Here is a 72089-nt window from a genome sequence, read left to right as displayed (position 1 = left end):
ATCATTTCCATATATAAGCATACTACATGAACAGAGGAGCCCTGCTTTCTAATAACCATTTTACCTGTCCGGGAGTTTTTAAACTTTTGTTTTATTCCATATATTGGTACAGTTTAAATTTCCAACCTGCAGTAATTATATATTCCTAGTTTTTGTACGTGTGATGGTATAGGCTGCCGTGTCTGATTTTATAAAGTTTTAGACTTATGCCACATCTCCCTATGGTAATTACAAGTGACTCTAATTTAACATTATTATCTTTTAAACAAATAAATCTATGCAATCCCCAGCATTATTTAAGGAAGCCACTCAATATGCATTTATTTACTAATCATATGCATTTTCTATGTAAAAAATTTACCACCTAACACAAACTTTTCAAGAACAATGCTTTGTGTTCTGTATGTTACAGAGAAAGAGATTGACATTTGGTGATATGCTGAAATGATGCTTGCTCTTCACCAGATATGAGATTTTAGCAAAATCTTCTGATTCCAGCCTCAGTTTTCATTTTAAAGGGCAATGTATATGCTACATGTTTGTGAACATTAAATGATGCAACAAATGTAAATCTACTGAAACATAATAGGAGATTTACACGTCAATATCCTTTACTCACCCTTCCATTATTCTTCCCTTATTTCTGAGAAATTTTCTTTCAGTTTGTGATAGCTATTTCTTATTCTCAGAATAATTAATCTTTCAGTATCTGTACTGCAAAACCTTCAAAACAATTGTATTAGCCACTCTTCATTCATTTGTGTTATATTACGTTGAGAATCCTTAGAGAGTATAAAAAATATCTGCATTTTCCAAGGGCCGCTTTGTTGCTTTTTCTAATTCCTTCTGAATCCTATGATGTAATTAATCTGAGCTTGGTGCTCTGTCAACTTCAATAATCCTGACGACCTTATTACACTCTCCAGCGGAGAGATAAGTATTAAGTGAGTACCTGAGGGAATTAGATTCTACTGTCATCATTACCAGCCAATGTTTTTAGAAACCGTTTCACCCCTTTGTGTGCATAAGGAATTGTATATTAAACTGAGAATGAATAGATCTGGTGTGTTTGCCAACTCATTTTTATAACTAGGGGCAGAGTGGAGGAGGAAAGCTACTGAGGATTCTAATAAGGAAGAAGAAAATTAAACTGCATCTGTGTAGGTAAAACCGAGAGTCTATTTTCATTATTAAAGCTGTTTGTCATTGCAACAACCACTAGTTGTTGTCTTGGGGAGGTATTGTACGTGCGTGCGGTTTTAGAAAACAACATCTTTTCAATTTTGCTTTGCTGCTTTTGACTTGATTGCTAGGATGGTAGGGTGATTGGATACCTGAATAATAATAAATTTTGGCATGCAGATTTAAACAGTGAAGAAAAATAATAGTGGTGGCTTAAACCCATGCTAAATTTATGCAAAAATGTGGTTAGCCAAATGATGAACAGATGCAGCTGAGTATTTTCATCATTTTTGTTAAATATTCTGCAAATGATTCTGGCTGGTTATACAGGAAAATTGCATCAAAATGAAATGTGTACATGAGTAAAATATTAATGACTGAGCTCCATTCAATGGGCTACATACAGATAATACAGCTGTTTTTAGCCTCCAGCTGTGGAAAACATAACTTGCTTTTTCTGGGGGAAAAACATCAGGCTTTCCATTTTATTTTATTTTGATCTAACTTCCTAGTTATTCATTTTTATTTCATTATTTGTTGACACTTCTCCCTTTTAGAAAGATCTCCAATATATTCATAATCTTCTCTTATAATAGGAATCAAAGAGTCAATGTGTGTAACCTTTGTTTGGATTTAAGGGAACAAGCACCACTCATGAGTGCTGGACCCACGGGAGAGGCTCTTTCTGGGGTCTCATTGCAGAAGTACTCTTAATCATGGGGAATCCATGTGTGTTTGCCTTCCTAGTCACACAACAGGCCAGCAATGGACTGGGAAAACAAGCACAGACCTCATTATCAGCAAAACCTTGGGCAAACATGGAACATAGTGACTAAATGAAAGTTCTCTATTTTAGAGAGGTAAATAAAGACACTCAGATAGTGGAGCAGGACGAAGGTAGGTGGAAGACTAAAAATATACAAAGAAGGTGTTAAGTAAAATCCATGAAGCAGAAGTGGCTGCAAATGAATATAAAACAGAGGCAGAGCAAATTATAGAGTGTGAAGTGAATTTCTGACATACTATTAACATACACATATGTAGGCAAACACTGGCCAAAGATCATTTCATAAGCATCTCATTTAATTATTATAACAATTCTATGAGGATTCTATAATAGATCCTTCAAAATATTATAGATATGAAAACTGAAGTACAGGAGAGAACGAAACATGTCCGTGATCATTCGACTGATTGCAACCACCTCTTTGGCTCCAGAGTTCACACCCTTAGGCCCTATATTAACATCAGTAAATACTGCAGTAGTGCAAGAAGAGTTGAAAAATAATGAAATCATAAAGATATCAGATTGGAGAGTAAGTAACTGCTACTTCAGCTGAAATCAATTCTACTTTGCATGCTCATTTAAGCCCTCAAACTCTATTCCAGGCCTTTAAATTTAGGTTGTGAAACATTCTTTTCTCCCATGAGATCCTCCTGTGGTGCATAGGTGTTTGGCATCCTTATCCATTGGAGTATCAAAAATAATGTGGGGAGAGACTTGTAAAATGAAAATGAGATGTGAAAACATGACTGCTGAGTGGTACAGACAAAAACTTCCATGAGTGAAATAGGAATGAGGCTGGAAGGTTCTAGTCCTAGCAAAAAAGCCAGTTTAGCTCTTTTCTACCAGAGATTCTTTCTGTTATTCCAAATCCTCTAACACTCAGAACCCTGAGAGTGACTGATTCTTAGAGAGGACTCAGTAATCACTGGTTGAATGAGTAAAGGAATGAAAACTGAAGAATATATGGACACTGGTGAAAGAAAGTCAGATGTCTCCAAATGTCAATAGAAGAAACCTCAGTGAATTTTTGCATTGCAAATGAGAAAACATCTCTTAAGTCACAGATTTGTTCTTGATTAGCTCTTTTTGTTTACATTTTGTTTTACCTATTAGCCTCATGCTATTTGGCTTCAGAGAAGTTGTGTTTTTACAAACATGCTGTTCATTAAAATGTCTTTTCAAGCTTTTCATGGATGGGGAATAATGCCAATGTTTGACAACTTCATTTCATCAGGCTGTTCTTCTGTGAGTTATTAAGATAATTTATTTCCAAATATATGCTGGATTGATAAGTAAGTCAAAACCAAATCACTGGAAAATTGGCTGCAGACACATTTTAGAAACTTTCTTTTTCCTGGTGACTAATTCTATAGACATGCTCATTGGTCAACTCAAGTCTTAATACGCTATATCTCGATCTATCTTTAAATAAACTATTATTATATATAAGTGTGCTCTTTAAGAAATTAGAACTACAAATATGTTTTATGCTTATAAGTAAAATGCATGATGTTCTATCTCTGCTTTTGATGCTTCTCAAGTCAATATGCTAGCCATTTGCATTTCCTTGCATTTCCCTGTCATATGTTGGTATCATTGGTCTGTGGTATCATAAGTTCTGCTTTGGGGTATGCTGACAGTATTAAAGCTGTTGACTATTTGCATAAAATATACCAAAACATTTTTTCAGTTTTTATTCTATTTTATCTTTTATATAAAAATGAACACTGGTTATAATTCTGTGGGAACTTGGTAGTATCAATCTGATTTATAAGCATCAAGCTTTACTGAGAATATTCCCTCCCTTCAGATTTTGAGTTCTCAACCTCACACCAAATCTCTTTGCTTTAAAACCTCATGGGGTTAGTTTGCTAAGGCTAATAAAACAAAAAAACACAGGCTAGGTGGCTTAGAGAACAGAAGTTTATTTTCTCACATTTCTCAAGGTTAGAATTCCAAGGTCAAGTTGTCAACGGCAGGTTTGATTTTCTCTGAGGCATCTTTCTTGATGGCCATCTTCTCTGTGTGTGTGTGTGCACATGCTCATCCTTCTATCATGTTGTCAGTATTTTAATCTCCTCTTCTTTTAAGGACACCAGTCATATTGGATCAGAACTCATTCATATGACCCCCTCTGTCCAAATACAGTGACATTCTGAGGTACTGGAGATTAGAGCTTTAACATATAAGTTTTGGAAGGACACAATTTAACCTATACCCATAGTATTTCCTTTTGACATACCCCTAAAAGAATCTTTGTCCAGACATATCCATGGTACCTGAAATTCAAAAGAAGGGTCCTACTACAAACTATTGACTCAGGCAATTTGCAGGGCAGATAAAGTGAGGATACCTACAATAAGTACATAGTTTTGCTACTCCAGAGGATAAGCTTTAATGAAGCAATTACATATTGTATATTGGTGTATAATATATTAGTATTTACAAAAAACATAAAAAGTTACATTTAAAATTTATTGTACACATGAGAAAAACCAAAGTTATCTAATATGTTTAAAATGGCAAGATTATAGGTATTAAATCTAGGTTCTCTATAATTTTCAAACCTAGCACTGTCACATTGTATAGTGCTTTTTCTAGGGTTTGGATTGGGTTTTGAACAAGCTGATGAGAATTATTAGATGAGACATACTTAAATGCTGTATTTTTAGGTAATAATTCAGGGCTTTTGCTAAACTTATGGAGGTGACTCATGTTGAGAAATGCAGTTTAAATAGGCTGAGAGTCAAGTGATTTTTAAACCTTAAATCCCATCAAGACAGTAGCAACTTAGACTGTCTAGGCTTACCATAGATTGCAATATCAGGGTGCACATATTTCTTTAAGCTGCATTAATTTATAACCACTGAAATGTTTTGGTGCTGGGATTGAACCCAGAGCCACATGGATGCAAAGTAAATGTTCTATTACTGAACTATAACCTCAGCTCCATATTCAATTTAAATATAATCTCTCTGAAATATTAAATTCTGTCTATAAATCACATGTGGCAAAGGGAGCCAGTGGGGCCAGGCACAGTGGCACAAGCCTGTAATTCCAGCAGCTCGGGATGCTGAGGCAGGAGGATTGTAAATGCAAAGCCAGCCTCAGCAAAAGCTAGGTGCTAAGCAAATCAGAGAAAGCCTGTCTATAAATCAAATACAAAATATGGCTGGGGATGTGGCTCAGTAGTTCAGTACTCCTGAGTTCAATACTCAGTACCAAAAAAAAGCTAGTGTGTTTTCCCAAAATTGGAAAATATATTTGTACTAGTTTGGCATACATAAATTCATATTGGGACCTATGGGAGAAATCTCAAGGGATAAGATATTTATCTGTAGTGTAATAGAACTATAAATAGAAGCTGCCAGACTACCTGTATAAAGAGACATAAAGTATTTATTAAGATGCTGTAAATAACTAAGCATTATTTTAGATAGAATCCGCAGATCAATAGTCACTGAGACACATGCATTTTTACAAATACTGTTTTAGTGACTCAAACTGGAAATTTAAAAATGCTTTTTATTTGGCCTGACATATTCATAGCATCAAAAGTTTATTAAACAATAGTTGCTAACTTCAATTATGCTGGATAGGTCAGACGTTTTAAATAAAACAATATGCTACACAATTCTCCTATTTTATATAATAACCCAGTATCTTGCAGCAATACAAAAATAATTCTGATAATTAAAATAAAGTATATTAAGACCTGAAAGCAGAAAAGGTATTTTCTGTTATTAAATATAAGGTGGTGGTATAAGAAATTATTTTAGGAAACTGAGTGATTCTTTAGTATGAAACATAATGTAGCAGGAAAACATATCACACATATTCTGTCCACCATGTTGAATGAGATGCTCAAACCCGATGATAGTTACATACTCAGGTTAACGACTTATTTCCCTTATTACTAAGTGATAATGGAGTGGGATTTTGATAAAAGAAATCATTATATGCCTCAAGTCTTTAGAGAAAAATAGAAAAAAAAACGGAGAAGAGAGAAGCTACATAAATCATGCAATTGTTTTATGTGCATACACACTTTATATATACATACATATGTATGTACATATACAAAGTAAATGTTCTGCCACTAAACTACATACACCCTCAGCTCCATATTCAATTTAAATATAAACATTCTCTCTCTCTCTCTCTCTCTCTCTCTCTCCATATATATATATATATATATATATATATATATATATATATATACTGTGTGTATGTGTGTATGAACAAAAAGCTATGATGAATGAGGTAGCCAAATTGTTACATTTTGAAGAAAGCTTAGTATTATTTTAAATCAGACACCAAGAAGAGCAGAGATTTTGGCAATCCTGTGGTGATCATGAAATAGGACTTTAGAACACATGAAGTAAGCAATTAAGAGAAAAGTTGTGATAAAGCTGATTCTTGAGTAATTGCTCCTTGACATAGCTGCTCTATTGCATATGTCATAGCTTAAAAGAAGAAACAGAGTGAGCCTTAGAAGATTCCTAGTTTTGAGAGAATTTGAGAGTATATTTTGTCTCAAAGAATAAGAGACAATCATATCACAATATAACTGGAGTACTTGGATCCATGGTTCAATTACCAAAGAGACAAATAAATTACAAGAAACATTACTCCTCTAGATTGATAAGTTTATTTTTAAGTAGAATAAAAATTCGAAATCAGATAATATCACATTAAAAAGAGAGTAATTCAGGCTGGGGATGTGGCTCAAGCGGTAGCGCGCTTGCCTGGCATGCATGCAGCCCGGGTTTGACCCTCAGCACCACATACAAACAAAGATGTTGTGTCCGCCGAAAACTAAAAAAATAAATATTAAAAAAATTCTCTCTCTCTCTCTCATGAATGTTCTACTAGAACTGTCTACTAAAAATATTACTAAAATTTCAGGTGTGTATACTCTCAATAACTATATGCATTGACTGGTCTGAAGCAAACAAGAATGAAATGCACCGCTATTTAATAAACATGCCATATTTGAGAACTTAATTCAATATTACAATATCACTGTGAGGATGCAAGGGTCTTTTAGAGGTGAGAAAACTTGACTTGAATTTGAGAAATGATTCGCCAATGATCACAATCCATCTTTGTGTTGGAAAGAGAAGGAACATGTGTGCCTCCTTATTCTTAGTCTGGCTCTTTACCTCAATCCCAAAAGTCTACTTCAAAATAATCTAATAAATATGTATGAAATATGATATGTCAAGAGCTTTGTAATGTTTTGAACAACCAATAAAAAATAAAAAAAATAAAGTAATACATGTGAAAAATACTTTGAAAAGAATAAAAGTACAATACAAATTTAAAAATAAATAAATAAATAAATAAATAAATAAATAAATAAATAAATATATTTGATCACTCTGTGAGATCACAGTTGAGGTGTTTTTTAGATCAGTGACCCTTTGTATTAAATGATGATCAGAATCTCTTTTACTTATTCTCTAGCTGAACTATTCAGTAATTGGTTGACCTGTAGCAAAACCAGAGAATTAAAAACAAAGGACAAAATCACTGGGTGATAGTGGGTGGCATTTAAAATTATAGCTTCAGTTATTTATCAGATTGTTATTTTCTTAATAAATAGTCTTTGTTCTCAAATCTAAAAATGATGCTTCCAATGTGTGAACTCTTTGGAAAAGTGGTTGTTCAAAAATTCAATTCAAACATTACATTCATCAGATGTATTAAATCATCTGCTACCCTAAATATAGCTGAGGTTTGGTCAATATTGTTTGGTCAGTGAAAAAAAAAATCAAGATTAAAATTTTTATTCAGTTTTCTTGATAACATGAAAAGATAAGCCAGAGTTCATAAAACCTTAGGGTGAATTAATTTTAGCAACCATAACAGTAAAATAATAGGATATATGAACAATGCAGACAAATGAAGAAATGTTTTAAAGCCAGAGGGGTTTTCTCTGTTCCAGTGGTTAAATTTAATTGTACCACTCTGAAATTCATTAAAATTCTTTTATTGTGGCACTGTATGTTTTATTATAAACATTTTTTTCTGTATTAAGCTACCAAATCACAAGTTTTTCCTCCATGTAAAATTAAAATATAAATTTTGTGACTAAATCATCATGTAATTGTCCATCTTCTAGCCTAGAGGTTTGGCCTTTAAAAAAGTTGTGATGATATCATTAATGCTGCCCACTCAAAAAATAAATTCATCAAATTTTAATTGCTAAAGGTCTTCTGGGAAATGGGAGTTCTGAGATGAATATTAATTCATCTTATTTGTATTTTGAAACTGGACAGAGCATTTCACTTTTCATTGTTTAAAGTCACAGTGCAGTAGACAGAAAAGGACAAATAAACTGCTAAGCTTCTTAAGGACAAAAAAGTTCATAACTATCAGAGATTTAGAATTTTCTTTAAAGTATGAGATCACGTATTTATTTACAAAAGTGGACTTAAAAATAATTCTTAATTTCTATAGATTATAAATCTGTCATACACAAATACCTAGCAAGTAGATTTCATAACCAAATAACAATAAGAGAATTTTGTTCCTCCTTACCAAGATCAGAATGAATCCATTGCTTTTCCTTGGAATTAGCATAACAGAATATTATTCAAATCAATGCACATTTACTTCTATAATTCATTCAATCAGTATTTATTGAGTGTCAAACATTGTGTTGAACAGTATATGAGACAATCACGGTTAGTTCTCATGAAACCTAAATTCTAATAGAAAATCCTCCACTCTGTAAGGAACTATGTTAAGGTAAATGGTCCTTGCCTTCAAGAAATGTGCTTATTCTGCATATCTCTTGTAGTAAAGGAAGCACTCTGTCTGGGTAGAGTGCTTGAGACTAGGGTGTTGGAAAGGGTGGATAGGAATGATAATTCAAAAGACCTGGATGACAAAGGTTGCTTAAGCCAGTGCCCCCAAAAGTGCGACTGACATTCTGTTATACACATCCCATGTAATACCAGTAGGTTTTCACTGTAAATGGGAATAAAAATTGCCAACCAAGATCCCTAAATATTAGATGATGATTTGCTAAGTAGTAATTGGGCTTCCTGTTGATGAGCGATGTTGAATATCCATTGGAATGAACTAAACAACCTGGAGAACTCTATGATTAGATAGATGGGGCTTCTTGTCCATTTTTTATTTGAAACTTAGAATGAACTTAGAATAACCCTCTCCCAAGTTTTATCTCAGTGCTTATTTTCCCTGAAGACCAAACAAGAGAGTAAACAAGAAATGACAGTGAGTGAAACTATGCCCTCTACCTCATAATGGTGTAGCTTTCCAGGCATTAAGAAGTGGAAGAGTAAAGCAAAAGCTCATGGGCAAGTAGCTGTAAGCAGATATCTAAAGTGGTCCCTAATCTTTCCGTCTTCTGGTATGCACATCAATAACTTACTTTTCTTAAATGTGTGTATGGGCAGGGGGTTACTATGATAGTAACTCTTGTGATTTAGTTACTCTTCTACTTTGAGTTCAGCAAAAGGAGATTGCGATGGATGGATATGACCAATTCTATGAGTCCTTGAAAGAGGTAAAAGCATCAGAGAGGTAGTTTTGTGGCAAGGACCAAAGGGTAACCTGTAAAAGCTGAGTTGAGAGCTAGTAAGAAAACAGGGCCCTCATGCATTCAAACACAAGGGACTGAATTATGCCAACAATCAACTTGAGAGTTCCAAATGACATAACATCTGTGGCTGACACCAGTTTCTGCCTGGTGAAGTCAAGAATGGAACACTCAGTTAATCTCTACCTTGACTCTTGACTCACAGAAACCATGAGTTAAAATTTTGTTATTTAAAGTCCTCTAAATGTGAGATTATTTGCTGTGATGATAAAAAAATATATGATTTGATGGATGAATCAAATACATGTGTGCACATGCAATAACTAAATATCGCTGTGCCTCAGTCCCATATTTATACAGTGAAATAGTTTATACCCTACAAAAATATTACAGTTTAATTTTGATGATTAGGATAAAATTGATTCTCCTTGAGAATATACTCAAAATAATATTATACTTAACATTATGTAAATATATGACAAAATAATATACAAATCATTACATGAAATTTTATATATAAATCATATTTCTGACAAAATGTCACACAAAGACATATGTAATTTTTAAAAACTTTACACAGTTTTTAAAAATCACACACACAGGAAATGGCCTAGCATTTTTTTTCTTTAATTTCACATACTTCAATGACAGGTATACTTAAAGTACTCAACACCTTTAGCATTGAGAGGAATACTAAATATTCAGAGGAATACTAAAATCCTTCAGTGACAGGAACTGTAAAACATGTAAAGAATTCATCAATATGGTATAGTGCTTTTTTTCTTGCTCTATGTATAAGTATAGTGATGATTATCATTACTGAAAGAAAAATTAATTCTCTATGCTATTTCTTAAGAGTTTACTGATAACCAACTCAAGATATGTACTCTGATGTTTACCATTGGTACAATGAACTAACCAATCCCTAAATTGTGGGGACTAAACTTTTAGTATCTATACCTGGATTATTTAGGTACATGAGTTGTTATTAATAAATTAGGGTCATTACTAATTATTCTTTTTCTTCATCCCACAGGAAATTGGGATGAAATGGATCCAGAGAGAAAGAAAGCTATTGGGGCTATAATGAACCAAGTGGCTATTAGAGGCATAAAGAGATGAGTCTATATAAGGTTGAAATCCTAGGTATATATCACCTGACTTTTATTTCCCCTCTTTTTGGAGCCAGAAACAGAGTGACAAAAAGGCTGATTCTGCCAGGAAAGATTCTCTTGTCCATTTACATGACATAACATTACCTTTGTCCTGCATTTTCAGTATTCCATAGTTTTAGACACAGGACTTTCCTGCCATTTCAGAGAACTCTATTGACTAGCACTGTTCTATTGTATTTTATGTCTATCAACACATGACTTTTAAGGCCTAAGACAGTATTCCCACCCAAGAACCACAACTACCCACCTACTGGAAGCAGCAATTTACTCTGAATTCTTCCTGTCCACCTCTGTTCATTGATGAAAGCTCCTAACACTTGTAAGATGCTAGATGTTACCTTCCATATAAATTATGTATGATTTTCACCTTAATGTGCGAGATTTGTTCTCACATTGTAAACTTTCCAAAGTTCTGTGACTGAGACATAAAGATAGAAGTTGAGGTTTGAACTATCTGCTTTCACTTACAACTGCTCCAAATGTAACTCCTAGAGCATATTACAATCTTTTAATTTCTCATTGTTATAGTTTGTCCTTGGTCCATTCTTATTCCAAATGAAATAAATCACGGAAATCACTGTTTCAAATAACTTTGTCTCTTCTATTTTCTCACATATTTTTAATTACTCCATCAGCTAATTATTATTTGTTTTGACTGTCAATGCAAAAAATGTTTATTTCTAACTGATAGTTATGTACTATTATCAAAATATTTTATATGAATATTTAATACTTCCCTTAAAGATTTGATCTTTCAAATTTTATTAAAATTTGACCTTCAATATCTGAAAAAAATCCCATTCTTATGTGAGTTTTTACTAAGGTAAAATATATTTTACCATCGAAAAACAACACTTTCAAAAGACAAGAAGGCATTACCAATAACATACCTATTAGCCAAGTCATTACAGGAAAAGAAGGATGTGTGGTCACTACTGACACTTTTGATTCTGTTAAGACAGGAGATCCAATCATTTATTTGCATATATCTGTAAGATAAAGTTAACTTAGTTCTTGCCAGTTGTGTACCACCTATCTGCCTGTAATCTGAGTGGCTCAGGAGGCTCAGGCAAGAAGATCTTAAATTTAAAGCCAGTACCAGCAACTTAGTGATGCCCTAAGCAACTTAGTGAGACCCTGTCTCAAAATAATATATAAAAAAGGGTTTGGGATGTGGTTCTGTGGTTAAACTCCCCTGGGCTCAATACCAGTTACAAAAAAAATGTTACTTAATTCTCTTTACCATCTATACTAATACACGTATGATGTACTATACCATCTTTGGGTTCTCCAATATCTCCTTAGGTCTGCCTTTATCTTTTCAGTTAGCAGAAATTGTAACTATTACAAATCAGTTAACATTGCTTTTATTGGAAAATTTTACATCATTAACCTGTAGATTATTTTCCCTGATAATAACTGATATCCTGTAATTAATAGGATAATTAATCCATTTTTGAAACCCAGTGTTATTCCATCATCTTGGAACTAGTTAAAACTTCCCCTCCTCCTGTGGTTATTCATGATATAGCCTGTTTATTCCTCATCTTATTGAGTTAAAAGCCAACATACCCCACAGTGTTTGAACACAGTAAAGCGTAATGATCAACATCAGGGTTATGTCAATAAATCCATTCCTTTTTGCACGTTTTCACTAAATTTAGCCACTCCTCTTTGAAAAGCCTAAGGGTTAACATACCCGTGGACTTTTGAAAAGGCAAAGTTCCACAGGTCCTGTCTCTCTCTCTCTTCTTTTTCTTTCTTTTCTTTCACTCTCTGCCCACTTCTGAATCCTGTCGAACACCTCCAGACTTCTTACTGGCTTCTGTTCAATGCTCCTAACAGCTCTGGGACCTGTGAGTAATATATATATATATATCCATGTATTTTTTGTTTCAGAAATTTTCTCATTGTCTTACCTGCTGCACACATGCAATTCTAAATTTCCCTTGTCAGGGTACTCCTAGAGAGTGACTATCTTGACTTTTGACTCTCTGAAGATAATGACTTTAAGAGAAAATTAGAGCATTATCATTTTTGTCTATAAATATTTGAACTAATGGAAAAAGTTACTGTTATGATAAAATGGCATTTAATTTTTCTGTCTTATCAGTTTTATAGTTCACAATTTTGCTATGATCTAAGAAAAAAGTCACAAATATAAGAATGAAATTGAAAGTAATTGAACAGGGAAAATAATTGTTATTTATTCAAGCTCTACAACCCAAATTAATAAAAGCTAAGTTCCACTGCTTAGTGTGTATTTTTCATGCTATAAAATAATTACTCTATGGAATAACTATGAGATTTATGGGAAAAATAGATCATACAATGTGTTAGGCTTTTACAATTTAAAAAATAATTATTATAATTTAACCTGTCATATTGCATAACTTTTTTTGTTAAAAACTCAGAAAATGAGAATCAAGTTACATAATGACAAGATCACTCAATGTTAATACAAAATGCCATACAATTTATTGAAATGTTAGTCACCTTTATACAATGCATTTTTATGAAATAAGAGTAAAGCAATAAATTCTTACTTTAGGCAAACTACATAATTCCTATAATTTAATAACAAAGGAGAACATAAAATGCAACTAATTATTCATTTTTCACATGAAATAAATATAACTTCTATGGAAAAATCCTAGGTATTTATCCCATCAATTAAAATTTTGTAATTCTCATTAGTTAAAATGTGAAAAAAAAATCTAACTATACTTCCTATAAAACTATATTTATTATATTATGCTAACATGTATCAAATATTAAACCAGTAACTGCACAGATGTATAATGTATGCTATATAAAATATCTCAAAGATTTGAAAATTGATATTATATCCATAGTCCTAAAAGAAATTTTAAAGTTTTAGTCATTAAAAGTGTTACATATATGTCAGGTATTTTATGGAATTGAAACTGACTTACAACCATGTTTTTAAAGAGTAATAAAACTGTCTTTATCATGTAAGCACCCAAATAATATATATCCTTTTTCAGTTTTATTCTTCCACAGAGTATTTCTTCAATACTAATAGAGGGTATGAAAGTGTTTACATGAATTTAAATTTCATCTGTCCTAAGAGTAACAAATGGTAAGAATAAAGTGATATGTGTATACATAAATATTTGCAGAAATATATTTGCAAAATGCTAAATAAATCACTATATATGGAACTAACTATAGAGCAATAAAATACTATAAATCCAACACCTCATGCCATCGTAACCATTTTTGTATTTCTTAACAACAAAATCCTCTTTTTATTAGACCTGCTTAAATGTCTTCTATTTCACCCAAAAGTTATCATTACTTCTGAAAGTATGTTCAACAGTGGTAGAAATATTCATGTTCAAGTTTTCATGAATAGAGTGGTTTACCAATTGCAAAATAATGGAAATATTTTTAATTTCTATGTTTAGCTGTTTTGCTTTTATAATATTCAAAATGATCTCAACATATAATTGAAAAGAAAATAATACAGTCTTGTGCTAACAAAAATTATTTTTTGTATGTGGGTGAAAAAGAGGTCTATGAGGATGAAGACAAGTTCTCTGTTATGATGAAGCTTTCTTTATAAATTTATTTTTGATAGAGTGCTTTTCTGTCCCATAACTGCTTCAAACTAAAACAACTTGCTGTGATGTAGAAATTTTTATGCTACTTTCTATAAAATAGAAGAAATCATATGAATGCTCAAAAGATACTCTGCTTTCTATCAATTACCTCACTTAATAAATAACTTACCATATTATCTACAAATTACATTGTACAATTAAAGTTTAGTTAGTGTAGCATCTATTATCTCATTTTTATAATTCAACTGAGAAATAGACAAATTAAGATTTATTTTATATTCTTAAATTGATTGCTTTTGGAATCTAGAGTACAAAAGGGATTTCATAATTTATTTCTCAGTGTTTCTCATAATGTTTATCAAAATATATCTGTGTTGATCAGACTTTTATCACTATGACTAAAATAACTGACAAAAACAACTTAAAGGAAGGAAAGTATATTTTGGGTCCATGGTTTCAGGGGTTTGGTCCATGTTTAGTGGGCTCCATTGCTCTGGGAATGAGCTGAGGCAAATCTCAGGGTAGAAGAATATGGCAAAGGAAAGCTGCATTGGGGACTATACTTCCAAAATATGAGCTTTCTTAAGGGGGACAATTCCAGATGCAAACCACAACAGTATCTTAATATGTTTACTGAAAAAATGTATATGATCAGACTTTATAATAGAAGGTAAATTTCATTTAGTTGTCTGGTTTAATGAGACCTATCTTTGCCACATAGGTGATAGAACAGATTTAATTCAAAAGTTAAACAAGTTCAACCTGCACATCTACTGTTATAACTATTGGCCATCTTCTTAATCTTCAGATCCCAATATTGGGTCCTTGTGTACAGTGTGTTTGTTGGTCACTACTGTCCAGGAATAGAGGAGATGCATTCACATTTCCAATTAATTGAAAGATGAAACTGCTATCTGGCCATTTGCCTCAGTAAGAATCAAATTATATGGAAGATGAGGAAGGATAAAAGAAAGTGATCAGAATTTAAAGTTGTGGGACATTGAAGATTGAGGAGTTTTGAATGATGATGAAGATCACCATATTGTTGGCTTATGAGTAATTGGCATGGCATCTATGACTTATCACTAGAGTTGAGAAAGTGGAGGAACTTAGTTTCAGTCATAATAAGATTAGTAACTTGAAATTCCTACTTACCAAAACTAAAACACAAGAGGAATTCCAGGTAGGAATTAGGAAGGTGGAAAAGAATCCTAGAAGTTAACAGATATTACTTAGAAAGGGAACAAAGTGACATTTTATAGTAGAGTGAGTAAATAAAATTAATGATGAAGTTAGAAAAGATTAGATAGGAAAGAATCAGATTGTGGGAAGTTTTAAATGTAAACTTGAAATATATGATTTATCCTTTAGGAAATAGAGTAGGCTTCTGATTTGAACAATGGGTAACAGAATGATTAGAATGACTTTAAAAAAATAGATATTGATAATTTGGGTATGAGTTCTCATGCTAGCATGGGATAATACAGGAAGAGAAAATGAAATAAATATGCATAAGGCATATTAGGAAAACTATTATGATTTACTAATTGGTTACACACTGTATACAACACGACGGAAAGAAAAACAGAGAGCTAGAGATTTGGGAGTAATGCTCAAAGAACATATTTTTGAATAAGATATGTTTTGAGTTTTGCCTTTGAAGAAATTTTTGAAAAATGACAATCCACTTGGATATAATATTTTCAGTTTGCATTCTGTCAACTACAAATAAAATTTAAAATTTTCTGTTAGTATGCTTAACAATGTGACTTAAATTGTCTATCACAAGGCACAGACAGATGGGTCTTTAGGCTTCAAACATATTAATGAAAGTGGAACATAGAAGATGTTAATTCATCAAAAGAAGTTCTATAGCACCAGCATAATCACATTACCATATATTATAAAGTACAAATGTTTAAAGGCACATCATTCAAGAGTTTGTAGCAACAATTGGCATGTATCAAAGTGATACAGAGGAATCATATATAAAATTTAATTATATAATAATTATCAGAGAATAATTAGGCAACTGGTAATAAATGATAAGTAGTGAAAACAGACTGGAGGCACTAATTACAAGAATCTCAAGAGAATGCAAGTAATATATTTGACTGATGATTAGGTACCTAAAAATTAGACAAACTGTTATACAAATTTTCTGGATAGTAGTCAAGTTACCATCAAATTAAAACAACTATAAATCAATTATTTTGTGTCAGGTATTGGATTACTTCCAGAGTATGATATAGTCTCTAGTCTCAAAAATTTATAATTTAGTATTATATGTTGATATATCAAGATAAATTTTCAACACAATTTTATGAGGGTGTAAAAATAGAGATACACATAAGGTATTATGGAATGAGTAGGAGCATTGAATCTGGATTTGTTTCTGGACATGCTGTCTAGAAAAGATTACTTGTGATTGACCTGTCTATCTTGCTTTATTAGGGTAAAATTCACATAACATGCAATTAACCATTTTAAAGTGGCATTTTGGAGGTATTTGTATATCCACAATCTTGTAGATCCACTATCTCTTTTCTAGTTTCAAGACTTCATTACCTCACAAAACTCTTCGTGCCTATTAAGCAATCGCTTCCCATTTTCCCTTCTTCCTCTTCATTGGTAGCCTCTAAACTGCTATCTTTATTTTTTTGCCTGTTCTGTGATAGCACATCAAAGTAATCATAAAATACATAGATTTTTAAAATCTGATTTCTTTCACTTACAATAATGTTCTAAAGTTTTGTCCAAGATGTCAGTATATCATTGTGTCTATGGTTGAATAATATTTCATTTTATATATATAAAACTTTAAATCCACTCATCCATTTTGATGGACATTTGGGTTGTTTTCCTTTTTCCTCTGGTATGAATAATGGTGCTTTGAACATTTATGTCTAATATTCTGTGTGTATCTATATTTTCATTTCTCTTGTAATATATCTAGGCCAGGTCATATGGAAATTCCATGTTTATCTTTTTGAAAACCACCAAACTATTTTCCATAGTTCTTATATCATTTTACATTCCCATCTACAATGTACTATGGATCCTATTTATCCACATGCTAGCCAACATCTGTTATTTTCCAGTTTGTTATTAAAAATATCCTAATGAACACAAAGGGGTACTTCATTGTGATTTGGATTAACACTTCCAATAGTTACCATTAAGGTGAAATATCTTGTGCTTGCTAGCCTTTTATTACCTCCACTGGAGAAATGATTGCTCAAATCTTGTGCCAATATTTTAATTTGGTTGTTTGTCTTTTTGTCATTTAGTTATAATAGTTATTTATATATATATATATATATATATATATATATATATATATATATATACACACACACACACACACACACACACACACATATTCTGGATAATAAACTCTTATCAGAATTAGGATTTTCAAATAATTTCTTAAATTCTCTAGGTTGTCTTTTCAAATTCTTAATAATGTATTTTAATGCACACATTTTAAATTTTAAGTCCAATTTATTTATTTTCTGATTTGTTACTTTAAGGTGTTAAATCTGGGACTCATCACTAATTTGAGGTCATGAAGATTTACATGTATATTATCTTCTTAGAATTTTATGGTTTTAGCTTTTATGTTTAGGTTGTTGAGATATTTTGAGTTAAATTTTTGTATGAAATGATCTAGGGGTCTAATATTATTATTTGTATATGGTTATCTTGTTATCTCACCACCATTTATTAAAAATACTATTTGTTACCTCATGATATACAGATTCAATGCAATCCCTATAAAAATTCCAATTTTTTTTTTTTGCTGAAATGGTCAAGCTGATCCTCAAATTCATATTAACTTTAAATGGACCCCAAATAACCAAAAAGAAAATATTGAAGTAGAAAAACAAAGTAGAAGAACTCTTGTTTAATGCTTTTGCATCTTACTTCAGTTACAATAATCAAAATATTGTTGAATTGGTATAAGGATTGACATTGACTAATGAAACAGAATTGGAAGTTTGGAAATGCATTCAAACTCCTTGAGTCAATTGATCTGTGACAAATTTTAAGAGAAAGTAAGATAGTGCATCTTTCACCAATAGGATGGTTTTAACAAAGTCATAAATTTCATAACACACACACACACAAACACACACACTTAGGAATATGTAGTATACAGCTTATGACAGAAAAGCTTGAATGGAAAGAGAATGAAGCCAACATTTAAATTTAAAAGAAGATAACAGCTTTTGTATATGGTGGTTCAATACCATCTTTTGTACCACCTTCTGCACTGGACTCACTTATCAGGGCACTTCTGGCATTTTTGGAGTGCCTCCCCTAAAATTTTTGAAGTTTTCTCTAAAACCAATACTTGTGGATACAGTATGAGTTCAAGATCTAGTATAGTGTATGTCCGAGCCAGCCCTTGGACTTGAACCAAATGTGTGAGTTCATGTATTAGATCTTGCCCCTTTGGGTGTCTGTTTCAATTACAGGGTTATTTCTTTACCACCAAACATTGGTAGAACAGCAACAGGTGTCCTTTACCCTGGCATCCTGTGTGGTTCCCCTTGTTGGCTAGTGAACTAGCTACCCAAACCTCCTGTATATACTCCATATAACATGTCACTCAGTTCTCGACAGGTGGCTGAGCATATTGTTTCCAAGGACTTTTCACAATCTTTAAACTACCACAAAAACGGCCTGATGAATGTCTGCAGTTGTCTGTGTGTTGACCTCATGTTCCCTTGGCATGGTATTAATTAAGGGTTATATAGTACATGAGATACTTATTTAGTACATGAGATTGACATTCTTATGTGAATGAAAATGGTATTTTTTTCTCTATTGAAATAGTGTCTATCCACACTATTCAAAAATGCCTATGTGTAATTGCAGAAAAATCAGTAGAGTTAAGGGTACAGAATGTGGGGAGAGGGGAGGAAAAGGAAGTTACTGGGGACTGAATTAGAACAAGATGTATTCCATGCTTTTTTGTCAAAATGGATTCTACTGTCATGTACAACTAGAACCACTTTTAAAAAATGAATTTGTGCAGGCAAACTTATGGGAAGCAAGTTCTGGTGAATACTGAAAGTGATCACATCTGTGGAAAGCAGTGACTATGGCCTGAAGAGGTTGAGAAGTCTCCAAATATTCCATATATACGTTATTTAAATTACCTTTTGATAAATTTAATATATCCAAAAATCAAATTACATAAATATTTTTTGAATATTGTTGATAAGACTTATAGCAATGATTGTTATGAATGAAACATATTTAAAAACCTTTGAAAAAGTCATTTGGATAGAATATCTGTAGAGGCACAGTGAATGACATCACATTATGTATACTGTAATAAAGCATTAAGTAGAGGGAATTTGGAAACATTAGAAACAAGAAATCTATATTATTTCAACGTGAACAACATTCCTAAGAACAATGTCATTGTGAGTAAAAATAGCATTACTACATTTTTATTGCAGTGGGAGACATGACATTAGCTAGGAACATCACATTTGAAAATAAAGAAGAGGAAGCAGAGACTACGGATCAAATAGAATACAATTCTTATCCATAGACAACATATTTTCATGTGCATTGATTAGGCCATAAAGAAATATCCCATTTCTACCTATTATTCTGTATATTAATCAATAAATCACTATTTCTCACCTGTGTTATTAAATTTATGATTTATATATAAATTGAATGGTTAATATATACAGAAGAAAACCCATTGTTTAGGCCTCTAACATCCTAAGGATGTCCTATTGAAAGCTGTTAAAAAGAAAGAATATAGTTGTTTTCTGTTTTCTATATAGGTATGTGGTTCTCAAAATTTAGAATATGTAAAATTCACTGGATCACATGTTGAAAACTCAGATTCCTAGACTTCAATTTTGCATAAATGAAGCCTATAGCTTGAGACATCTAGCATGCCCTTGGATATGTAAATGTAAAACTGAGATAAAATTTTAGATAAGATTATAATTTTAGAAAGACATATTTCAAATGAAAGAAGTAATGATAGGTTTAGGGGAAATCCCTAGAACAATTCACAAAATAGAAAGTCATAAACTGATATGGTAGAATCCATTATCTGTGCAATTTACCTTATATTTAGATGGAAAATTGCTCTTAGGAATAAGTTGTGCTTGGTGGTGATTTTTCAACTTTTTGTTCATGGTATCATAGAGTGTTGCACATATAAGGGAACCAAGATATCATTTTATCCAAACCTTTCCATTTATCAATAAATGCTTGCTCCAGAGAGATGAAGTGATCTGATTGAGGTCACAAAGCTTGATGTAGAGCCAAGATTAATATTAATATTATTTACTTTATTACATAAAGTCTGGATCAATTGTTGAATTCAATACCAAGGAAAAAACACAAGCAATTTTCATTCATAAAGAAAATCTAGCTGTAAGGGAAATAAGTTCCAGGCCAACACTAATCTACCTTCAAACTATAAAAGTAGCCAGTTTGCAAGTAAGGACTTGAACTATATAATTGACAAAATAGCAAGAGAAAAAGCACATTACCTAACTTTACTTTGAAATGAGTACCTCAGGGCTTGATTTAAACTTATAGCTCATGTTGGTGTGTGTGTGTGTGTGTGTGTGTGTGTGTGTGTCTGAAAACAGAAAGAGCTGGAAAACTGAGACACATTGCAGTGGAAGAAGAGTAAATTTAGGAAATAAAAGGACATTCAAAATGCAGAGGTAGCTTTGTATTTCAGAAAGCACTTCATCTTGCAAATGTAAGATTAACGTTGCTAGTATAAGGTGTTATTATATTAATGAAAGATTATTTCTAAGAGCTCTGTAGAATAATATTCCTAATTGTGACTTATTTATTCACCTGACAAGATCCTAGGAAGGGGTTTATATAAACAACAAATATTATCTACAATAGTATGCTGAATCCTTTTGTTTGAGTCAGCTTTTTCTGCTGAGACCAAAAGACCTGGCAAATAAAACTTTAGAGGAGGAAACATTTATTTGGTTCTCAGTTCATAGATAGTCAGCTCCATTGCTCTGGGACCAAGGTGAGGCAGAGTAGCATGTAGGAAGACTGTTGTCAAGGAAATTAGCTAGGGACATGGAACCAGGAAAAAACAGGATGGGAGTTGTGGGGGGACATGGGACAAAATGCATTCCCCAAAGACATACCCCCAGTGACCTACCTCCTCCAGCTACACCCTGCCTGTCTACAGTTATTGCCCATTTAATTCCTATCAGCAGATTAATGCACTGATTAGGTTAAAGCTCTCATAACCGTTTCACCTCTAAACTTCCTTGCATTGTCTTACACAAGAGCTTTTGGTGGACACCTAATATCTAAGCCATTACAGCTTCTGATAAGAATATAGAAGACATGATTTTATGTTAAAAACATTTTTTTTCCATCCTCAAGAGGCACAAAGTGACAATATCTTCAGAGATTTAAACTTCTCATTTGGTGGTTATTCATTTTTAACATACTAACTTCAATCCCTTGTCCTCTTCTCTATCCCCCTCTTGTTACTCACTTCCAACTAACTCTCCATTTAAATGACAAATTCATTCTAGGCAACTATTCTTTAGTTCTCAGTTTTAATATTATCTTCTGAGGAAAGGTTTGTTTAACCCTTGCTTGTCACCACACACTTTCCTAACTAAGTTGAGACTTATTTAGCTCATATAACTGTGAAGTACATTATACCTTTGTTATTATAAATGGAAAGTTGAAGTTGATAAGAATAACCATATTCCAACTCACATGAGAAACACATTTTGATTATGCTTTCTCTCCTTCTTATACTTGGTTCTTTCTAGTTCATGCAATTACTTCTGAGATTTTGTTTTGTTTTGTTTTTGTTGTTAATACAAATATTACATCCTCTCTGTGATTCTTGGTTAAAATATATTTATTTCATGGAGTTCATATTATTATTTTTTCCCTTTTGCTAGAAACTGCTTTCCTCATTTTTTTTTCCATTTTCTGTTATATAAACTTCCACAAAGAGCTAACCAGGGAACTCACAGATAACCTTTCAAGTTATCTATAAAAAGTCAATGTTTCATTTCTTCACTGCTAATTTTATATATATATATATATATATATATATATATATATATATAATTAGAATATATTTTTATAAATACATATTATTAGAAGAGATACAGTATTAATATCTCTGGAAATATTTTATAAAAAAATACAGGCAGCCCTAGCTTTGCATAGTTGATGAGATTATGAAAATTATGCAAATTGAAATTGTGCAAAGCCATTTTAATAAATGGGAAGAATAAGGATCACTTAATGACTTTTAAAAATGTTTGTTAAAATATTTAAAATTCTCATTATCACTGTTAGCTATATGGAGAAATAAAAAATAATACAATAGTATTAAATTCATTGTAATTTTAAACATTAGAAACATTGACAGAAGACATGTGTTTTTTTCATACAAAACTTATCAGGAATACTTTCCAGGGTGTTTGCCTTCTTCTCATATATAAATCATGATACAGAGCATCTTGTCTTTGCCTTAGTGCATTGTTGTAATCTTAAATCTAGATAAGCTCACAATTATACAAGTTTTTTATTGCTGTATAATAGCTTACCACAAACAGCTGATTCAAACAACCCTCATTCATTATCTTATAGTTCTCTACGCCAGAAATCAGAGCATGCTCTGCTGAAACTTCTACTTACATTCTTATAGGACTGAAGCCAGTGCCAACAAAGGTGGGTTCTGATCTGTATATTTCTGGAAAGAATCTGCTTCCAAACCCATTCAGGTTGTTCACAGAATTCTATGCCCCATCCTATGACTGGGGGCCTGAGATCCCATTTCCTTGCTGTCTGCTGGAGATCACTTTCTTCTGGATGCACACACAGTCGTTAAGATGTGCCCTCTTCATCTTTAAAGCCAGCAGTGGTACACTGGATCCTTCCCATATTTCAAATCTCCCTGTTTTATTCTACTAACAGATGGCAAAATGCTTTTGTTTTTAAAATATTCACATGATTAAGCCCACCAAATATCATACATGTTTTAAGGCCAAAGACTTGAGACACTACTTATATTTGTATAGTCCTTTCACAATGGAATATAGATTTCTGTTTGGTAAATAGCCAGGCCACAGGATTCCTGAAAGACCATATTTAGAATTCTGCCTATCATATTTTAACATTTGCATTTTCAATAATTTAAAATATGTTTGGCATGTCCTTTAATGCCAAGTTTATAGGTAGCTTCCCTTCATTGGAAGCATCTTTATCTTTTCCCATTACAACATATTTCCTCATTTATGTTGGTTATTTCTCCTTTACTCAGTGTCTCTGCCTGCCAATTTTGGGTCTATAGAATGCTGGCAGTGTCCATTCCCAGGACTAGCCATCCTCTAATTGCATTCAATCACAGTGTAAGTGTTAACACTTCTTTTTTTTTTTCCCCCTTTATCGCACTTTCACCTTTTGATTATCTATTTTAAAAATGGCATGTAGACAATCACTGAGAAACAAGGAGGCCAATTATATACTCTGATGTCTATGTGAACCGTTTCATTCTAATTCATTCCTTTTCTTTTTTTTTCCAGTTTGATTATCACCTGTAAATCAAGTTTTTAACTTTTTTGGCATACTTTGTTTTGCATTTCTAGAAGTTCTATTTCTTTTGCTTTCAATAATGTATCTTATTCTTTAAAATTTCATCCTTTAATTTAAAAGCATCATTCATAGCTATTATATTCTGTATATAATAACCTTACGTACAAGAAAGAGGTTTTAATTCTATAGAATCAGCAGAAATAATAAACAATAGAATTAAAACTCCCTTTTTAAAATAGAATTAATAGGTTTTGAGTGTGACGGGCATAAATAAAACCTTAAAGGAATAAATGTTTCATTTAATGCAAATTTACATTTTGTGCAGATGCTCATTGAAAAAAATTCTGTCAGGTAGTCAAGAAATATAATTTCATTTTCAATATATTATTTCTCAGTCATGTTTCTCCATCAGGAAGAGGTAATCCTGTAAAAACAAGTATATGGGCACAAATTCCCAAAGGAAGTGATAATGATGTCATTATGATTAATTAATTTATTTCACATCAGGCTATGACAGTCTTTCTCACTTTTATCATTTGTTCTCTGAAGTTGGGAAGGTACTAGTCTGACTATCTACCTACTTACCTACCTACCTATCAGTTTCTGCCTGCACATTCTTTCATGAAGATTGAAAATATTATTTCATTTGAAATATAATTTCAATTTTTAATGATCAGGGCCTATTTTCCGGTTCCCATGTGGTATGTATATTTTTCCTAGTGCCATCTTTTTTTTTTCTTCACATGTATTTCTGATATGTATATATTAAAAGAAAGAACTGAGTATTCGGTGCATTTCCCTTACTTACTTGGGAGGATAGCAATGCATTTAACAGTATCTTTGTTTCAGTTTATTCAGAATTCAGATGTGTACCAGGCTTCATGTGCACCATACGTTTTAAAAAGTGAAGTCTAGTCAAATATTTTTTACATACTTTTCATTGTGTATGTCTTCCATCCTAATAGACAGCATTGATTTGCCTATTATTAAGCTTCAAATAAAAAACAGCAAATTATAAAAATGTTTATATACTAAAGATTTCATTTGTGCAATTAATTTATTTTTACTTCTATTTAGTGAGTATGCATTTTTAATATTTTCATATTATACACAATGCTACATGATGTGGAAATATTGGTTATACTTGCTTTCAACTGCCATAGGTATTTCAAACTTGCTTTCCAAAACCTTTTCCCAATTTGCAGTGTACCAGCAATGTGTTTTCATTGCTCCATATGGTTTTCAAAATTCATTATCATTTTTTATTTTAACCATATTGAATTGTGTAAACTGGTATGTCATTTGTTTTTATTTTGTATTTTTCTGAATCTAAAAGAACTTTTCACCTTTCTGGGCCATCTAGATTTTTTCCTTCTAAGCATGAGCTGTTCTTCCATTTTGTGCATGTGTTGACTGTATATTTAAGTAAATCTTTATCACTTGGAAGAACTACAAAACTACTAGCATATCGGATTATTTGCTTATTTCTATGACTTAATAAGAAAAGCCTTAATTTTATGATGGTCCAATGTTACAATGATTTGGGTGTTTGATACTTTCAATTCTTTCCTTACACGCAAATATAAACATAAGTTTCAAAATTTTACCTTTTTCAAGTTATCTTTAATCCTCATGAGAATGAATTTTTGTATCTAGAGCACACTTTCATTCATTGATAATGTTCCAGAATATTAGTTAATGATCCACTGATTATAATACCAATTTAATTATTTATCAGAATAACATCAATGCGCATGTTTCTATATCAAAGTCACATGTAAGACGTTTTTCACAAAAGAAATTTCATATTCTTATATCTAGCTTTCACATAAATCTTAGTTTGTCAGGGTTCATGAAAATGTCAATTTGCATCTTAGTTAAGATTATTTTCAATTCATACATTGCGTCAAGGATATTATATTTTTTATTAACATCCTACCCTTCTCTGTTGATTTGGGATATTTATGGCATTTATATCTTTTTCTTTTAGATCATTTCATAGGACAATTAAACTTTATTGTATTAGTTCCCAAATATAACATTTTTAAGATGCCAAAATTATGATTTTGAGTACTGAGCTTTATTCAGCAACTTTACTGCATTATCTTTTTTTTTTTTTAAATTTAGTTTTAGGTGAACACAATATCTTTATTTTGTTTCTATGTGGTGCTGAGAATCGAACCCAGTGCTTCACGCATGATAGGTGAGCGCGCTACCACTTGAGCCACATCCATATCCCTACTGCATTATCTTAATATTTCCAATGGTATATCTATAGTGATTATAAAAGTATTCATATAAATAAGGTCAATGAGAATTTTTTTCATCCATTCCTGCTTTTAAAATGCTTCCTAGAAATTTTTATTAAGCATAACTTTTGTAGATTTTTATACACATCCTTCAACTGCGGTCTTTTGCCTCTATATTGTTAGTCTTTAAATAATCAATAGTGGGCATTAAATTTCACTATTTTTCTCTATCTATTGACATTTCCATTTTTTTCTCTAATAGTAATATCATTTCTTAATATTTCTCTCTCATGATTAACTTTATGATGTTTACTTTGGGCATGTTAAAAGTTGGTTTGCTAACCTCATTTTTATCGTCTAAATTTGTCCTATATGCTTTTTTAGATGGTGGTTTGCTGTTACCTTAAAATTCTGTTGTTTTTTAACCCCTTAGATGGTGTAATGAGGGGATAGGTTCTCTTGGAATTTTAGATGCTCATTTATCTAAAAATATTACACATTCCTTAAGTCATTTTTGAGGAGTTATATCATTTTCAAACTCATTGCTTTGAAATTGTTCATGAATACAATAATTTTTTTATTCTCATGCAGTCTTCTTAGTTTTCATTCATTAAATTCATATTTATATGGTTTCAAGAAAAAGCCTAAGGCTCACAACACCAGTATTTTTGTTCCTATTACTATTGGGCAAGTCACTACTGCTGAACTTTTATTCCTAAAAGTAATTTAATATTTATTTTAGTCCACATATCTTAAATATGGCTCAAGTAATAGGAATGGAAATGAATAAATGATATAAATTTTAAAAATGAATAAACAAAATCAAAACTCTAAGGATTTAAGGGTTTATCCACAAGCCATTTTCAAATACGCCCATCATTTAGAGATTTTCCAAAATCAACACCAAGGGCATCTTTTGGAACATTAATAAGAATCCAAGAGTTTATACTCTCTACATGAGTTAATCTTCCAAAGTCTAATGTTATCTCAAGGTGACCTGAGAACAGATATTTTGCTAACCATTACCATTTTGAACACTAGTGTGAAAAGATATTTAGTAAATGTGCTTTCACCAAATTCATGTTGTCATTTCATTAAACACCTTTCTGAAAATTTATAGGAAACAATTTTAAAAAACAACTCAAGAAGATTCTAGCAGAAAGCAATGTTATTAACTATAAATACATGAAAAATAAGTTCTTCCTGAATCCTTAATTACTTCAGCACACTTCTTTTATCTTTGTAACTATCAAGTAATCATTCATCAGGTTCCTCAACTGGTGTGTAGTTAGGATGCTAAACCTAGGAAGTTGGACATGAGGAATTATAAGGTTATAACCTAGAAAATCGAATCTACAATACTTTGCCTTAGCTGCATTTGAATGCTAGTTGAGAGTAGATCCCTATAGTGAACTCAAAAATGATTAATACTGATGAAATTTTAAGAACTTATCTTGCTATGATTTATAGTTGCACTATGTCCTCTTTCAGAAGTCAAAATTTTATTTTCTCAACTTAAATTATCACTACCCTTGTCTTATGTTTAAACTGGGCAATGACATTTAAATTTCCCTCTTAGAAGGAAATAAGAGTAGATACCATTTACATATCTACAAGTTTCCCTGAGTAATACTACTGAGCCAGAGTTTCTTCTCTGGTTCCATTTCCATGACAATTTTATTCCTCTAAAAACTATTTCCAATTTGCAATTGTTTAATGAATTAGGACATTTAGAAAAAAAAAAAAAAGAGAGAGAAAAAGAAAAAAGTCATCTTGAAAGGTACTAAGAAGCATTATATACAATTGTTAGAAACACTGAAACTCTTGATTGAGTTAAATGAAAAACCTTGGAATTACTTTAACAAAATGAAAAACTTAAAAGCATGTTTAAAAAATGGGATTTTAAAAAATGGGAAAAATGTTGTCTTTAGAATGGCAAGAACATCTGCTATGAACAAACCATTTGCCTTTTGAAAGCAAGAGATTAGCTGAAATGATGGTAAATATATATATTAAAATAACTGAGTTCTGTTCAAATTGAACTATCACAGTGAACTTTTAGCAACAGGTCTGGATTGTATTTATTTTACCACAGTCTTGCCTTATATGGAAAAGGAAAAATGGAAAACTGTTATCCAGTTTGTTTCTTTCACTAGATGTTACAGAGAGCTAAGTTTGCAGGATTAGATTGATACTGAAGGATGAACCATGTTCCTCTATTCTGATACAACTCCATTCAGGGAAGAACTGTTTCAAAAGTTATTCAACATTTACTTTGCTATGTCAATATCTGAAAAAACTACAATTTAAAAAAATAAACAGAGCCCAAGTAGTCATTTTTTAAAATTTTGTTTATTATTACTGTTTAGCAATGGGGAGATGCAGATTATTTACACCAGCAGCCATAGGGGTAAAGGGAACACAGAGAATTAATCAGCTATCTGTATAGGATGGATTACTTATGCAAAAATAAGAATCTCCGAAACAAAGGACAGTGGTGAGTTTGTCACTACCCTCCCCAATGATCCCAGCATGCGATAATGCCAGGCAGTGTGGCCCCTGGGCATGCGGTGGTGGGAACTAATGTATGGAAGAAAAAGCCACAAACCACAGAAATTTTAAAGAACCCCTTTCCCCCATACATACACATACATACACACACACACACACACTCAGATACATAACAGGATTGCAGGGTGATCAATACAATTAATTAAGAGGGAAGAATAGGAATTCTGCTGTTACAGGGAAGGAAGGTAGGGAAAGGGAGAGTTCCTAACCACTGTCAACTATATGGTAGGGGACATTATTTCCCTAAAAAGTAGTTTATCCCCTCAGGGCACCTGCTGGACTGAGCCCACTTTATACCTATCCAGGGCAGGGGGCTATTCCCCTTATGGTGGTAGTGGGGACAAGGAAAAAAACAGAAGGAAGTAAATGTGAACAAACCATTACTCAAAACTACTTCCCACATCTTCCTCCTTTAACCACAAAAAGCTAGAAAGGAAATAGTAAAGTCAGGATCTGAGTTCCCTACCTAAAGGAAGAGTGAGTGGATCACTGCCTTTCTCCCTTATATTCATCTTGTTTCCAAAACAGTTTGGAAATAGGCCAGAGTCTCACTTAGACCCTCCTTTCCCTCTGCATTTTCTTAGATGTCGACAAAAAGTCAAGGGCAAAGATAACTCCAGATTCCTTTACTCCTGCCATCTAATTTTTTTGAAAATTCACCATTATTGAATAAAGATCAGTCTATAACTAGGTCCCAATCCCTATCAGGGCAATTCCAAGGGAAGAAAGCAAGAGTCTCAAGTTCCAATCATTGTGGTTTCCTTAACTCTATAAGGTCCAAGTTCTTCTGGGATAAGGGAGATACATACACAGGAAGGGTTAAAGAAAGAAAATCAGGACCAACTCCATCCCTGTGTCAGTCAGCCTTCATTGTTCTGCTGAGGTCCTAAGAGGCAGTATCCAAGTGGAGGTGGGAAGTTAATAACTCATGAAGACAAAGCAGTGGGCATACTAGCAAGGCAGTCCTATAGTGAAATGCTTAGGCATGGCATTGCGTTGTAAATACAAAAAATTATGTTCTCTTTTGATTCCGATCAAAATAGAGGGAGTTTTAAAGAAAGGGTCTCTTCTGTGTCTTCCACGAAAACAGGAGAAAGTAAAAGAAACAACATATAAACTTAAGAGATCAAGAAAAAGAAAAATGGGCAGACTTCAGAAGCAGGAGAATTAGAGAGATGAACTGAAATTGGTCAATGTAGAAGCTGGCATGGCAAGCAGCACCTGGAATCATGAGCTGCACCAGATAGGCAGTGGAGCAGTGGACAGGAACATGGACCCAAGCCAGACAGATGAGGCTGGGCTCTGTTAGTGGGGCACAGAATGAGGTAAGAAAACATTTCAAATAAAGCAGCACCGTTCTGCTCACCTCAGGATTCCCACCCTCCTATACTTTATAAACCCTTGCCCCGGGAGTAAAATAGAAGGCAGTTTTGATATGCAGCTCTTACTTCCCATCCTCCCCTATCTAATTCCCTAAAGACAGGGGGTTCTGGAGGTCCTTTCCTATCTTTAAACAACAAAACAACAGCTTTTGCTGTCAAGAAGGTCCAAAGGGGACAAAGTGGAAAGGACTGATTCCTTGTGAGAGGCAGAGAAGGTGGTGACTGGATGTTCACCATAGCAGAGCTGACTGCCCAACTAAAGGAACAGGGGCATTCAACAAGATTTTGCACATGGTCAGATGAGAGATTACCCAGTCCTGCTCCTTAGCTCTTAGCAATAACCCATTCACATTTTTGAGGCAGCTGGAAGAGGTCCTTTCTGGTCTCGGTTTTCAAACAGCCTCTTGCACAGCCATGACGCTCTTCTACAGTTCAGTCCCAAACCCGGAGTAGGAGGCAAGTAGTTACCTGGCATATTAACCAAGTCAGAACCATGGACTTGCTACTTAACCAAGAAGAGTAGGAAAGGACTACCTAACCAAACTTATGTCCACAGCACAATCCGTCCAGATAATAATCTTCCGGTTTTGAGATGGTGCATACTTGCAAAGGTACCTACTACCTCCCCACAGGCTCACAACTGAATCCTCAGCCTGACTGGACAACCAAATTGCTCTTCCCCAAACCTATGTCACTGGGTGGGGGGGTAAAAGAAAGAGGGCTCTGCTCAGCTGCAGGATAAGCTTTGTCCCAAGTTCGCTGAAATCATTGCAAATGCCAGACCTTTGGAAAACAGGTGGTTTTGAATTTTCTCTTCTTGCAGTCAAGGCCACAGAGCTTCCCTACCAAATTCAACTGAGATTCTTTTTCTTGGTTGTCCATACTGATAATGTTAGTATCCAGTTCTCCTTTCATTTGCATCAGAAAAGCCCAAATCAAGGGGTCAGACACCAGATGAGCAGTCCCACTGACTATGGTCTGACCATCAATAATGTCTTAACTGTCCAAGAAGCCCCGGACATCAAACAAGCAAGACAGTCTTGAGGAACAAAAGGATTTTATATGCTGGGCCAACAACTGCTCACCTGTGACTGAGGGCAATACAGGGATCTTGTGTACATCCAGGTGTGTTTAGAGATCAATACACGTTGCATGGTGCCCAGACTTGCACCTTCTCCTTCTCAGGGTTTCAGAGCTGATCCCAGGTACACTTAAAAAAGGATCCAAATTTCTAAATTCTCCACTTTGGGGTTTTAAATGCTAGGCTCTTCAAGGGGAACTGGGACTTTTGTATGAATTTTTTTTTTTTTTCCCTACTTAACTTATTCCTCCAAGCCACAGGACCAGTCTATATTATTGTCCTGGTCACTCTCAAGACTCTCTCATGTTGCAGCTACTGGAATTCCGGAGGTGAGCGCTGCAGCTGCTGATCAGGCCCATTCCCAGGTTCTCCAGGAAGGGAGCAAAGCGGGAGGCGGCATGCTCCTTTGTCTTCCACTGGCTGAATGCCAAAATCCTTCACGCTACCAGTCTCTGCGAACTCCAGGTAGAAGTAGCCACACTTGACTGCCCGGTGCACCTCAAAGCAGAATCCCAAACAAGAATCCTCTATCAGATCTACATATATCTCCTGAGCGATGGCCTCTAGCTTGTTAGTATCCAGGTTAGCCAACGAAATTTCCTCCATTTTAATTTGTAAACGACTGTGGAGAGGGCGCTCGTTTTACTCACGGCAGCAACACGTCGGGCTCCGCGGGCCGCGCCTAGGCCTGGGGCCTCTCAGGGCCGCGTACTCCGGCAGCGGAGGCGGTGGAGACGATAGCAGCAGAAGCGGTGGCGGCAGCGAAGACTGCTCCGGAACTCCAAGTCTTTCCGTTCGTTTTGGCTCTCTAGGATTCCGGGCTCTGGGCAGCCCCTGGGCCTAGACTCGCCGCCAGACAGTCGCGGAGCCTCAGTCAGCCGCCCGGGCCTCTTCCGCTCTCGGATCGGGCCTAGCCCCGCCTACTAGCTTCCGTCCCTCGCGCGCTTGCGCACTGACTCTGCGCAGACGCCGCGCTTCTGACGCGCAGCTGCCTGGGGAGCGTTTGAGTTTATGAAAATGAATGGGAAGAAATGATCAGTCTGTCTGCATCTCTACGTGTGAAAAGGTTGCAAGGATGATATTTTACGTTATGTTATTTATACATTTAAACATTCGCTAATGGATTTAAAACCTATGTTTAATTGATTTCCTCCGAAAAATAATAATTACGTGCACTATTGTAGGATAATTCGAAATATCATCTTAGGAACAGTTCCCCACATACGTTTGAAAATTTGATTTATATGATTGACTTGTAATTATTTATAGTACTGCCGCAGTTGTCATTTAAATCCACTAGATGGGGCAAGGAAACAAATTACAGTATACTTTATCTTTTTTAAAATGAAAAATCTAGAAACTAGGCACTGAAGGCACAATTCATATATATTGATCAAGTAAACCTAGCATATTTATCTCACTTATAAAACCATTAAGTCAGTATGAGATGATTATGTACATCTCTAGAAGAGTTCAAAGATAAAATTTATGTGTATATTTTAGTCTTAAAAACAGAATATCAGAATGGAACCTTTTCCTAAAGTTATATAACATGAATAGTGACAATTAGAGCCAATCTACCTAGGTTCAGTTCCTGTAGCCAACACTTAATGGTTCTTTCCTCATTTGAATTTATTTTATGGTTAAATTATATTAGTAAACATCTTGTGATAGTGCCATACATGTAAAAGGGTTCAGTAAATGTCAGCTGTTTTTTGATGCATTGGCTATGATTCTGTGTTTAAGAAAATCACTGCAGTATTCCTTGATTTTTTGTTTATCTTTGAATCTTTATCACAACCATGGTGAAATAGAAGTCTTATTTTTATCCTCATGATTTATCAAAATATGGCTGGAGCTAAAGAAAGAGAAATGAAAACAAATACCAATTCATAGCTTTCTGATTCAATACTTTGCAGAATAAAAGAGAGACGTGCATCTTTCCAAACAAGTACAAATAAGTGAAATATATAGGAACTCTTGGTTTTAAAATTCATTCTCCATATCTCACTCTTATGTTTTCATGAGAATTAAGTTAAATTTATCTGGCTGAGGAGTAGCCAGTAGTGCACCAAATCTAGCTTTTCTGTTTGCATGTTTTTCATTTAAAAGCCACCATTTGGCAGAAATAAAGCATTTTTGAAAGCTTAGAATGAGATTCATGTACAACATTTTTTAAAATCTAGGGGCTATAGTTGTACAATTTATGTTTTCTATTGAAAAATTGGCATCATATCTTCATACAAGTTGGAATCTCCCTTTAGCCATATGCTAGGCCATATAACTTGGTGATTAAGTGCACAGTTTTCTGAGTTAGACTGCCTCCTACCAGTTACTATCTGTATGAACTTGCCAACTCATTACATAACTTATGTAAATCTATTTTTTCATTGTAAAATATCAATAACAATTCAAACAGACTTGTGAATTTTAAACTTCACAATAAATATAAATCTTCACACAATGCCTGATGGACAGTAGTATATAATATTGTTTATAGTATGACATGTCTATAAGGTGACAAAATACTTATACAAATACAATCATTTCCACTCACTTCTTTGCCTTCAGCCCTTCTCCAAATTTAGCTTAAAGCAGTACTTCTTAAACCATGCCTGTGAACCACTCAGATAATCTTTTGTAACATAGATCATAATTTTGTGGGCCTGGAGTGGGACTGGATTTCTGAATTTCTAATAGACTTCCATGTGTGCTGGGGACCATAATTTAAATCCTAAGGAATTAAAAGAGCTTGATAGTGGATACCAGTTCTTTGTAGAGATTGGCTTATGTAATATGTTTTTGACAAATTTTCATGGGAAATTTTCTTCACTGATTTTGACAAAAAATATTAGGTTGTTTTCTGCCCTGTAAAATCCTTGTATTTATTGTGAGAGCTGGAACTCAAATCCTCAATTTAGGTAAGCAAGAAAAATCACCTAAGATTTTCTTCATAATATTTACAAACAGAAATTAATCAAATAAACAGAATCTTGGCTTGATTTGAATTCCCCACCAATATTTTATTTCATTTGCTCTTTAAAAGGAACACTGTTGTGATAACAAAAAATTGTTATCTTGTCTCCTCTTCTACCTTGTTATTATTAACTAGATTACCTTACTTTGTTTGCAATGTACTGAAACCATCTATGTTAAATAACATACCATCAAAAAAGGTTAAAAATAACTTTTTTTGTTATCTTTCAACCAATATTGTTAATAGTTTTATTTACAACTGGTTTCAAAATAAAATCTAAAAACTAGAAAATTTTCATTATTCATTTTTCTCAATACAATGCAAGTAAGGTGGATTGTGTCTTCATATATAATCTTCAAAAAATATTTTAAAATATTTAGTGTGCATCCTATGGAAAGTGAAAATAATATATTGAAAATTTCAATTGGCAGCTATTTTTCTCTTCTCATTCAATGATTATAATTGATTCATTGAGAGAATCAACTATTTCAAAGAGGAGAACATTTTAAATTTTTTATTTAAAGAAAGCAAGTCCACAGAACACATATTTTAGGAGTCTCATTTTTTGTGTGTTTATATAAAATAGAATGTTAACATCACAGTGCATTAGGGATGGATCCAAGAGTCAAATGATTATCATATTTCTTTCATTAATTTACCAGGCAACTTTGGACAGGAAGGTGTGTTAACTTTTGTAAAACACAAATTCATATTTCCAAATATTTCTTTCGAAACAAAATTCTCATAAATTGAACTGTCAGAAATCTGTTCCATCCAGTTAATTCTTATATATTTTCCACGAAGCTCAAATGTTGGTTCCTACGTGGGATGTCTCAGGGTTCTTTTCACAAACTAATCTGCTATCCTCCCTAGTGATTTTTTTTTTTTAGTTTTCAATTGACCTTTATTTTATTTATTTATATGCAGTGCTGAGAATCAAACCCAGGGCCTCACACATGCCAAGTAGGTGCTCTACCACTGAGCTACAACCCCAGCCCCCTCCCAAATGCATTTTGAAGCACCCATATACTTTAGGTTTAAGAAGACTGTTCAGCTCCTGAATATAAGCTGTATTATCATTAGCTTGCCTAACATGGAAGTATGTTGCTTGTGTGTAACAATAAGTTAAAAATATTAATTTATTTTTAGTTAAAAGTTTTAATTTATCTGGAGATTTTTGACTCCTATGAAGTCTACTTTCACTGAGACACTACTCATTAAAACTTTATTTTTCTTAACTTACCCAGGCATTGTAGGATAAGAATAGTAAATCAAAGAAGCAGTAAACATTTTGTTATATCACCTTATAAACAATAATTTCATCAGACTATTTTTTGTTTATTTATTTATTTTTGGTACCGGGATTAAACCCAGGGGCACTTAACCATTGGGCCACATCCCAGCCCATTTTTGTATTTTATGAGTTGCTGAGTCAAGCTTGGAACTCCCAATCCTCCTGCCTCAACCTCCAAAGTTGGTGGGATTATTGGTGTGCACCACCACATCCAGCACCAGGCTATGATTTATGTCACAAAAAGGCTTATGAGTTTCAGGCATAACTAGCTTGAAGCTTCCAAATCATCCCCTGGTTAAATCTATTTTTCTGAATTTACATTAAGAAAAAAAATACTGATTATCATGGTTTGCATTAGATTCAGAGGTGCCACAATTTGATATTAGAATAAGGTGTCATGCTAAAATTGCAAGTCTAAAATAAATTTATGATTTGCATTTTCCCTACTAATTCTTGAAATCAAGAAAATTTTTAAAATTTTGTTATTTATGACAATTTGAGATTTTGATCTACTAAATGAAAGTCGTGTGACCGAGGACGTGAAATACAGCTTATTCAACACTTTACATAATGTGCTCTTTTAATTTTTACACTAGAGATTCAAAAGCAGCATTTTTCAGATTAACAAACCATCTACTCCACAAAACGATCACCTACTTAATTTAGGAATGCATTTTTTTGTTGTTTGTTTTAAGAATCAGATCTTCACCCAGAATTCCTTACTGCCCAAAAGTGGTATCATTTTTACAAACTTTTTGCCAAGTTGATTTTTTTGTAGTTTGGTGTAAAATTAAGTATCTTTCTTTCTTCTTCTTCTTCTTTTTTCATAGCTCTTTGCCTTCAAGTTTTAAGGACGAATTCATGTAATTAATTGAAGATACTTTTTTCTAATTTGACTAATGGCCATTAAGATTGTTTCTGTTCGTCTTCTCAGATCAAGAGCTGTCTCATATTTTCTTAAGTCAAGCTGTTAAACTGGTGGGTGGGCTTCTTTTACTTCTTATGTTTCACAGATAGGCATCTGGTGAATGCCACCAAGTGAGAGATTAATTTTCTTACAAAAATCTTGGTGAATGTAAATTAAGAGTAAATTTAGGTGCTAACATGAGAGTATCTCAGAATCTCTCATTGATTAATCACTAATATATTTTATTAAAGTAATTCTGTTTTCTCTTTTGGGAGGTAACCTCACATCATTTTAATTGTTCTTTTACTTCATTTGTGTTGAGCCTGACAATTGCTTTCAGTTCTTAAAGGAAATTTTTTTAGAATTTTTTTAAATTGGTGCATTATAATTAGTCATAATAAAGGGATTTATTGTGATGTATTTATACGTGCAAATAATTTGATCAAGTTTTTTTTCCCCCAGTACATCATTTTCCCTCCCCTCATGTCTCACTCTAATCCCTATACCCCACCATACTGGTCTTCCTCTACTTCCACTGGTTTCCCTTCTATTTTCATAAGATTGTTTTTTTCTTCCTAGCATTCACAAAGGAGAGAAAACATAGAACTTTTTGAGTCTGGCTTATATCACTTAAAATGATGCTCTCCTGTTCCATCTATTTTCTCTAAATGATACTATTTTTAATGGCTAAATAAAACTCCATCATGTATTTGTACTACATTTTTAAAATCTATTTATCTGTTGACTGACAGCTAGGCTCATTTTTAACTGGGATGTTATGAATTGTGCTATTATAAACGTTACCATGAAAATATTGCTATAATGTGGTGACTTTCTTTTGGATAAATTTTAGGAGTTGTAGAATCTTTGATTTTTCCCATTCTCAGAGATTATTTTTTGCCTTCTAGCCTTACATTTTTATATTTTCTTGAAAACACTCTTCTTAGCTATCTTGCTTTATCATTATTTGATAATGATGAATCAATCATCAGTCTGTATTAATATTATCATATACTTTTCCACTGATTTCTTAGTAAGTTTTCCTTGCTAATAAAAATTTATTTTAGTCAATATGAGTATAAATCTCTTTTTTGGGTGGGACGGGTACCAGGGTTTAAAACCTGGGGTGCTTAACTACTGAGCCACATCCTGAGCCTTCAATATGAATAAATCTCTTATATAACCTTCAGGAGTTTTTTTGTAGTGTGGTTCTTACTTAACTTGATGTGCCTAGACATTGACTATTATGGAAAATTTGCAATCATAATAAATATGTGTGCCATCACTGTTACTAAGCACAATGAAATTTACTTAGGATGTCTTTAATATTTAACACACTATCATGGTCTGCAGTGATTTTTGAATTGTTTTATTTCTTCTCAGTGCTAGGGATTGAACATGGGGCTTAATGATGCTCTATATCTGAGCTATGTTCCCAGTCCATGAAGTAAATTTTATATTTGAATTTCATCTGTTAGTGTCTCCAACTTTAATAAAATTGACACTTTGTATTTTTATTTATAAGTAATTCAAAGAAAAAAGTGAAAATATCATTGTCTTAAAATATAATGAAATGTCTATTTAATGAGTGCATTGAGTATATCTAGGGATTTGTGTATTTTTGGTTATACCATGTTGGGCAGAACAGTTGTATCACGCAAGGTAGTTATATCATGTTAAGTGAAATGATGACATTATTACTGTGTTTTGGGAAATTAAATATGGTTTAAAGATATGCCTTTTAGGATGAAGTTGACAAGGGTGTATTTGTGATCATTAAATTGTGTGTTAACTTGACCAGGATATAGGGTATCCGGATGTTTTGTCATGAGTAATTTTGTGTGTGTGTGACAAGATGTTTCTGGATGATATTAACATTTAAATGGTAGAGTGACTTAAACAGTTTGTTCTCCTGAATGTGGGTGTGCTTCATCCAATCTCTTGAAGGCCTCAATTACGCTTGCCTTTGAGCTGGGATATCAATCTTCTCCTGCCTTTAGACTTAGACTCAAACTTGAACTATACCATTGATTCTCTTGGGTCTGTGTTTCTCACCCTCCCATTTCAAGTGAGCCAAATCCCAGTTCTTTAGGTAGTATTTTAATATACATTTCCAATAGATTATATCTGAGTATACATGTACAATATATGTGTATACTCAGACACTCAATTGATTCAGTTTCTCTGGAGACCTCTGATACAGATTTTGGCAGATAGTTTTATTGGGAAATAGTCATATTTATTTATATATTGTACAGAGCTGTTACTGTTTCAATTGCAGAGTTGAGTTGTTGCAACTGAGAACGTGTGACCTATAAGAATAAAATTTTTGTTACATTGCTCTTTAAGAAAAAGTTTACTTATGCTACAGTTAATTTTGAAGGATAAAGTAATAGTGAATAAATTATTATCCCCTGTTTCCTTATTCTGTTGCCCAGATATTACATTATCTTTGAGAAATGTATAAAAGAAGTCTGGGGACACAATCTCTACAGTATCATTGAACACAATGAGAATCCAAAATTTTTCATTTTATTTCTTGGTGACAGAGAGAGGAAAATTGGCTGAGAAAATGCATTACAATTATTAATGAATCAGAAGATGAACTCAAAGTGACAGATAACAAAGATAACAGGTAATAATATTCTTATGATGGTGCTGAAATGGATATGTAAATGAAATCTCAGACAATGAGACAATACATCTTTAAAGGATGATATCTATATGAATTTTCTCAAATTAAACTATCTATAAGTGAGCAGTATTGTTATAGTTTAGGTATGAGGTTTTCCCTAAAAGCTTATGTGTGAAATAATGCAAGAAAGTTTAGAGATGTAATGATAGGGTTATAAAAATTTTGACCTAATCAGTGTGTTTAATCCCATTAGGGATTAACTTGAAGGTAACTGAAGGCAGGTAGGGTGTGGCTGGATGAGGTGGGTCCTTGGGGGCTTGCCTTTGGTTTGATATTTCGTCCTTTGGAACAGAGCTCCCTCTCAGTCTCTGATTTCTTATTGTCATCTTCTGAGCTGCTTTCCCCCACCACACTCTTCTAACACTATGTTGTACCTCACTTTGAGCCTTTTGAGGAATGCAGCATGCTGTCTATAGATTGAGACCTTTGAAACCGTGAACATAAATAAATTTCTCTTCTTTAGTTGTTCTTGTCAGGTCGTTTTTGTCATAGCAGTGAAAAAGCTGACTAAACCATGTATATATCCAAGGGTCAAAGAAAACATGATGATTTCGTCTAGTTAGTCATTAAATAGAGAAGACTATTTCATTCATCAGGCAATGTGTTACAGCAAATAACCTGTATTATACTGTTTTGCTGAAGAGAGATGTGACACTATATTTTGTCTTTTATGGTGTCTGTGTGTCAAAATTTACTTGTTATATGGAGGTTTATAATGGTTAAATTAACTTTAAACTATCTGAAATAATTATTTTCCATTATAACATTATTCCTACTTCTATTAATTATTAAAATGTAATATTTTGAAAAGTATTCTATCAGACCCAGATGTCAAATCATGATAATGATTTTCTTGATATGCTTGATAGTTAAGTATTAATGAGAGAGAAGAAAAGTAACTTATAGAAGGAATAAACCTAGGCAAAGTAAAATTATTGGTTTTAGTTCATATTTTTTAATTATTATAATATTTCTGTATGTTATTTCAAACTTTGTTTTTCTCTACAAGGTATGCCTTGTTTGCACCCCACCCCAAAATACTAAGAATCCACATATAAAGTCACTTTATAAAGAGCTGTATTTAACAACACACAATTGAAATATACCCTAGAAACACTTCTGTACAGTGAAGTTCTATTCTACTTAGACCAGATGTTGTCTGTTCCACCCTTCTACAGATCAAATGCCAAGCCCTGAGGTTATTTATTTATTTTGCATTTTTTCCCCCTTGTGTGCCTGCCTTTTTCCTTTAATTTTATTCAGAAAGACTCAGCTTTATAATGATAAAACAAGGTAGTTTGGGGGTTAGCAGAGGGGAGGATTTTATTTGTAACTCTGGAGTATTTGCCCTCGTGAACACTACATTTACAGCATAGAAAGGTGAAATAAAAATACTCTTACTATAAAGATGAGCAAATAGAAAACACAGCATCATTTTTAAAACTTTTTTTCTTACACTTGATGCAAAAAAATCACTGTGCATTTTGACACCAGTGGCACGGTGATACAAGTATATTACAACTTCAGGCTTAAATTTGACAGTGTATAAACTGCCAAGTATTTTCTCATTTTGATTTACTTTTCTCCGCCTAGAGTTCATTACATTTTTTTATATATCTCTTTCTGTAGAGCATATTCTAGGGAGGGGTAGCACCATGGAAGAAGATAAGGACAAAGAGAAATGTAGGAGAGATCTTGTTAGTGTCTGGCTTGATGCCAATAGCACCCTATATTGAGGTCTCAAAAGAAATAAGATTTTATATCTACTATCTGGTTTCATTCGTCCCTATTTTTTCTTTTTTATTCTTTTTAGTTATACATGACAGTAGATCTCTAATTTTTCATCTCTGCTTTTGCAAAAGAAACATCATATAACAGTTAAGTCCATGGACTGTAAAATTAGAGTCTGGGCCTGGTGTTCATGCCTGTAATCCCAGCAGCTAGGAAGTCTGAGACAGGAGGATCAGGAATTCAAAGCCAGCCTTAGCAATGATAAAGCACTTTGAAACTCAGTGAGATATGTCTCTAAATAAAATAGAGCTGGGGATTTGGCTCAGTGACTAGTACCCTTGAGTTCAATCCCCAGCACCATAAATAAATAAATAAACAAACAAACAAACAAACAAATAAATAAAAAATTAAATCCTGGAAAAAATATTTGTATAACTCTTGGCAATTTTGGTAAAAACTCAGAGTTACATCATCTGTAAAATGGATGCTAAAGTAGTGCTTTCCTTATAAGGCTACTATGAAATAAAATAAAATGTGAATTGCTTAGAAGAATGTTTAGCATTTAGTATTAGAAAACAGCATATCTCATTGCTTAAAAATGATGTGGGAGAAATATTAGTTTTCAAATTCAAGCAATTCCAGTTTTCAATAATTTATTCATAAATTCAGTAAACACTAAGGATTGTGTAAGTGTTTTGCAATTAGAGGTATAGGGACAAAGATGTCCAGTATTTCTTTCAAAGAGCTACTTGGTAAAGATAGAAGGATCAGTATAAAATTATGCTACTGAAGTTTATAAAAACTGTAAAAATTATGCATAGAATTCAGTAACCACACTCAAAATGAAGAGGTCAGTTTTATGTGCAGAAAAAGGTGAGTTTCATGGGGATATGAGCTTTTATTAAGATTTGGAAGAGGTATATTGTTTGACAATATATACAGGTAGGGATATTTTAGATGAAGAGAAAAACATGATTAAGAATATGGAGTTAAAAAAAATAACACATCATGCTCATTATATGTAAGCTTTCCTGTAAGGTTATGGTAGAATAAAACGTCTTCAGAACTAGGATAAGATGGATGAGAGGTTGGGAAAATATGCTTGTTGTCATCAGATAATTCTTAGAGATTTTATTAGAAAGATAATCTGGCATCAATGTGGAAGATGAAACGGAAAGTTATGAAACCATGAGCAGAATGTTCATTCTATAATATCTTCAGTTTGTCTTTTTTTGCAACTCCACATCACCTTTTCCTTTAACATCTGGGTATAAAGGTATACATTTGTAATGTTGTGAAATCATCAGCAGAAGAATAATTCATAGATTATTCTAGTCCAGGCAAGTGATCATAAATTCATGAACAAACACAATACTGGAAATGGAAGAAAGGAAATAATTATGGTAAATAAAGTAAAAGTGATATAATTGAGCACAATAATAAAAATTACATAGAATGACAGAGAAATGAAATGAAATGATTTAGATAAAATAGCTTTATAAGAAAAAGAATGCTATGTAATTTTCATTTATCCACTTTCAAGAAAGTATAATCAATGTCTTTAAATACACAATTTCTTTGTTATTATATAAAGCATAACTATTGTCTGCTCTTAAAAATTTTAGGGCTTTAGTTTGTAATACTAATTAAAACCTTTATATCTTTCTCTGGGGACCATTCTAATAATTCTACAGTATTTGGGGAACACATATGCCATAGTGATAGTTGTATTTCCATAGAATTCAACTTTCTTATACAGTGTAGTTTCTACTGATCTGCAGTTTCACTTTTAACATTTTCATTTATGCTTAGTCAACTATAGTCTGAAAATATTAAGCGAAAAATTCTGGAAACAAACAATTCATAAGTGTCAAACAACTGCTATTGTGGTATATTACTATAATAATTTGACTTCATTATTTAAACTTTTATTATGCTTAATTTATGAATTAAACTTTATCGTAGTTATCTGTCTGTGGGGACAAACATGGCAGGCACAGAGTTTGGTAGCATTTGAATTTTCAGACATCTACTCAGTGTCTGGGAACCTATACCCTATAGATAAGTGGGGATTACTATAATAAACATCTGGTCAGATTAAGTAAATGATGAAATTTTACTGGAAGATACAACATGCATAAACACACAAAAGCCATTAGGTCTATTATAAAGGAATTCTTGAGATAGTAGATTTTGTAGTTTTTTTTTTTTTGCTATTTTGCTAAAATATAGGTTAACATGTAAAATTTAAAAAATCAAAATAGGACAATTCAAAATAGACTTTCATGACATGCATTTTTTAATTGAGTCTCAACTCGTCTTTATATGCACAGGTGACTATGAAGCAGCAGATTAATTTTTAAGTGATAATAATTATTTCCACAGAGCCAGATAAGGTCTTTGGTGGCCAAAGTCCTATAAACCTTGACAAATGATTGCCCTACATGCACTCTAGGTCTTTCACTCATTTATTGTTGGAGGAATCCAGCCATGCCTGGCATGAGTTTAAAAACATTCAGAGATCTTGTTCTCATATTCACATTTTGGGGCCATTTATCCATTGACATTAGTTCTGCCACATCTGTTCATGCATTTAAATGAAAGTTAAAGACCTTCCTTTTTGATCAAGTTTTAGTGTTTTATAATTTATATGCACCACAGTATTCTAGAAGTGTTTGTTCAGAGCAATTTTCTCTGTTTTATCTGTCATTGGTATTTTTATGCCTTTTATTTCTCAGCCTTTAAGATGTGATGTGAATAAAAACAGCTTTCTAAATAAAGATTGATTCTTTGGTAATAGTTACCCAATAAACCTAGTCTTTGTATAAGACTAAAAATATACCATAAATGTTGGTTTAAATGATAGAATAACAAGTGTCTTAATTTATTGGGATATACAGGAGACAATTTTCTCATCTACATGTAAAAGTTAAATTAGGATTTTTTTTAAGAAAAAGTATTCTGAAAAATGCTTTTTTCAAATAATTGAAAAAAATCTGTAGAATGTGGTCTTAATATGGGTATGGATATTGGAACAACAATTTTTTCCCCATGGACTTTGATTTTGTCCTAGTGAAAGGACTGTCTCTTGTTGGGATTAACTATACATTCCTAATAATGCCCTCAGTTTAAAAAGTGTCTTCCAATTAAACTTTTTTTTGGTCTTTAACAACATCTCTAACACTTTCTCAGTTTATTTAGAGAAAGTAGAATGTTTGAGAAATAAAGTTATTATCATTTCCTGTACAAATAGGTTTGCTGGATTCATATTTGCATTAGTTTACTTGAAAATGGGATGTACATCAAAGACGCTTGATTTTTTTATTGATCCTTCCTGGAGGAATTATTTTATATCCATAAAGTAATCATGTAAAATAGTTTTTTTAAATTAGTGGCAAAACATGATGCTACTTAAAAGTATAAGGAAACATGATATTAAAATAAAGCAATATTAATATATTGGAAATTTATTGCATTGCACTAATCTCCCTCAGAAGAAACACAATGGGTCCTAGAGATGGTATACTGAAATAACTACTATGGTTATTCAGTAAACACACATACATGCTCACTTACTCTGAAATACTGTTCTGCAGTTTAACACACTTTTTCACTTTTAACATAAAATAATTCTAAACAGTTTTATTTTTCCCTTACTGCTGTCTTGGATTCCTGATGTTGCATATCAGCAGGCAATTATTTCAAATTATATTGGTATGTGTATTTAATTCTGTTTTCCTGAGCCACTGCACTATGTTTATTTGCTTGTACCAATGATGTAATGCATCTGTTGCTAAACGCATGTTCTTCCATGCAAATATGAGAGATCTTTACTGAATCTCAAAGATGGGTTGACACAGTGTTCTCATTCTATAGTACCTTCTCATTTCCCTTTTTCACATCTATTTTCCCCTTTATATCTATGTAAGAAGATAAACATTTGAAAATTCATGATTGTCCACAAAAATCTAAAATAATTCTTCTTTTGTTAACTCATTGCAGAGTTGTTTTTTTTCACTTTTAATTGTATAGTTATACATATTTAATATTCATACTTATATATTTGTAGGGCACCATTTGATAAGCAATACAAACATACACTGATCAATTCTGGGTAATTAGTATTTATATGTCCTCAAATATTTATCATTTTTCCTTTTGGGAGAAAATGTACTTTTCTAGTCATTAAAAATATATAATGAACTATTGTAGATTATAGTTTCCCCGTTGTGCTATAAAACGATAGAATCAATTCCTTCTATCTAACTATGTTTTGGTAACTGTGGTCTAATTTCTCTCTCTCCCTTGCCCCCCCCCCCCAGTGACAACTATTCTATTCTTTACAATGTAATTTTTTTTAGCCTCCACAGATGAGTAAGGACATGAAATATTTGTCATTTATTTGTGGAAACATAGATGGACAATGAATTGAATGAAATAAGCCAGGCATGGAATGACAAATTCATTTCAACAGTTTATAATTCCTTATTTAGTTGTTGAAATAATAATCTTGCTGACAAATTAGCTTCTTCCAGTTTAAAACAATGATTTTTAAACATATTATTTTATTTTTTGATTAATATGAATTAATTGTGCATATTAATGGATTTGGTGTGATTATTTCAACACAAGCATACAGCAGACATTGATCAAATCAGGTTACTTATCATTTCTGTAAGATTTGGAGCTTTTAAGTCCTTCTCTTCCAGTGCTTTGTGAAATGTATAATATGCATAAAATGGTGAGTTTTGATATGTGTCTGATTCTTTCATATTCATCCTTCTGTTTTCTCCAAAGGCTTTCTAATTCCAGACTGGGAATAAGGAAGTGACCCCAAGTGTGGAATGTGCTTTTTAGGCCATTATTCACTCTCCTTATTTTCAGCTATGGTGTGTCTTATTCTGTGTGTACTATAGTATCTACAGTCACTATTCCAGCTACATATCCATTTTTATTTGCAGAAAACTTGTAAATATGAAAAAAAGAATTCCCATGTACCTCATACCCAGTTTCCTCTAATATTCACATTTTACATTAGCATGGTACTCCTCCTCATTTCATTAATTTTCCCCTAAGAGCTTATCTAGAATTACCTTGCATTTAATTGTCCTTGAGGAATCCACAGTTTCCTCTGAACTATGATAGTTTTCCAAGCTTTACTGTTTTGGATGAACTTGACTATTGTGAAGGGTACTGATCAGGTATTTTGGAGAATGTGTCTTAACAGGGATTTATGTGATGGGGTTATATATTTACATAAGAGTTATGAATTTGGGGAAATAATATCATAGAATGGCATGTGAAAGATACGTGCTGTCAACATGATTATATAATATTGATCAGCTATATAAAAATTATCAGATTTCTCCACTGTACATTTTTCCCTCCAGACACACATTTTTCCATAGTTATTCTTTGTAAATAAGTCTCTTAACCCATATAATAATAAGGAGTTACACTTCACTTGAAAGGAAAATCCTTCCTTCCTTCCTTCCTTCCTTCCTTCCTTCCTTCCTTCCTTCCTTCCTTCCTTCCTTCCCATGAATATTTACTTTATGCTTTATATTCTGATACAGTACTATGTTATTTATTTTTTACTTCAATTGTTCCATCTTGGGCTGTTGGTGAACTTTTGACTTGACATGATCATTTTGTTTTTTATGCACTTACTTATTGGTACTGTAAGATACTCCAGGCTTTCTGTATATAATCCCTGTCAAAGTTTTAGACTCAGTTTGGTGTTAAGGAGTCTTAGCTCCTTTTATTGAAGAATAGTTTAAAAATCAAGTTCTAAGGTCTGGATGTTCACAATCCTTGAGATGTTATTGCTTTCAGCTCTGATTGTGAAAAGTGCTAGAACATATATGTATATGTACTATTACATGCATAAACAGATATCTGTAGGCATTTCTTTGTCTCTCCTTCAGTACATCTATTAACCTAAGCACCAGTTTATACTAATTTTTCCAACATACTCCAGAACCAGTTGGCTCACTCTAACATTTGTCCCTGGTTTATCTATAGTTTTCTGCTCCATTTATCAAAACCAAGCTCACACCATGATCTGTCCATTTACTTGTTTATTAAATTTCAGCATACATGTATAATGTTTCCAGAATTTTGAAACTGTTCCATTATAACCAACTTTACAATGTAGGAAAATACTTATTTACATTATTTTTTGTTTACAGTCGCAAAGTCCTATCTTTGCCAAAATTATTTTGGTCAGCACCTCTTTCAGTCCATATCCTACAGTTATATTATATCACACATTTAAAAATATTTACATGTTTTTAATCACAATCTATATTTCATTATGAAAGACAGGTTGATGTGATGAAGTAAACTTGCCAACCAAATAAAACCTTGAGTTATCCCTTCTAGCCATCTTGTTCAATTTTCTTCTTTCCAGGAACCTGCCCTGAAAATCTCATCTACTTCTGCAATATAGAATTCTTATCTCCAGTTTTACAGTTCAGTCATGCTACTGATTTACTTGAGATCAATTTCTCTAAGAAAAGTAGAGAAAATATCCCTAACCAGAGCACTATTTTATTGCTTCTAGTAAGGATGTAGTCCTGCTTTGCCTACATTCCCATGCAAAATGAATCACCTCATATATCATTTTCAATTTCATACTTGTGGAAAGGTAAGTCAAATATCAGTCATCACTGATGTTTTGGAACTGAATTGCCACATAAAGAGATTTATTATTATTATTTTAATCTGAATATTTTTGAATAGTTAAAGTAAATTTGAATCACTATTAATTTATCTTTCTAAAATTTTTACAGCCACAAATATTTCTTGACATATTAATGATCCATTCTTGGAATATTACTGTGCTGCTGCAAAAGTTTTTTTTTTTTTTTAAAGTATGGTTTACAGTATAAGATTTATGATCTAATTTGTTGAAAATTTGTTCTTGATATTCTAAGGCAACCTTTCAGAATCCCAAACAACTATTTTATTTTGCAAGTATCTAATTCTAGAGAGAAAACAGTCACCCACCTTATTGCATGCAAATGTGGAAAGGTATATTCAAGACTATTTTGGAACTTATACCCAAGAAATCTTTACTATTTAAAAATATTTTGTGTATGTCCTTTCTTTGTATGACAAGTGCCATCTCAAAGTCTAATTCAAATGTATAAAGGAATGCATAGCTAAGGGTATTATTTGGAAGAAAAATGCACAAGATAATAAGTCAAAATATAATCCAATAAATCAATCATTTCCCTAGGCTCAGTGTTTCACAGGTAGGGACCATTATTCCTTGCTCTCATTTTGTACACATAAAATACCATCTGAGATCCATGTTAATTCTTCTTGAATCCTGAAATACAATGCAAGATTGCACTTTCTGTATATTATTTACTTTAAACAGGAAAAAATGCTACTAGGAAAGTAAACTTACCATCTATCATTCAAACTTTTATCTCTATTATCCTACTACTTAAGGGAAATGTAGCACAAGAAAAAAAAAAAAGAAACCTTGTGATTCTTTAAATATAGAAACCACAAAAAAAGTTTAGAAAAAATGTTGGTGTTTTTAAAAGTGTTACTTAAAAAAAATTAAAGTTTTACCCTATAGCAAAGACCATACTGGTTGAACACAAAACAGAGCACCTTGGCAACTGTGATGAATCTCCTTGTCAATTTCAGTTTCTGTTGTGCAATTATTTCTGAAAACAGAATAGATTCTAGAAAGGCTTTTTTTATGATAAATACTCTTAAAGAAAAAATTATTTTTTGTTCATTTCCTGTTCAAAATATGGCTTTCTAATGTCAAGTTAGTTGAAGAAATAAACCATTATGGCTAATAGTCCTTCCTATCTATCTATCTATCTATCTATCTTTCTTTCTTTCTATATCGCGTAATTTCTTTATCCATTTATCTGTTGAAGTGTCTAGGTTTGTTTCATAGCTTAGCTAAGGTTTATTGAGCTTCTATAAACATTGATATGGCTGTGTCACTGTAGTATGATGATTTTACATCTTTTATATCTAATCTAATGAGTGGGATAGTTGAGTCAAATTGTGGCTCCATTCCTAGTTTTTTGAGGAATCTCCATACTGCTTTCCAGACTGGTTGAACCAATTTGCAGTCTCACCAGCAATGTGTGAGTGTACCTTTTCACCTACACCCTCACCAACATTTATTACTACTTGTGTTCTTGATAATTGTCATTCTAACTGGAGTAAGATGAAATCTCAGTTTAGTTTTAATTTGAATTTTTTTATTGCTAGAGATGGAGTATTACTAAGCCACAATAAAGAGCAACTTCATGGCATTTGCAAGTAAACAGATGGACCTGGAGACAATTATGCTAATGCTAAGTGAAATAAGGCAGTCTCCAAAAAAACAAAGATTGAATGTTTTCGCTTATATGTGGAAGGTGACTCATGATAAATGAGGAGAGAGGAAGAATAGATATTCAGTAGATTAGACAAAGGGGAATGAAGGTAAGAGAGAGGAAATAGGGAAAGGAAAGACAGTGGGTTGAATCCAAAATAATCTTTCTATGTGCTTATATGAATACACCATAGTGAATCCTACCCTCATGTATATCGATAACAATAGGGTCCTAAATAGAATAAGGTATATCCCATGCTTGTACAATTATATAAAAATGAATTCTACTGTTATGTATAACTAGAAAGAACCAATAAATAAAAATTAACCATTATCATATTACACAATGAAAGGACATAAAATGCCTAAGGTTGACACATTGCATATCTCACTTAATTTACTATATATTCTGGTTTACAATGTGACATCAACTTTATTTATTTATTTATTTTGGATTGAACCCAGAGGCACTTACATAGAGACACATCCCAAACCATTTTTTGTTTCTTATTTTGAGACAGGGCCTCTCTACATTGTTGAAGCTGGCTTTGAACTTTTGATCTTCCTACTTCACCCTCTTGAGTCACTGGAATTACAGGTCTGTGCCCCCATGCCTGGCTATATTTTTTAATTAAAATTTTTAATTATAAATTTGTATTATAATTATAGAAAATAGTGGGATTTTTTATGACATAGACATATATGCCTATAACATAATTTTATGTTCTGATAATTATTTATGTTTTTATTAAAACATTGTGGCTATATATAATATGGGATTCATTTCAACATATTCATAATGAACATAAAAGTTTGCTCCATTTCAATCCCCAGTACTTCCTCTTTGCCTCCTTTCTTCCCTCCCTTAAACTCCTTCCTCTAATCTATTTCTCTTTAATTTATTTTTTAATTGGTACATTAGTGTTATATATAAAATTGGAATAATCTGTGATATAGTGTGTATATGTGTATATATACATATGAATATGGCTAATAGTCATTCCTATCTATCTTTGTGTGTGTGTGTGTGTATACATATACACACACATATATACATACATATACATTGTGTACACAAACACAGTATAACTTGGTCAACCTTATTCCCCAGTTTTATCCCTTACCCTACCTTCCCTACACCTGATGTCCTGTCTCTGCTCTATTGATAGTCCATCTATTTTTTAAATCTCTCCCTTTATTATTACTTTTTTTTCTCCAGCTTCCACATATGAGAGACCACATCTAACCTTTGACACTCTGAGTCTGGTTTATTTCAATGAGTATATTCTGCAGTTTTTTCCATTTACCAGAAAATTACAATTTTTTTTGTATTTCTTCATAGCTGAGTAAAACTCCATGGCATAAATATACCATATTTTCTTCATCCATTCGTCTACTGGTAAGTACTAGTCTGGTTCCATGACTTGGCTATTTAAAATTGTGCTGATATGAACATTGGTATGCACATATCACTATGTATGCAGTTTTTAGTTTTCTGAATAAATACCAAGGAGTGGAATACCTGGTTCATATAATGACTTCATTTCTATTTTTTTGAGAAATATATATACTGCTTTTCAAAGTGATTGCATGAATTTGAAGTACCATAAACAACGTACAAATGTATCCCTCCCTCAAAAATAGTGTCAGTATTTATAATTATTTTTATTCTTGATGACTGAAATCTCATTGTAGTTTGATTCTCCCTGATTGCTAAGGATATTGAACATTTTTTCAAGTATTTATTGGCCCTTTGTATTTCTATTTTTGAGAACTGTCTGTTTAGTTTTTTTGCCCATTTATTGAATGGGCTTTTAGCATTTTTGGTGTTCAGTTTTTAGATTTCTTTAAATATTCTGGTTATTAATCCCCTTTTGGGAGAGTAGCTGACAAAGATTTTCTTCCAATTTGTAGACTCTCTCTTCACACATTGAATTATTTCCTTTGCTATGGAGAAGCTCCTTAACCTAATGCTATTCCACTATTCTTGATTTTATTTATTCAGTTTTAGGTGTCATATTAAGAAAGTTGTTATCTGCACCAACATATTGGAATACTGTTCACATGTTTTATTCTAACAATTTTACTGTTTCTGTTCTAATCCTATGTGTTTAATCACTTTGAGTTGATTTTTTGCAGGGTAATAAATAGGGATCGAGTTTCACTTCCGTACATATGGATATCAAGTTTTCTCAGCACCATTTGCTCTAAAGGCCATCTTTTCTCCAAAATATGCTTTCTGCATCTTGGTCAAGGAGTAGATGGCAGTATGTGTGTTCTTTTGTTTATCTGCCTCTGGTCTATTCCAATGGTCTTCATGTATTTTTATGCCAATACCATGTTGTTTTTATCCCTGTAGCTCTTAGTATAATTTGAGATTAAGTATCATAATGCCTCCAAACATACTTTTGCTGCTCAGGATTGCTTTGAATACTCTGGATCTTTTCTTTTCTTAGAGGCAAAAGGATACCAGACTTTCAAATGAGACAATATCCCTAATATAATTCATATTACTAGGGTTTTGAGAAGATAAAGATAAAAAAGTCATCAGAATCTTACAATAAACTAGGTTTTATTGTTGCTTCTGTTGCAAGGCTATTTCAGAGTAGTGTATAGTATCTTCACTATCGAGAACATTTTTATGAGGTACAAGTCACTGAAGTAAAATGAAATTCATCATAATTTAATTATTACATATGACCTCATGTTGTGTTTTTCAATACTTTATATGCTAGTATTAAGGCATAGATAAGTAAGCACATTTATTAAAATAAGACTGCTTACTTATGTAAAGGGAAAATTAAGTTAAAACTAATATTCACAAATGGATTATCAAGTTTAATTGTGAAGAAAGAAAAAGTACAAACATTTTATACAATGGTCATATTATAACCATTACATATTTATTAAAATCTACAATTTCTCTTGAGATAAAATGAATTTATACTATAATATATTTATTCATCCTCTTCTTTAAGAAGTCAGGGCTATATAGTTCTGAGACATTATGGTAATTGGTTAATGTGAGGCTTTTTTTCTGTCTACTGTTCTACCTGCCATTATTTGTGTGTGGGTTTTATCTTTCTAGAAATGGAGTTGATGCTGTACTTCTAGAATTTGCATTTACTTTTCAAGCAGGAAGAAGAGCAAAAATTGATAGAGATAATGGCTAATGTACCATTTCATCCCATCACTTTGCTTTCCCAAAAGAATCTCCACTCAAGTACAAATGTTATGTTTGTATCTCACAGGGTTACCTCTCAATGCAGGAACTACAGAAAGATAAGTATTGACTTTTTTTCAACTATGTCGAGAAAGGCAAGAGAGAAAGGACTTGTGTCTAGGGTTGGAGTAACAAGTTCATAATATCCTTTATCATTTTTATGAGCTATCCACACTCTATCAGCTTCTTGAGCTTGAGTCACCAATTTCACATTTGATAGAATAGTTTCTGTTATGGAGAAAATAATTTTGATGGGAGGATATTTTTTTTTTTGAAGAAGGTAAGTCTATTTGGGGAATGGGTAATTTATACCTAGATAACAAGGAAAGGGGACCAGTCTATTCTGTATGACAGAAAGTTTCTCACTTCTTAACAAAGAAGTTCAGGTACAAATCCTGAAAAATGTGACCTCTTGGTGTGAACTTGCAAAACTTGAATAAAATTGCCAAATTTTCAAAAGACTCATTGCAGTTTAGGTTTTTGAAAATTTCAGAGTTGATACATTTTACATCCTTCCTGATGGATGTAGGAAGTAGGAATGTAGGAATGTACATGAATGTACACGGATGATGGAAGTAGGAAAAGCCTGTGAGATATAGGGGTTATAGAAATGCCACACTAGAGAAACAAGCTTGCTGCACTTAACTTCTCTTATTAGAAAGAAATTTGGACAGTCTCCAAAATATGGGGGGTTTCCTGTGAAGTTTGCTTAAAACCTCAGGAAAAGAAAAACTACACTGATAAAAGCTTCACACATAGGACCTAAAAAGTAACTAGCAAGTCATAATCTTGGCAGAAATTAATGCATGTGTCATTGTAATTATTTGCTTTTCTATTTTTTTGTGGGTGGGTGTGGAGCTTAGGGAATGAACCCTTATGCATGCTAAGTAACTGCCCCAACACTGAGCTACAACCCCAGCCCAAGTTTTCTTTTCTTAATTTGTCAGTAAGATTGTGAATTCCTACATAGGGTCTATTTACAGTGGCTACATAGTATCTAAGGTATGTTTATGCCATAATTATTTGATCAGTTACTTTGTTCATGGAAATTAGGTTTCTATTCTAACTTTTTATAAGAAACTGTACTATAGTGTGATATATGCTTTTTTATTAATGTGTTTATTATCCTTAAAATATAGTCATATAATGAGATCACAGAATAAAAAATTATGTAGTTTAAATTTTGAGATAAATTGCCAAAATACCTACCAAGTAGATGGTACTAATTTTTCTTTCTACTAAAAATTTTACTTACTACTATTAGAGTATTAATAATGAACATCTACTGTTATATATTGACTAATTGTCTTAATGTTAGAAGTTTTTGTTCTTATTTTATCCATTTTTATCATGTTTCTAAATTAGATTAGTAATTTTTGAAACACTTTATAATCATATTTTTAATCATTTCTTTGATATGCATATGTATGTTCCAAAGGTCTTATTATATTTTGTTTGCAATTTAGTTTCATTTATTATATATTTATTGTGCCAGTCAGAGTCTTTCAATTATAAATCATTAATATACCAGCATTTTCTGGTTCCATTTTATAATGTTCACTATTTATTGATGTGAATATATTCACCAACATTTTCTTCTGATGTTTTGATCATTTTCATATTTTACAAATATGAAATTTGGCAATGAGTGGTAAACCAAAGATTTAGATTTTATTTTCTAAATAGTTAGCCTATTGATTTTATTTGAGTTATTAAAAATTGATTATATTCATCAACATTTTAACATGTCTCAATTGTATATATGATATCCAAAATAATTTTTATTGATTTGTGATCTCTTTATTCAGTTAATTTAATATGCATCGTGTGTGACTCAAGTAATTTTCACTATTACCAGATGAAATGGACACCTCTGTATGAAAAACAATTAAAGTGTATTATACAGAGTATGTTTAATTATAAAATTGAAGTCTATTATATTTCAAGAAGTTTATAACAGCTCAAACCAAGGACACTTATTCTATCATTGCATTGTAGCCCTGGTAATGTACTATTTGATATGAGGATTTTTTGTATTAGGAGCTTAGCAGCAAAGACCTCGTTGAAATGGTTCTCCTAAGTTGGTTTTTTTGAGGAAGGTGAGAGTTCAACCAACCATGTCTTTTATGAAGCTGACCTGTATCCTTGAAAAAGGTCTGTGATATGAAGTTTCTTGCTTTCATTCTAAAAAGCAGGACTCTGTTTTACTAAATTATACATTCCCTAGGACTGTCCTAGCATAGCTGGGAATGTTCTTTCTTACTCAGTATTGTGGTTTGAATGAATCTTAGATCTCCCTACTAGGAGGCCCCACCTCCTAATAAGGTCCCTTAGGAGGTGGGGCCTTGTGAAAGGAAGTTAGGAGTGTTCCCTTGAAAGGGATTTGGGACCCCACAGATCTCTGATAATGTAAAAGATGGGAATACTCAGATACTATTGGTGAGATATTTAATTATACATCTGTTCTTCAAAGTATTTTACCAATTTAATTTAAAATATTGAATACAAACTTCCCATGAAGCTCAGTTATTGAGTCCTAGAGCTTTACTCAAAATAAATGAAAATATTCATTCATACAGATTTGAATGTGAATATTCATGGAAACAGTGTTCTGTGATAATAAAAGTTTCAAATAATCTACATGTCTGTGAATTATGAAATGGGTAACTCAAAGTTGCATATCCATACTGTATGTTGTTTCATTTTTATGTTGTTTTCCTGCATATTTTATAACATAAATTTTATTATTTCATGTTTATTCATTTTTATAAGGGATATATATCCCTTTAGTCTCTATATAACATAAATAGAGCTCCTTAATTCTCTTCCTTATGTATATGTAGTTGGTTATCCTTAAATATTCATTTAAAGAGGCTGAATTGTTGACTTTTATTTTAATTTTGATGGCATCTCTTAAGTTGGCAGAGAGAACTTTTGCCTTTTTTATGCGACAACCTAAGAGTTTTTCTTCTCAATTCTTTCTGGTTTTCTTGAATTCCCTTTATAAATACTTGCTTTGGGTCTTGTTCTCTTCCTTAGAAAGAAGAGTTTTTCTTTGTTAAGGGATTTTCAAAATTAGCAGGTGATGGATTCTATGTTGAGAAACTGGTTAAAAGTTTACCCTTTGGTTCATTGGGTCAGTTTATAATTCCCACCTTCTAATTATTCTTGGCTGAAGCTGATAATTTGCTTTTCTTCTAATTTTACCTTTCCTGTAAATAATACTGGATATAGGATAAAAATGTTGTTTGGCGAAACCTAATTATTCAATCAGGACTAACCCTTTGCATTGGATAGAGTAGAACTTCCTAGAAAATAGGAAACTTTGCTGCCTCTTATCAATCACTATTTCAAGCTATATCTGTTAGTGCACTGGGCTTCAGAGGAAGAATATTTTATGTTGATTCCTAATATCCTTTTTTAAATTTGATCAATAATATATTACTTTTGTCTGATATTCTTGCATTGTTTTGAGATTCTTTTTCCCTCTCTTGCTTCTTGTACTCTTTTTCTTTCTTTTTTTCCTAGAGTTTCTGTGCTTACCTTGGTAGAATAACCTACTTATTTCCCTTAGGGAACTGTGTCACTTTACAAGAAAAGACTTGACTTCCAAATAGGGTTTCAAGAATGACAAAACCTCTAAGAAATAAACTCTCTGGGTACTGGTGTATTTCATCACATTAAAACATTGTTGACTGAAACTACAGAGCCAGGATCAAAAGGACATTACAGCACAGCAAAACTGTCGGTTATCAATAGATCATCAGCTCTCTGTAGAAATTGAAAGAAATGTTCTTTATACTTTTAACCTATTACTTTCTACTAAATATGTATTGTAAGAGCAAATATAAGGTCATTTGAAGGAAGCAAGACATACCCAAATTAGTGAGGTATGATGAATTATAAGGAAGAAATATCTGAATTGATAAGAAAGTGTGGGAAAAAAGTAGAGGTAGTGTCTCAAAAATTACCTAAAATCCTTCCCTAGGATTAATATTTATTTAACATCAGTCAAAACTCTATATAATATAGAGATTGAGTCCACTAGCAACTATAAAAGTAAGCCTGATTTAAAGTTTATAAAAGTAATGGGCAAGAAATGTGCTTTTTTTGGTCAGTGTTACCTATTCTGCTCTGTTGATCATTAAACTGCATATGACAGCTATTATAGGTCAGTCTGGAAAGAAAGAAATTTTGTGAAATCAAGTCATGTTCTTTCTCTGGCCTACTACATCAAATATAGTAAATATTAGGAAATAACATTAAATTGAAGAAAAATTTAATTTCTGTTTGCTCTCTCCTAGTTAGAAAACCCTTTGCTAGACAACCTGTGTCAGGAAGTTTCTTACACTCACATTCTCTGCCTAACACTATAAAACCTTCCCTTGGAGCACTATTTAACTCATTAATTTAACTGATTTCATTTATCAATTTAATACAGTGATTTATTATGTTGCTATCATTGTAAACTAGACTTTTAGATCCTGAAATCACTGAGGTGCGTTCCTCTTTTATCTGAAGTTGTTCATCTTTCTTGCTATCTGATTGCAATAATGTTTATTGAATAAAGAAAAGAGTATAATTTCATCATCTGTTCTTGTAAACACACAAAAAGTACTCAAATTATAGCTGGATAAAAAGGAAAGAAAATATTGTTCAACAGGTATTTGTCATTACACCAGATTCTCCTCATGTTCTTTTCTTCTCCCCTTCTGTTATGACCTAGGAGAGGCTGTCAGTGAAGATTGCCTGTCCTGGCACAAAAAGCAGGGAGACACAAGAGCAGAGAAAGACAAAGTAAGTGCACATGAAGAAGTCAATTAGTTCTCACCACCTGCAAGCCTGAGGCTGTTTTCTTGAACATATTTCTTTAAATGCAGCTTTGATTATGTGAACTAGGTCCATGTCCTTCCAATAAATTTCTTTCTGGCTAAGTTAGGTGGAGTATATTTCTATTGCTTACAACAAAATTATCTCAATTTATCTACATGGAGATGTAGTTAGTCTTAATAAAAGACAAAGAAAAGTAACTTCATTTATCAATAGCTTGACTACAAAGCCAGAGAGGATAAAAGAAGGAGGGAAAGTTAGCATAAAGAATGTGAATAATATTTGAGTTCCAACGCAGGCAAATATTCATAGCATTACTTAATTTTTTCCTAGCAGTATAATCCCAAATATTAAATTATGCTCACATTCAATTGTAAATATTAAGATGTAGTTTCTTCTGAGGCTCAATTATTTTTAATTAAATTCATAACAATATCACCTCCCTTGTAGGATTTTTGTCAGAGTAAGAGATCATGTGGAACATATAAATTTGTGAATTTTTAAAACATTGCTTACCATGTACTAGGGGAGGTGACATTTCTGGCCCTACTCTATATTGTCATGGTCTTTTCTTTCATTTAGCTCCAAAGCTTCTCCTTTCAAGGGGCATTACTACTTGGTAGATCAGAGCACTTATACTTACTCTGTTGAGAGAGATAGCTGCATTAAAACATGATGGAATCTGAGGCTTTATACCTCCCTCTATCACCAGAGGTTGGATGACTGGCTGGGAGAGTACAGGGACTTTGTCATATTAGAAAAGAGATAAAAGAAGAAAGAAGATTGCTTAATTCTGATAGTCTCAGCCAGTGGTTCTCAAATGTTAGAGAATCACCTGGAGGATTTATTGGATTGCAGATGGTTGGGCTTCCAGCCTAGTATTTCAGATTTAGTGTGTCTGGGTGCGGGTTAAGAATTTGCAATTCTAAGAAGTTACTAGGTAATGGTGCTCCAGCTGTCTGGTCTAGGGATGCCTTTGAAATACTTGGACCCTTGAAAATCACTGATGCATTTATCTAAAATCTCCAGTGGAAATTTGGTACTTGTCAACATAAAAAGACATTGAAATTTCATACACACACACACACACACACACACATATATGTAAATGAATATATCTATTCATTCCCTATGGAGTCATAGAGAAGATATACAAAATGATAAGCTAAAATATTGTAATACATATATAATATTATATAATTGTATAATGTAACAGTGTAATATTTTACTCTAAGATATTATGATTGGAAAAAATGCCATAATTTTAGAAACCATGAAGGGGGGAAATTGCCATTTCAGCTTACTTATTCTGTGGTTTTTAGATTTAGTCTTATAAATGGTTGTGGACTTATTTATACTCATATTTTTATCATACATCATTCTCATTCAAACATAAAAAGCAAAATACAAATGAAGTAATCAAGCATGTTTTTAAAATTTTATCATGCTTAGAATTTGATCTTCAATGTATTTTATGTTCATCTAAATTCCAGATTTTTTCCATAGAATGTAACCTGATGTGCCCTCAAGAATACTGGGGACTAACCTCAGGGATAAAAGGGTGGGCCACTGTATTTTGGGAGAATATATAAAAAACTGATAAAACTTAATACTAAAAAAACAAGTAACCCAATCGAGCAAAATAAGCAGTCATTTCTCAAAAGAAGAAATACAAATGGCTGACAAATATATGAAAAAAGTGTTCAATATTCCTAGCAATCACATAAATGAAAACCTATATTGAGATTTCATCTCACTCCAGCCAGAATGACAATGATCAAAAATACAAATAATAGTAAGTGGTGACCAGGATGCAAGGGGAAAAATACACTCATACATTGTTGGTGGGACTGCAAATAAGTACAACCATTTTGGAAAAAAGTATGGAGATTCTTTAAATAACTCAGAATGGCCAGGGACAGTGGTGTACACTTAATTCCAGTGGCTTGGAAGGCTGAGGGAGGACGATTTCAAGTTCAAAGCCAAACCTCAACAACTTAGTGAAGCCCTAAGCAACTCAGTGAGACCCTATCTCTAAATAAAATACAAGAAAGGGCTGGGGATGTGGCTCAGTGGTACACCCCCCTGCCCAAAAAATAATAACAAAAACAGCATACAATAGTGACACATGCACACCAATGTTTATAACAAGGCAATTCACAATTTCTATGTCATGGAACCAATCTGGTGCCCATTAATAGATGAATGGATCTAGAAAATGTGGTAAATTTATACAATGGAGTTTTACTGAGCAATAAATGAGAATGAAATTATGACATTGGTTGGTAAATGGATGGAACTGCACATCATCATATTTGAAGCAAAATAAGCCAGACTCAAAAAGTTGAATGAATGTTTTCTCTCATATGCAGAAGCTAGAACAAAATAAGGGAACAAATAAAACATGGGAGGGGGAATCCAAGTAAAATAGAGTGGTGAAGAGTAGGGTAGAGAAAAGGAATGCAGGGGAAGGGAGGAAGGATGGGAAAAGGGAGGAATTCTGGAATGAAATTGACCAAATTATGCTATGTATATATTAACACAGTGAATTACTCTTTTATGTATATCTATGAAGCACTGATTTAAAAAGCAATAAATCAATGGAAGGAAGATCAGTAGAATAGAGAAAGAGGAACATAAGGTGGCAGGAGGGGATAGAAAGTGGAAGAACTGGGGATTGAAATGGAGTCAATTATATTCCACACATGTATGAATATGTCAAAATAAACACCCCTATTATATAACTATAACACACTAATAAAAGCATTAAAAAAAGAGCCAGCAGAACCAATATACAAAAACCTCACCCACAAAGAGTTTGTATATTAAGATCATGAAATTCCACATATAAATTTGCATAGAAACAGACAAAAGATACCTTTGAATTTATGAATGGGAACATGTGGCTACAAAAAAAAAATGGTAACATTGACAAAGAAAACAAGAGCTCTTAGAAAGAAAAAAAATAAAACTGAAAAGGTGGACAGTGGATCCTATAGGATAGGAAGGATAAGGGGAATGGGGATAGACAGACATTGAACATTAGGTACCAAAATGCAGTAACAGAGGAGAGAACCAAGTTCTGATGTTCTATAGCACAGCAGGTGACTATGGCCATGACAATTTACTATGTTTTATAAAGAACTTGAAGAGATGAGCTTGAAGGTTCCCAGTACAAGAAATGAAAGAGTGCTTTAAGGAGAAGGAAATGCTAATTACCCTGATTTGATGATACATATTTTATACAAGTATTGAATTATCACATCCCTAAATATGCACAATTATTAAACATCAATAAAATATTTAAAATAAAACTTATAATATTAAAAAATGAAAATAACTAGCAAGAAAATACCCCTCAAAGGAAGAAATATAAATTAAACATTAAAAATTGAGATTCATATATTGGAAGATAAACTTAATGAAACCACACAAAATGTAATAAGACTAAATTATTAAAAATATAAAAGAGTTAAAATACATAGAGGACAGAGGAAGAAATTCTAATTCTCATCTAAATGGAAGACTAGAAGAATATAATACAATGTGGAGAGGGAATATTTCAAACTATTTTATAATTGAAAATAGAAAAGTAATCAGATAAAGAATAATACATTTCTATAAAGGAGAAATAAAGGGAAATTTTCTCAAATACATCTCAAGGTGTGTGTGTGTGTGTGTGTGTATGTGTGTGCATGTATGAATTGATCTCTGAAGTAGGCAAAGAGAAAAGTTAAATAACAATTTAGGCTAAAGCATATTAAATTGCAAAATTTGATAGTGAAAATAGTGCAAATTAAAAATAGTGAAATAGGTGCAATTTCATATGTTGTTGAACCTATTACAAAAAAAGACAACAACACTAAAACTGCTGAGAATTTGAGAGGCAAAACTAACAGTCTTAAAAAAAAAAAAAACTGTTGGTACTGTATAATTGCAGAGTGTCCTGTCCACACATGGGTCTATGGGCTGAATTAACAAAATAGGAGTTCTGGAGGTCCTCAAATCAAAAGCCATGTGGAAGTTTTGCTATGCAAAGGAAAACTTTTCAAATTTGTTGGGGGAAAAAAGTCAACCTAAAGTATAAAGTTGACAAAAATAATGGCTTAAATTAAAGAGCGTTTGCTAGCAACACCACCAAAAGAGACTTCAAAAGACTCTAAATTGAGATATCTACCACCTTTGTGGAAATTTTAATACATTTCTTTCAGAAAAGGTCAAGGCTAAAGTAAGGCTAAATAATATTAATCTAATAGAAGTATTAATCTTACCAGATTTACACATGTGAAATGTTACATCTAAAATACAGATAATACATTTTCTTTTAAAAACATATAAATGCTTTCAAATGATAATTAAACATAGTCATAATTCAATTTTTCTTTTTTTGGGGGGAGGGTGGTCCCAAGGATCAAATTCAGGAGCACTCGACCACTAAGCCATATTCCCAGCCCTATTTTGTATTTTTAGTTAGAGACAAGGTGTCACTGAGTTGCTTAGAGCCTTACTTTTGCTGAGGCTGGCTTTGAACTCGTGATCCTCCTGCCTCAGCCTCCCTAGCCACTAGGATAATAGACTGCTCCACCACACCTGGCCTCAATTTTCTTTTTAAGGATTCAATGTTTTAAAATTTATGAGTAGGAACATGTTTTAATAACACTAAAAATTAACCTGTGGAAGAAAACAATCACTCAAAGATGAAAAATACAATAAAACATTGAGTTATAAAGAGATTTCATTTAAAAAAAAACTTAAAATGACCAGTCAGTATTTTCAAATAGTCTTAAATTCCTTCCTTTTTGAGAAATAGAAATAAGAACCAATGCAAATATTTTTATCTATGAGATTGTAATGAATATTTGAAAACTACTAAGCTTGGTAGAATGCTCAATTATAGTCTTTTGATAGACTGTTTGAAAAATATTTGACAAAAATTGTATATCCTTCTACCTGGACATTCTGTTGTCAGAAATTTATTCCAAGAACATTCCTGTAGAAATATATATCAACCTGAAAAAAGGGAGTTCATAGTATTTTAAAGCAAACTTAGGGAAAAAGAAAACTTAGGGAAAATCTAGCTGCCTTTGGGCTTCGTGGTGATTTAGATATAATAATAAAAGCATGATCCATGAAAGAAAAATTGAATAAACTGGTGTTTGTTTGCTAGGGCTAACTTAAAAGGTTACCCTAGACTGGGTGGCCTGTACATCAGAAATGAATTTTCTCTCAGTGATGGAGGCTAGAAGCCAAAGTGTCAACAATGTTAGTTCTTTCTGTAGGCCATGAGCGAAGGATCTATTCCAGGCCTCTCTTTTTGGTTTATGGTTGGAAGTCTTGTACCAGTTTCTTACATTGCATTCCTTCTATTGTATTTCTGTCCAATTTTCTCTACATATAAGGACACTAGTCTTAACAGATTATGGTCTAGTTAAGGCTTGTGACTTCATTTTAACTCATTGTTCTGTAAAGACCTTGTCTCCAAATGCTGTCATATTCTGAAGTACTAGCTGTTGGGACTTTAGTTCATGAATAGGGGCAGGTGGTGGAATGCAATTCAGTCTACAACTGGATCTCGTTCAACTCAAAAAACTTCTGCACTGCCAAAAAAAACTGGTAGGAGAGTGAAAAGTCAAGACATAGACTGAGAGGAAATCCTTCCAAAGCACGTATGTGATAAATGACTGTAGACTCTGCTTCTTTTTTTTCTGTCAACCTAAAACTACTAAAATTTAACCACCAAAAGAGGCAATAAAAATCCTATTTAGTTAGTATGCCATATAATGGAATATATACAGCTATTATATAAAGAATGAGGGAGAACAGAAAAAAGGATATGAGAAAATGTAATACAAAAAATAGATAAAAGCAGTGCTTATCTTTTATTGATATTAACAATTTACTTTGAATATATACATACATAATAAATAGATACTTATGTGTGTGTATATGTATGTGTATATGTACACATAGGTACCTACTTTTTAGTATAGAAAAGGCTGTGAAAGAATTATATAGCCCTTATCCGTTGTTTTGGGGAAAGGAACTGGTAATCATCATAAAATAGAAGAAGGGAGAATTGGACATCCTGTAGAATCCATTTGAATCGTAAGCATTTAGCTTATAATGTATTACAACATTTTAAATTTAAAAGTACTTTCTACACATAAATTATATACATTTTCCAAAATTTGCTATGAAATGATAAATACTAGATTCAAAGTAGAAGTCAGCACTTATTGAGAAGCTTCTCTTTGTTATCAACTTACATGAGTGATTTTATAATTAATAAGTTTGGTATGGGTTATTTGGCAGCATTAATGTTATAAAATATGAAATTTGTAGGTATGTGATAGATCTGAGTTGTGGTGGAAGATGGGTCTAGGAAGAAGCTTTGAATTGAATTGGTTGTGAAAATGTGATTTAAACCAGATTGGATCTTTTGACATAGCCTAGGAGTGGACTATTACTTTATATAGATAAAATCAAGTTGGAAAAAGGAGGAAGTGATAGGAAACAAGAAAAAAATCTTCTCTAGTCTGTCTAATATGCCATAAGGAAAGAAAAACTTACAGATTTCTCAAGGCATCTTTGAAAGCAGTAGCTGGACAAAGAGTCATTTCCTTGTTTCTACCCAAATTGGATTTTAAGTGTTAAGTAAGATTCTGTTAAGAAACTTTGACAGTATTGTAAATTCCAAATTTCTGTAGCAGTTCAGTCCAACAAATGGCTAAATTACTATCTATCACATGCCATGATAATCACTGGAAGTTAAAGAAAAACCCATATTTTTCTCTCATTAAGAAATTTTTTTTGACTATATATATGTTAAATTTGTGTCATTTATTACCTTAATGTAGGGAAAGTCTTCAGGCTTCAAGCTATTATGACAAATCACTACAATCTCTACTAATAGTTGTGAACTGAAAGAAAACGGCCATTTTAGCCAGAAAAAAATGAAAAATAATAATAGCGAAGAATTTACTTATCCATGTTCTCTATTTGCATGGGTCTCTTGATAGATGTCATTAAATCTATGTTTGTCTCAAAGATATGTCTGTTATTTTCTTATGGGTACAAATTGGAGCTATTTACTAGGCTTACTGTATAGCTACATTTCCAAGTTTGAAGAAAAAGCAAAAATGGGGAAATTTCTTTGTACATATTTTTAAGCAGCTGGTGATCCCCTTTCAGGAACCATCAGAGATCAGCAGGGATGCTTGTGCCTAGCTAACTGTGAGTGTTTCTATTTTGTGTTCTTTCCCTGGGGATGGATAGAAAAAGAAATTTGACCTTTTTTTGTTCTGGCAATGATAATGGCATGAGAAATTCCAGCTTAACATCAAAGTCAACTTGAGAGTAATGTATGCAAGTAATAAGATTTTAATTTGTGGCTCTGATGAACCCTGAAATGATGAACAAGGAAATGATAGTGTCTAAACGAAGAGCAAATGAAAGAACTAGTTTTGACAAGTTGTCCCTAGCATACTTCTCTGGCCCTGCTTCTAAGGTGTTATGTCTATGAAATTAGATAAGTCTTTTATAGGCTTCCATATACATATTTAACTCTTAAAAATTTTCAGTTAATGCAGCAACTTGTATAGTGTATCCTGTGAATGATAGATAATTGTTCAAATTCTTTGGCTTTCTGATTCTTTTTAGATATATCTGCTAGACTTCATAAGCTTTAATACTGAATAACTAGAATTTGGTACCTATAAAGGAGACCATGAAGCTCTACCATTACAAATTACAAATTAAGAAATAGAGTATATTCATGTTACTATTATAGTTTATATATTAGGTGTCCCTCAAGATCCTGTGTGAGAAAATGCAAGACAGCTTAGAAGAGAAATGATTGGGTTACAGAGCCTTAACCCAATTGGTAAATTAGTCTCCTGTTGGTATTAAGTGAGGGGTAAATGAAGGCCATTATGGTGTGGCTAGAAGAGGTGAGTCCTTGGGGGTTATGACTTTGGGGGTATATATTTTGTATGAGGAGAGTGGAGTCTCTCTCTCTGCCCACTGATCATCATGTGTGTTGCATCCCTCTGCCACACTCTTTCACCATGATGTTCTGCCTCACCTTGAACCCTAAGAATGGAGCTGGCTTTCGATGGACTGAGGCCTTTGTAACCACAAGCCCTCAAATAAATTTTTTATCCTCTACAATTGTTCTGGTTGGATCTTTTAGTAGCAGCAGGGAAAAAGCTGACTAAAATAGAAATTGGTACTGAGAAGTGGGGTATTTGCTGGGACTAATCTGATCATGTGGTTCAGAAGCATTTGGAATTTTTGGAATTGGTAGGAGGAATTTTGAGATACTTAGTAGTATAAGCTAGGAATGCTTTAGATTTTTGTAAGTGGAGCTTAATAGCTGATTCTGGTGGGAGCTCAGAAGACCAGAATGCCAATAGGATCGTGGACATTGAAGAATGGGCTCAAGAGGGTTCAGAAAATGAGAGTTCCATTGGAATTTGGAGTAGAGGCCAATCATGTTATGTTCTGACTGAGAAGTTGTCTAGGTTTTGTCCATCTCCGGAGAGTTTCTGTGAAGCTGATTTTAAAAGCAATGGACTTCTTAATCCAGCAGGAGTTTCTAGGCAGCATAAAATTCAGAAAGTTGTGTGGATATGATGATGGCTTTTAGCCAAGTTTATTGTGATGTTTAGGAGCAGAAAGCACAGCAAAAAGATTTGAAAAAATTAAACTTGAAAGGCAGGAGCAAAACTGAGGCTAAAGAAGTTGCAGTTATTAAAGATATTAGTACCACTAGAGAAATGCTAAAGACTTTGCCTAGAGACAATGAGAAAGATGGGCTGAGGGCATCTCAAGAGCTGGAAAGACCACACCCATCTCAGGCTCAAGGGAGTAAAAGTGAAAATTCTCTTGAGAAGAAACAAATGGGGAATCCTTCTTGCACAGGGGGCCTAGGAAGTTTTTACAACATGCTCAGCCACAAAGACACGCAGAGGCTGCTACAGCTAGGGTCCCTGGAGGCTTGGCTTTTGCTTGAGATGGCAGCAAACCTTGGTGTCAACCACATGGTGCTAGTTCTTTAGAAATGTAGGATGCTGGAGTTACGAGGTCATGGAAGCTTCCACCAAGATTTTAAAGAAAGGCCTGGAAGCCAGGCAAAGTGCAACAGGGTCAGAGTCTCTGCAGGCATCCCTTTAGAGGGCGATGCATGGAGATGTGAGGAGGTAGCAGAAGCTACAATAGAGGCCCTTAAAATTAAGAAATACCAGTACCATAAAAATTCTGCTGAGAAAGCCTGCAGGAATTTAGCAGAGACAATCCAACAGAATGGTCACTTGGGCTGCAACCAACAAGGCCACAGGGATGGATCTACACAAGTCCATTGGAGAGAACATCACAATGCATGTGCTCCAGATGAAGGACGTCCAACAACATAATTTCTTTGACCAGCTTGATTTGGTCCTATCACTTCTTTCTATTCCATTTATTTTCTGTGAATGAAAATATTTACTCTCTACCTTTATATATTAAATGCCTATAAATCATTTTGATTTTTATAGGAGCTCATGATTGTAGCTTGCCTGGAGCCTCAGAGACTTTGGAATTGAACTTTTGGGCAATCTTAGAAGAGTTGAGACTATGGGGACTCTTGGAAATGGACTAAATGTATTTTACATTATTATACGGTCATGAGTTGTTTGGGGCCAGGGCCGAATGTTATCGTTTAGATATTAGGTGTCCTCCAAAAGCTAACATGTGAGACAATGCAGGATAGTTTAGGGGAGAAATGATTGGTTATGATAGCCTTAACCCATTCAGTAAATTAATTTCCTGATGGGATAAAGCAAATGATAAATGAAGGCCAGTAGGCTGAGGCAGGAGGAGGTAGGTTCCTGGGGCTATGGCTTTGGGTGTATATTTTGTATCTCTCTCTGCTTCCTGATCATCATGTGAGCCGCTTCCCTCTGCCACAGTCTTCCGTCATGATGTTCAGCCTCACCTGTGCCATGAGGAATGGAGTATGCTATCTATGAACTGAGACATCTGAAACCATGAACCCCTAAATACACTTTGCCTCCTCTACAGCTGTTCTGGTTGGGTTCGTTTAGCCACAGCAGCGAAAAAGCTGACTGAAACACTTGCCTAAAAATCAGGACGTTTATTATCAATCTGCACTAGATTCCGAAGGATTGAGTGACTCATTGAAACTTGTAAGAAACTAAATGGGCAGAAGAACAAAGGCCTTTGTTTCTTTCCCATTGCAGATGAGTTTTCCCAGTCTAAGCAGAAGTATTCAAGAACAGAATGATACTTTTCACTAACTTAGAAGACCAGCTAGTCAAATATGGCCTGTCTGTTGCCATGTGGTGCATTGTGGAGCTGACACACATTTAGCCTTTGAAGAAAAGGCATGTAATTGCATCATTGTGCCATTAAATCCATTTAAATCTGGCAAATGTGCTTCAATGCTTTGTTAGCAATTATAAATTCACAGTGGTAGGTGATAGAAACAGAGTCATAAATGAGATGTCAGGAAAAATGAGTATCACTTGCTGGCAACTGTCTATTTAGTTGCCAAAAGTTAAACAGTTTGACTTTCATTGTGGTATTAGTGCTAGTGCTTAAAGACCCGCAGTTAATGTTTATACCCCCTGCTATCCACAGTTTTATTCTGGAGAAGCAAGCAGCTTTAGTTCCCATGCATAGTGTGATGACATCATGAAAAAAAAGGTATTTCTCTAAAGGAAGATAAATAGAAGAGGAACTTCTTCTTCCTAACATGATAACATTGTAATCTGCACCAACAGGGAAATAATTAGGAAAAAAAAAAAAAACAGAGAATCAACTTTACCTTAATCCAACTGTCCAATATGGTCATAATCATCATATGTGGTTTTTAAAGTCAAATATAGGAATGCAGTCCAACTACATCACTCCAAAACAATGATTATTTTGCCCCTCAAGACATGGACAGATCCCAGGTTTACTACCCAATTGCACAGTAGCAAATGAGTTTATAGGTGGGGAAACAGTGCATTTAATGTGAATTTCCTGAATATATTTAAAGCACAATTACTTTTTATTTAAATATAATTTACAATGCAAAGTTTAGTAAATACTAAAGAAAGCTTTTCAACATAATTTCATTTTCTGTTTTTTCATAATCCTAATTATTTCCTTAGATTTCCTAAATATCTAAATGGCATTCCTCTAACATTCTCCCTCAGAAATAACTCATTGCCTAAACTCATCTCTACTTCTTCTGTACCAACATCCATGCTCAAATCTTTCTTTAATTTTCTATTTCAAAATAGCTTTCCTTTCCAATTCTTTTTCAATATGCTTTTCTTTATTTCCTCCTCAAGAATCCACAAATGATGGCAATAATTGCCAAATGAATAATATATGGAGTAAAATGTGATTAGCTCAAATGCCAGTCTTATTTTTATTGCAAACCAGCAACTTAAATTATATTGAAATAGACCATTTTCTTATTTCTGGATATGGAGAAAGTACATCTTTATTTGGAGCTCTAATGAGAAAATGAAAGTTAGATATCTTATCTAATTTTGAGAATACATGAAAATTAAATTAGGCATTTTCTCAGTATATTGAAATTGTGTTTCAAATTATACACCTGCAGGACTAGAGCTGTTCATTTAACTTACATATAAACATTTTTCTGTAGAATTTTTAGTAATCTTAATGGCAATCCATAGTGATGAATGGATGTTCATGGTGAACTGAAAAGTAGGATGAGCTCATTAATCAATTCAATACAGTATCTGTCAGAGGTAACTTTACAGTTATCTATTTCCTCCTCATATCTGGAAAGGCTTGGTTGCCAGATAACTATTGATAAAATGTCATAGTGAAAAAATATCTGAAATTGAAGTATACCTCCTTTGACATAATGTACTTGAATTACAAAAGAACAATGTTTTGTATTGTATTAACTATCTTAGATAATAGCAACAGTCTTTTGCATGAAATTAGAACAAAAAATTGAAAGAAATTAGTTACTGACAATATTATTTTTAACTGCATGCAAGGACCACAGCATAGGCACTAAATTCATAAGCAGATGGGTCCCAAATTTGACCATTAAACCTGAATCTGATTCTTAAGTCTTTATTTTAAGCCCTCAACTCTTACCAGAACTTTAGCTTCATAGTTTAAGGATTCCATAATCAACCTTATAACTTAAACCAAAAATTTTGAGTCTAATCTTGATGTTGCACTCTTTTAATCTACTCTGTGAATAAGACAAGCATGCCCTCTGTGTATATCCATGTACTTCTTGCCATTCCTATTTCTGTTAACCTCATCTAGTCACCTTGAGTTTTTGGCAAGATCATGATAATAGTCTTTGAACTGATTTTCCTGTATCCTGTTTGTCCTTTTCTTTCCCTTGTCCATAGCATGACCTAAATTGAGGAGTAAAAATTAAATCAAACCATTCCAGTCCTCCTGAAAAAAGGTTTTAACCTTTTCTTCACTTAGAATTATTGTCAAAATCTTTACAGAATTTAAATCCACGTATACACTTACTTGCTCCTGTTTAACATTCAGACCTCAATTTATACGTTCCAAATTGCTGGAATTCTTTCGGTTCCTTGGTCATGGCAAGCTTAAAGTCTTTACAAAAACTATTTTCTCTTTTTGGAATATACTTCTGATTAACATTCACAGAGACAATTCTTCTTAACATTTATATCTTTGTTAAATATCAGTTTTAAGGTCAGATTTCCTCCTTACACTGGGAACTATGGGAGTTACCCAGATGATCATTGTCTAATTTCCTTATTTTACCTCTCGACATAGCACTTATCACAGTCTGGTATTTTCTTTTTTATTTTATTTCTATTGACCATCTCCCCCTACTACATATAAGCTTTGTTAGAGCATGAAATTTATCTGTCTTGTTTCCCTTTCTCTCCTTAAGTTGTATAACAGTGATTGGTACAAATAGGCATTCTAGACATGCTTACTGATTGATTAATGAATTATGTATTTTCAGCTTCCTATATATCATAGCTCTGGTAAGTGTGAGCCAGGCATGAAACAATTTGGAAGAAAGTAAACATGCTGAACCTACACAACAACATGGTGTTTCAGAAATTAGATTAATTTTGTATCCTATATTTGTATTGGGTTAAAATATTTGTAAGCTTACCTTATCATTTTGGATTGCCTATGGTGATGTCTAATAAGTACCTGATGTCTAATAAGTTTTTTTTTTTTCAGTTGTAGTTGGACACAGTACTTTATTTATGTATTTATTTATTTGTTTGTTTGTTTATTTTTATGTGGTGTTAAGGATCGAACCTAGCTCATTGCACATGCTAGGTGAGTGCTCTACCACTGAGCCTCAACCTCAGCCCCATAAGTATCTGGTTTTGAAATCAAATCTAGGCAGCCTGGATTGTCCGTGCTCATTACTTCTAAACTACATTGCTTCTTAACCTTGAAATGCAGTTTAAATCATTAGATCAACATTCAACAAACACTTAGAGTCAGCTCATTGTGTTAAATGCAAAGTATTAAATATTTTAGATTAAAAGGCAAACATTACACAATTTTATTCTCTAGGGTTTTTTATTCTTGATGGGCTAGCAGAAAAGTTAACAATCCACAAAATGTTAATTATAATAAGTGTGAAAACTGTTTGATAAAAGAAGTATAGGATGAAGGGAACACATAAGAACACATACAAAGGACATCTGTAAAGGGGAATTTGTCAGTCACATGATCCGAAAAGAGTTTATGTTTAGAGTTAATCAAGGAGACTCCCTAAGTTACCTAGAAGAGCAGACATGTTCAAGGCAGAGGAATGTAGCAGATAATAAAGCCTGAAGTCAAAGTCTAACCTTGCATGTGTTTTGTATTTTTACTGTATGTCAATAGCACACATTGTAATATTAATCAGTCTTCCAATTCCTATATTCAGTGGCCTTCCTGTCCTACTGATAACAGTCAACCATAGGTCATTGCAACAGAAGAAAATGAAAATGACATTAATGTGGATTTTAAAGTTTACACAAATAACTTTTAAACACTTAAATAATATTTTACTTTAAAATCCTACTAAAAAGCAATATAATCACTTTTAAGATATTGCTTATGAATAAAAAATATTTTTGTATTCAATGTTAGCCAATAATATGACAATTCATATCTTCAAGGAAATTCAAATTAAGGTGAGTTTTAGTCATTCCTCTTCAAGCAATTTTAAACTATTTTTTAAAAAAATACAATAGCAACAATTGAAAGAATAAACATCCAAATAATCCCCAAAGGCTTTACATCTATTTGTTTTTACTTTAGTCTGTGGATTATAATGGTGTAACCTTGCTTCTAGAAAAAGTAATTCTACCCATCCTATATCATGTGTCCATTTGTGTATGTAAGTGTGTGCTTATGCACAACACACACACACACGTTTTCTTTTCCCTTGGTGAAAACTTTGGGAATCCAAAAGAATAGATACATTATAAATATTTACTTTTTTTCTAGTGCCCTGTCTGCATGGAGAAACTCTTGGTATTACATTAATCAAGTAAGGGAAAAATAAAGATAATGGAATAAATTCTACTCATCAGATTTCAAGAAACTAGTAGAATGTTATATCCTGCAACAAAAATTCTTTTTGCAACAAAATCCTTTGAAAGAGTTAATTTGCTTCTTTGTATTAGTTTTTTGTGTGTGCATTAATATGTGATTGAAGAAGAAAATGGAGCAGTTCATCTCTTTACTACTTATTGGTTCATTTATTTTCAAGATATGAGGATCTATCTCATGATTAATTGCACAACTTTTCAGCAGCTATTGTTGTTGCTAAAAAACATCCCATCAGAAACTTGAAAAAAAATTTAAAGACATTTATCAAAGTTCCCATTTGGAGTCTAGAGAAACAATAAA

At 32.9% G+C, this 72089-nt stretch overlaps 1 protein-coding gene across 1 annotated transcript; it reads right to left on the bottom strand.

Annotated features, from left to right (window-relative positions):
- Positions 1–28477: 28477 nt before the first annotated feature.
- Atxn7l3b (ataxin 7 like 3B) lies at positions 28478–32100 on the bottom strand. The gene has a single exon (XM_046430730.2). The coding sequence runs from the start codon at positions 31782–31784 to the stop codon at positions 31491–31493; it is 294 nt and encodes a 97-aa protein (XP_046286686.1). The 5' UTR covers positions 31785–32100; the 3' UTR covers positions 28478–31490.
- Positions 32101–72089: the final 39989 nt, after the last annotated feature.

This window comes from Marmota monax, unplaced genomic scaffold (assembly GCF_021218885.2).
Source record: "Marmota monax isolate L192 unplaced genomic scaffold, Marmota_monax_Labrador192_F-V1.1 WCK01_AAM20220418_F8-fsc00056, whole genome shotgun sequence".
Classification (NCBI taxonomy): Eukaryota; Metazoa; Chordata; class Mammalia; order Rodentia; family Sciuridae; genus Marmota; species Marmota monax.
This window is presented reverse-complemented; position numbering and strand designations above follow the sequence as displayed.

Excerpts from the sequence above, each read along its gene's own strand:
- Atxn7l3b (XM_046430730.2), bottom strand. The coding sequence starts at position 31,784 with ATGGAGGAAATTTCGTTGGCTAACCTGGATACTAACAAGCTAGAGGCC.